A 67,737-nucleotide genomic window follows, 5' to 3' on the forward strand; every position below is an offset into this window, starting at 1 on the left:
ATTGGACAGCTCTCCCCGTTTGGCGCCACATATCTCGATGTTGTTGGTATTCGCCAACTGCAACGAGGATATAAAGTACCTCACGACTTCCGCCGAACTCTTGCCCTGCACGACGTTGCGGAACAGTTTACTTTCATTGATCTCCATTCCGTCTATTATTCGAGAACCGTACTCGTGTATATCAAAGTCGTGTTCTTTCAGATTTTTGAGGATGGGATTGATTGTGTTACGCCATTCCTCGACTCTTGCCTGAGCCTCTTCCCACTCTTTTTCCATGATATCTATTTCGGTAGGTACGGAAGGTAACGACTGCTGCTCTGAAACACTATTTAGACTTTGATTTTCTTGCAACAAAGTGGACAACCTCTCGAATTCTTCTTCCAATGAAAGTTCTTCTTCAACGTTAGGCTGATTATCTGTTTCTTCATTACTTTGCGTAGGTAAACTTATGGGCTCAATAAACCCAGAATCGTTACGCGAACCATCAGGCAAAGGCTGACAATATGAATGATCCGAAATGATGGATCTAGTATCATCGAGGTCATCGCAATCATTTTTATCGCCGTTATGGACGGTGTCTATATTTTCTGCGTCAGAATCGTATTCGACGCTTGGGACTTTGCCTGAAAATAAATGACAAAGAATGAATTGAGATGTTTTTATTTGGCACTTAAATTATACCGGGTTTCTGGAAACTATTAAGAAAATGGTAAAAGTTTCTACGATATTTTGCCGTAATTTTGTTCCAGTCCATCGGTTTTTTTCAAATTTAACATACTTATTGGTAATAAATTGTACCTATAAAAAAATTCGTCAAAATTCTATTGGACCAAATTTCTTACTGTCAAAAAAATATATCAAAATTTTTTTTATTTACAATTCTATATTAAAGATCACTAAAAATTTTTAAAAATCCCTTTGACTTGAACTGATAATAGAAACATTTAGTATTTTAAAACATAAAGGGTTAGTTATTGACTCTGAAGGGCCCTCTTACCCTTTTTATAGGATTTTGTAATGATTGAATTTAATACTAAAATAAATAAATAAAACGTCATGATCGTATTTTTTTTTCAATAAGAAACATAGTCTTACAATTAGGATCTTAATTTTGATTTTGTTTGTAAGTTTGTTGACAATAAGTGTACAAATTTGAACAAAATTGTTTACTGAAAAATAAAGTTGTAGCAAAAACAAAAGAATAACTTTTAAGTAACTTTGTTAATATAGAATTTTCAAAAATTTATAAGACACTGTTTTCATAAGTAGAATCACCCTATATATGTATTTGTCAACACTCACCCTCTCCCTCTTCAGATTGATAATTTTCTGAGAAAAATTTTTCAAACTTCAGTAATTTCGTAGGTTTAATTTTACTTCGCAGTAACACCTCTATCTGTTTTTGGGACAGTTTTCTTCTTTTAGGTGGGGATTCGTCATTTTCAGGTTCTTTCTATTTATAAAGAAAAATGTTACAATAAATGTGAATTCAACCTCAAATAAGGAATTATTACATTTTACAATTTCAAAGATTATGTATCATAAGATTCAAGAAATATTTTTCTCATATCTCTTTAAAGTATTAATGGTCGCATCTATATTTCTTATTTGTTGTACAGAGTGATTCACTATATTTTGACCCCCCCCCCATTAACTTTTTTGTTTTTAGAGTTATAAAAAATGTGAAATACAAAAGTTGCACGCTTTTTATGAATTTTTCGAAAATGATAGAAAAACAAATGAAGTCCAAACAAAATAGCCGCGGATGTTAGCTTTGTTAATTTAAATGGAACACCATGTATATTTTTACATATTTGGACAAAACGTTCTCTGTCGAGCGTAGTCATATGATCTCTTTAACGATAAGCGAGATACTATTAAAAAAAAGAAAAGAAGGTTTTTTTATTAAGAAAATAAGATATTTTGTAATTGTTAGACCTCTTTCAGGCATTTCTGTCTTTTTTCCAATTACGTAAGGATTTACAGATTTAGTTGTAATATATTTTGACATATCGGACATTGATATGGTCCAAAATGCATATTGTAACTAAATCCTCCTGGGCGGAGGTGAAATTGTCAACCGTTAATGCTTGCTAAAGGAAGCTATGGCCTCAGTGTGTTCAGGAAAGTGCAGTAGAACCAGATTTACAGAGATAAATTGAAAAAATTATAGTAGACAAGTAGACAAGTGGAAAGGGAAGGTTTCGAAAATATAGAGGCCGAAGATGTGGAAGAATTGACCCAAAATGAAGACAACAGCTTCACTTATACAGAACTTGAAGAACCAACCCAAGAAGACTTCGTTTTAAGTTAAGAGAAAATGAAGAAGAGTCCAGTGTTATGAATCCATTAACAACAAAAAGTGTACAAGGAGTGTTAGACAAGATGTCGCAGTTAAAACGTTAGATCATTGAGATAGATCCAGATATGCAGAGGAGTATGGTTATTAGCAGAGGATTTGATAACCTCTTTTCACCATACAAAGAACTTTTAAAAGAATTGAAAAACCATCAAATTCAGAAAACAATGACAGACTTTTTCCAGAAGAGGTCTATCCCAGAATCTGTACCACCAAGTACACAGAATTAAGTTTGTAAGTGTTTAAGTGTTTCTGTTTCCGAAAACTCATTTGCCTTGTGTTTTAAAATCGATTCAATGTATGCTAACCTTAAACAATTATGAAATTCAAAATTCATATGCATGCGGAAACACATAAATGTACTATCTTTGATTTTGTTCCATACAATAAATATACATAAATATACAGGCTGTCTACTATAAGAGAGCCTCTCCTATGTATCTCGCTTAATATATGCTTTATGCTCGTAAAAACAAATTTGAGATCCATGGCCAACTTTGTTAGAAATTATAAAAAAACCGAAAAAGTGCAGAAAGTTTAGGATCGTCTTAACTTTTTTATTTTAAGAGATAGAGAAAACTTATTTTAAAAAAATTTCATGGCAAAATTGATATCTTTCATCTGGTATAAACAGATTTTGGAACTATCGTCTGTAAATTGCAGCGTCCTCTATGCGGGCAAAAAAAAATTGTCATCGAAGTAGGCTATGTCCACAAAATAATTGCTTGTTCTTTCCTCTTTCATGCGATATACTAGATGTCGATATAAAAAAATATTAAAATGTTCGTGTTGCTTATGTTAATGTAAAAATTTGTGTTAAACATAATAACTACAAAAGAATTAATAAATATAATGTACTTCTTTTAAGCAAAATACAGATTTTACTTTATTATAATATTGGTTTTTGCATTAGAAAGAATTAAGCCTTCAACATTGTTCTTTTACAGAGAAAGTAGCTTACGCTAAATCTCGCAAGCTGTGAAAACAAATGTATTACCCCTTTGACCCTAGTAATATCATCATTTGGCAAACTGTTTATTGTTATAGTTTATACGTAACTGTTGGCTTGAAAACTGTTACAGTTCATTGTATTTGAAAAACTATCATTTTGAAGGTGTTATAAAATAAAAATAGTGTGTCATTTGAGGAAGAGGAAAGCTCTAATTCTGTAAGTAGTTTATTTATTATTTTTTTATATTTGACATATATTTGACATGTTTAAAACAATTTCTACATTAACATAAGCAACACAAAAATTTTTATATTTTTTATATCAAAATTATAAAAAATGTAATAAATATAAAAGATAAAGGCGACATGTAGTTTAATGCATCAAAGTGGAACAAAACAAGCAATTATTTTGTGGCCAGAGCCTACTTCGATGATAATTTTTTTTGCCCGTGTAGGGGGCGCAGCAATTTACAAACGATAGTTCCAAAATCTGTTTATACCAGGTGAAAGATATAAATTTTGCCATGAAATTTTATTAAAATAAGTTTACTCTATCTCTTAAAATAAAAAAGTTAGACGACCCTAAACTTTCGGCACTTTTCCGGTTTTTTTTATAATTTCTAACAAAGTTGGCCATGGATCTCAAATTTGTTTTTACGAGCATAAAGGCCTCAAAAAATGCATCAAAAAAACATAAAGATTTTTGACATGTGTCATATATTAAGCGAGATACATAGGAGTGGCCTTCTTATAGTAGACAGCCTATATAAATAACTGAAGTAGACAGCCTATATAAATAACTGAAATATGTTTCTGATATTTAATTATGTTTTAAACACTAACATAATGACTTGCGCATCGCGGATTTGCGCTGGAATCTTCTCGAACCTATCCCCAGTGAACGGCAAGGTTTTCCTTTATCTTCAATTCTGTTTTTTTGGATTTGCAGAGTTTTGAATCAAGGCAACTGCAATGCAACAAAAAATATACTTACATTAATTTGATGTTTCTTCCTGGATTCTCCACTTTTAACAGCTTTAGGAACTTTTGTGAACTCTGAAGGCTTCTTAATAACTCCCTCAACTGTCTTGTCAATATCTCCCTTTTCTGTAACGTGGTCAGTGCTAAGACCAATTAAAGCATCTGCGATTGGCGGTGTAAGACAATAATCGTGATCACTGACAATACTTCTAGTGTCGAAATTATCGTCATCAGCTGTACCGGCGGTCGCAGCGGGATTAACACCATCAGCGCCATTACTATCAACAGTGACAGTAACGTTGTTAGCGGGATTAATATTGTTAGTGCAGTTACTATTACCATCGGCAGTAATGTTGTTAATGGGAATAACATTGTCTGTGCAATTAGTATTATCATCTTCAGTAACACTGTTAGCACTTATATTGTCTTTGTTCACATCGGCATCGGCAGCGGTACCATCTGTATTAATATCTGTGTTGGCATTATCACTAGAATGATTCTCACTTCCTGCTGCATTTTCCTCGTTAACGGTCTCTACATTGTCGCTTTCGCTTCCAGAACTGCAATCGTAATATCCAGAGTCTTGACGCAACTTTGTGTTGATTATGTCACCGGATAATTTTTCCAACCGTACGAACAGGTCCGATTTCGTGAATTCCTTGTCGCAACTGAATGTAAGTTCGAACAAACTATCTTCATCCGAATTGTCCAGAATTTCTATTTTATCGTTAGTTTTATGTGAGCTGCTGTCTTTAACGGAAGATCTGTCTATCTTGTTTTTGCCGTACATGTGAGTAAGTAACTCTAGTTGTTTACGGAAGTCTTCGAAAGTGTTCAGAGGCATGTTCTGCCATTTTTTAGCCTCTTCTTTGAAAAACTGGTTGCGGTATTCGATGTAATCATTTTTGTATTGTTCGAAAGGTGTATCGAATGGTAATTTACGATTGCTCAAAAACTTCATTTTGCCGTTCACTGTTAACTTTAACTTCGCTATTAAATTGTTGTTATCCGGTAACAATCCCTCATCATTATATTCGATCAAATGGAAGATGTGATGCCAGCCAGGTACTCGGCTGTATTTAGTATTAAATTCTCCATCTTCGAGATCCAATATATCGAAATCTGCAAATCGGAGAATAGGATAGTTTTTTAATCTATATGTTCTTATCATTTGCTTATAAACGGCATAAGGAATTTTTAACTGTTCTTTTACTTCCAATTCTATATCCCTCCATATCTGTACCGACTTATTTTCCTCCTCCATTTGATTTGATACAATTCTGTCTTCAGTTTCAAATAGTCTCCCATCTCCATTTATTAAATAATCAGTAGTAATTTCGTTGATTTCACTTCTGGTAAGATTTACAACACATGCCTCCTCATTTTCCTCTTGTAATAACTTGAAATTCTTCTTTCTCAAATATTTGTTTCTTCGCTCCTCAAGCTTTTCAACTACTTCCTTATTTATTGGAATGCCCCTACAAATAAATATTTGATCAGTAATTGGACAAATAACATATTACAACATTTTATACTTCTCTTTTTGATGTTCGCAGTCATATCTGATGAGCCTTGTGTGAAATTCAAGAAGTTCCTTAAATAACAAATCAATTTTCTTCCCATACAGCTCTGCACAACTTTGTAGAAATAATGCCGATTCAGCAAAGTTTATTTTGAAAATACCATTTGCCAAGTATTTCTCTTGTTCAGATAACTTTTCATGAAACAAATCTATGGCCTAAAAGATTTACTTAGTCACGTTAAGTATGTAAATGTGTCGTGTCAAATTCTTACCTCGTTTAGCTGATTATCAAAAGGAGGTTTCTTACATAGATAGTTTATGTGCTTTATTACTTTTCCTACAGGAGTTCGGTAATCACATTCGTCCTCATCCATTTTTTTAAATATGATATAAAACCTTTCTATTTAACCTCACCTAAAAATATAGTTCACGATCATTTTTTATTATTTAAATACAAATAGTATTATTACAGTTATATATTTATAATTATAAAACTGATTAATGATGCTGGATTTTTAGTAAAAACAATGAATTTTCTCCTAAAATATCTACACTTTGCCATTTTATTTATATTACTGTATTTTTTTGATTTATTAGTCTTATCTGTTTTATATCTATCTTTTTCTATTTTCCATGTTACAAAGAGACAGACATAGCGAAAGAATACATCAAAATACGCGTCCTATCTATGCTCATGCGCAGACACAGGTCTCCTTAAAAGCTTTCAGAGAGAATTTTGGAGCTTTTTAAAGAGTGGTTTACACATTTTTACATATATATTAATAAATATCCACTAAATAAACTAAATATTAAATTTTAAATTAATGGAGTTTTCAATAAGCTTGAAATCAAAATATACAAAAGCCCTTTTACAGTATAAAATACTTGTTGTTTTGAATTTTGGCGTTCAACAGAGAGCTTCTAATTTCGTCACTTCGCTTCGACGTTTCGACCTTGGAAATGAAAAGAGAAACAAGAGAATGCGAACTGCGAAGCTATTAAGCGAAAGCTTCCGCAGCTGATGTTTCACAAATAAAAACAGCATAGTTATTAGTTCAAGTATGACAGAAGAGATCAACTAACTGATCAACAGAAACACAAAATAGAACCAAACAGATCAGCCCGGTGGAAATCTCGGTCTCGTCATAGACGTAGTGTTGAATTCGCGTAGTTAATTTTTGGTGATTGCTAATGTAATCCGTAGTGACACAGTGACTAAATAAGAAATAATTGTGCATAACTGTAAAAATGGGTGCTGGTTATAAGTGCATGAAATATTTATTTATTGTCCTCAACATAATATTTCTGGTAAGGACATTAAAACAGAAGCCATTTTGTCTTTAATATTGTATTAAATCAATAATTTCCAATTGCGTGCTATTTTTATATACTTTTGTGTGGGCAGAAATAGTGAAAAAATACTTGTGCCAAATCTGGATTTTTAAATAATGAAATTACCAAATAAATTGCTTATAATTTCATCCAACCCCACTCCATTGTTAAATTATACGCCAACTTAGGTATTTTTGTTTATGTAATTTTATGGCGTCATGAATTAATCCGGAGTCCCGGAGTTTGTTTATAAAGCAGCTGGACACCCCTGAATATTTAGTGTGATAAATATTGATATGATAAATTAATTAAAAAAAAAATGAATAATTATGTAGATTCTAAATATAGAGTTTTATTATTAGAATCAAAATAAGTCGCATATTTTGACAAAACTGATATGTATATTTATAGGTTATGATCATCGCATTCAAAGAAAAATATGAAAATATACGAAATAATAAATAGTTAACTTACGTAGAAAATTATTTTCACTGAATTTGCAAATTTTACTCACTTTTCTTCAAAATAATAGCATAATAATAGACACATTATAATGCTAGTTGTTTAATATGGTTTTTGTACTACATCATAATTCTTAATATACAGAGAGTGATCAATAAATAATAAAAATAAAATAATTTGTAAATTTGGAAAGAAAATTTCAAGTAACAATTTGTAGTAAAAATGGATTAAGTAGATTTTAAAAAACTCATTTAAGTAATAATATTAAACTCTAATAGGCATTCTGCATATAAGAATTGGTGCACATATAGTAAAATGTTAAGATTAAATCGTAGGTATACTAAGTTTATCATAGACAAAATAGCTATTTCGGCTGTGGGTACATATGTACATGTTCCACAGATTTGAATACAACAGTGAAAATTTTTTTATAAACGATTTTTATTTGCTTAAAAAAACATTCTGTTATCTTTCAGCTGTTTGCTATAGCTGGAATAGGTGTTTCCATATGGATGTTTGTGGACCCAACGATTCCTTTACATTTTATGCAGAAATCTAATGATTATCTAATATCAACCATTATCATTCTCATAGCCTCCATCATTCTTTTAATTGTGGCTCTTCTGGGAATTTATAGTGTTGCCAAAGAAGCACGCAAGGCTCTTATTGCGGTAAGTACATTTACTGATTTTGATATTCTATTTGGATTTAAGTATGTAATTTGAAAAGCAGGAAAAAGATGTATCCCATATTACTTAATTCTGTTTATTATATGGGTAGGCAAAAGTGACTAATAGTACTAATAGGTTAAAAATAGACATTAATTTGTTTGCCAATAACGATAAATAAGTAGAATTTGAATCTTAATAATTCGTTATAAACCTACTTTAATAGAAAGGAAAAATGTTTATACAGGAGAACAGAGAATAACAAGAATGAAAAAAATATATCTATGACTGGAGTAAATTTGGAAGTGAAATATTATTTTTATTTATTTATTGTTAATAGGAAATTAGCAATAGGAACAGCATATTAATATGCAATAAGTATAGGTATGATTAATTTCAAACGAATTATTCATGTCTGATGTCATATCCCATATGGTGCAATTAGTTTAACCACGATTATTATTGCTTAAAATTGCAAATTGCAAATTGTGTAAAATGTCTAAAAATTTCATTTTTTATGTTATTCATTAGGAGATTTAAACAATATTTTAGGCTTTCGTAGGTTGATTTTTATAGAAAACATACCAATCTGGAAAACCTGAAATTATCAGGGAATTTTATAGATCTGGATATGTTGGGCAAATATTAGTGAATTTATAACAAAATTTTTCAAATTCCAATAGCAATCAATTTTTATACATATACAAATAGTTGCCACTGAATGTCACTTTTTTTTCATCTCATTACTTTAATCCTTAATCAACCACATTTAATTGACACTCTGCAACGGGAATCGAGGAAATTGTTAGATATAGATACATAAATGGTCAAAATTTGTTTCAAGTCGTGACAAATTGAGAACACAATTGTTTGTTGCAAATTGAGAACAATTGTTTGTTGAAAGAAAATGTTATCAATATTTTCATACCGAAAAACACATTGTTGAAACAATTGTTTGTTCTTAATTGGTCGAGATGATTTAAATGCAAAATTTACTGATATTTTAAAATTTTACACAAAATTATAATACCAATTAGTAGTTTTATGCAGCTAATTTTTTTCCAATCTTTATTTTTTTTATATTTTTCACAGACAATGTCATAAGCTGAAACTAGTAGGAAAGGAAAATAAACATTAACTAATTAAAATTAATTTATTTTTTAAAATATATTGGTTAAAGAATAAAATAAACTATCCCAATTAATAGAACATAAATATTTATGTATGAGATATACTAAAAATTTATGGATAATGATTGAAAAATTGTGACTGATATAGAACTTATATCCTTGCACTTGAATTTTTTTAGTCAAAATCTGGCACTTTTAATATCAGATATATGAATTACTCAACAATTGTAATATTCTAGCCACCTGAGTTTTTAAAAATTTCTGTTTTTCTTTTAGTCCTTTTGTCTGCTTTTAATAATCGTCGTGGCAGAAGTGGCAGCTGGCGTTTGGGGTTACATAAATCGAGACAAACTCGATGTGCATATCCGTACATATGTGCAGAAAATTGTTAGAGAAGATTACGATGTGGACGAAAATGTCAGGAGCCTGTTTGATACGATCCAGTCCAAGGTGAGTTGCTTAAAATAAATTTGATAGGTCCATCGAATTTGTTTACATAAATATTTAGTACACCCGGTCTTTGTTAATATCAATGCAAATTTAAAAGTGATGTCATTCTGGTTATAATTTTAACTTTATATTCGAATGCTGTAGCATGAATAATCGTGCAATTTAATCATTTGCAGAGGTTTATATAGCAAATCACAAAAGTATATTACTTAATAGGTTCCTCTAAAACAAAACCAGATCTTCGTAATCTAATTTTTTTTTGTAAAACCTTTGATGCAAACTTTATCCTAGATGTACTGCTGTGGCGCTCTTTCACCCATGGATTGGACTAAGGGACAGGTACTATACATGGGAATAAAAAATTCTCCTTCGATTTACAACATCCCGCAAAGTTGTTGCCGACCAGGAGTTTCGCCAAAAGAATGTGCTACTGCCACACACCTGGAAGTAGGCAGTAACCCTGACTCAAATATTATTTACGACAGAGGCTGCTACACGCTAATCATGACAAAGTTGGCCGATAACATCTGCACAATCATGATTGTCGGAGGGATCATTTTGGCTGTCCAGGTTCTAGGTTTGTTGCTTGGCTTGATCCTCTCTTGCTCTATGAATAGATCGCATCGGTATAAGGCTTAAGCTGCTCTCTATATCTTGGTTTATCGGTAGTTAAGGAACAAGATAATTATTTTCTGATTAATGATATTATACCAAAAATTATTATATATTCTACGAGAAGTCTACTATTTTCAGAGGTGTACAAAATAAGCTGTTTACAAATATCTGATGTTTGTGCCATATCTATGTCTTCGTGTTTGTGAAATTTCCTGATACGGAATATAAAAGTAATTCTAACGGCGGAATTTGCAGGTGTGGCATGGTACAAATCTTGTAAAGTACAATAATTCTGCTATAATAGTATTTTGAATACAATTTTGGTGCAATACATACAATTTTTGTATTAAAAAAATTATGCCGAGAAATGTTTTTCTTTATTCATGATTTCATTGTTTTCTAGTATCAAATGTTTCGTATTTTCGTATTTGTACCTTGCCATTTTTTCTATATTTATTATACGTTTAAGGTTTAATATTTATTATGCATTTACATGCTATTTCAAATATATGCCATCATTCAAGGGGAGATCCTTGTCCAAAACTTGGGCAAAATGTCATGAATCCGTTCTTACTTGTTATTTCTGTTGACATTTTTTGTATCTTGTTTTTTTCTCAAATCAGTAATTTGATTTTTAATGAAATTTTGATGATGGTAACCTTTTTACATTTCCTGTGATTAAGTGTTTAATAATTTAATAACAAATAATTTTCAAAGATATTAAGTACGTTACCTAATAAAATTATGTTTATCTTAATGTCATACGTTTAGCATTCATGAACAATCATTGTAAAAAAATGTCCTGCACTCTCGATGCATTATATTGCTGAATATTAAGGATTTCTGAAGATAAGGACTAACGATACTTCATAAGTAAACAGGATATAAAGTGTAACGATAATACTTAAGTGCTTATGAGACAGAATTTTTGCTTCAAAATTATCAGACTTTTAAGATTACAAATATTCCAACAGGTTAAAATATTTTATAGAAATAATATTAAGTACTACACGTGGGCGATTACAATTACGGTGAAGACAGTTGTATAAATAGACGTGAACAAATTGGTGAAGAGATTCGAAAAGTTTCCTTCTTTAAGTGTGTCGATATAAATTCTACGTCTTCGATGCTAACTTTGACTACCTCGGATAATGAAAAGTATGAAGAGGATTATATAAACATTTCTAGTGATGATACCCCAAGAAAGAAAAAACTAAAGTATGAACTTGGACAACTTTCCTTCATTTCCAAAAACAAAAATATATCCCGCTTTTAGCAAAATAAATGTCGTTTAAAAAAGAAAATTGACAATTTGAGAAGTATCCTTGACAAACTCTATGAGGAAAAATTGCTGAATGATGAAATTACATTTTAAACGTATTTGGAAAACAATTAGCCTATGTCAGATTTATTTTTAAGAAATGTGTCTACAAACACGGGTCAACTCCAAGAGGTTATTTCCCTGTACTTCGAACTTTTGCCCTGATGCTGAGTTATTATTCACCAAAAGCTTACAAACGTGTAAGAGACACATTTGCCATGCACTTACCTCATCCCGGGACAATAAGGAAATGGTATCAAACGGTAAATGGAAATCCTGGTTTCACAAAAGAATATTTTCAAATACTTAAAACCAAATCTACCCCACGTTGGGCGCCAATTGTACTTCCTTAAACCTATGGGTTTAGGTTTACAGTAAGAAAGTCGGTGGAGGTACAGAAAGAACTGATACGTCTTGATCATAACAATATTTATTACTCGATACCAATGACAGTTGACAATAATTAATAGCCTAACAGCTTACAAACGATTTCTAAATTTAAGAACTATGTGATGGCGCTCAGTGTCTCCAAACGGGAATGTGGAAATTCGCGGATAGAGATACGGTAGCAGATATCTGACCTTAGATCCTTCAATTTACTTTTGCAGGCAGTTATCTAGGGTACAGGCGGGCTGGTGACAAGGGGAATACGGTTAACTCTGTTGTGCTTCCCTGGATGATCTGGAATGCAGTGGCGGCTCATGAAGGAGGACTCTGGGGACTCCGCCCCCCCCTCCAGATATTTTCAAACTGTAAACTTAAAATAATTTATTTATTTAAATCAATAAAAAATCTAAATAGCGTGCATTCAATATGTCTTGGATTTAGGTTGGTTGCATAAAGTGCATGTACACCATGAACGTGGCTTAGCTTAATGCCATCTGCCATCTATGATTGTACCAAAGAGTTATCTTTGACCGCGCTATCCCCATTTCATCGCGGATGCTGAAATCTGAGTCCATCGTGCAAGCATATTTCTACATATGATGTGACAAATTGGCACGTGGAGGGGATAGGTGACGATAGGCTCGCACGCTTTGTTTTGGACTTCATGTGACGGTAACCCGTTTCACTGAAGTGTGTTTATACGTGTTTTGTTTTTGCTTTGGCGCTTTTTAAGAAATTATATTTTATAAGTTTAAATTTAAAATGAGGGTTTGTGAAATAAAAAAACTTGTTATTAGTAATTTAATTTTAGAAGAAAAAGTCGAATTGAAAAATAACGGACATCCAACGCCAGTGTTGAATTTAGTTCAGGTGCAGAAAGAGTGCAAAAGTAGGCCGGCTTTTATTTGAAAATTTGATAAAAACATTTATGATAAGACCCTGTGGTTATGTGGTTGCGACGAAACAAATAGATTTTTTTGTTTTGTATATTTATTGTTTGGAGGAGGCGAAGGAAACTGGACGAAAACTGGAGTTTCCGACTTGAAACATTTACCGGACAAAATTAAGAAACATGAAAATTCTTCCTAAACACAAAAATAACTTGGTGAGTTTTCTACTTTTAGGAAGAGTAAATATTGCTTCTTGTTTAAGTAGTGCTTATGCCGAACAAATAAATAGTCATAACGAAACAGTTAAGAAAAATCGATTGCATCTTTAAAAAATTATAGATATCTTAAAACTATATGGTACATGTAACCTTCCTCTTGGTGGACATAGTGAAAAAAGTGACTCGGTAAACAAAGGGGCATTTTTAGAACTGATAGACTATAGTGCAAAAATTGATCCTGTTTTAGATAAACATTTTAGTGATGCCCATGTTTTTAAAGGAACTTCCAAAAACTATACAGAATGAACTATTACAGTGCATGTTTGAAGTATGTAGAGAATATATTTTGCAAGAAATTGTAGGCAGCTCTTTTCTTGCAATTATGTGTGATGACACAACCAATATTTCAACACAAATTCAAATGGTTTTAATGTTTCACTATGAATTGTATGACAGAAGGACAAGATGCAGATTGGTTATCGGAATGTATTTTATGGCAACTGGAACCAGTATTACAAAACTGTCCAAATAAATTAATTGCCAAAACTTATAACGGAGCAGCTGTCATGCGAGGCCATTTAGGAGGTGTCAATGTGAAAATCAGGGAAAAATACCCATTTTCCGTACTGCTATGCTCATCAACTTAATAAATTATTAGAACAGGCAGTTTCAAGTAGTAGTAGTATATAAATTCTCCTGATCGTACAGCAGCCTTAAAAGATGTTTGTGACAAAAGAATACCCAGATCGTCACAGACGCGTTGGAACACAAAATCTCAAACAGTCCAAACCATTTTTACCTACAAAGATAATATTTTCACGTGCTTTACGAATATTCAAATAGGACAACCAAAAAAATATAATTCGACAACAATTACACAAGCTGATTGCTAAATAGCTCGAAGATGAATGTTTTTTGTTTTGGTTACATTTTTTTGCTCAAGTTATGCCGCATGTGGATATTTTGTACAACCAGTTACAAAAAATTGAAACAGATCCAGCAAAAATACAAATAGCAATCGAATATTTTGAAAAATCAATTGGAAACATTCGAAATAGTTTGCCTCCTGTTGAAGATGCTCCACGTGATGAAACAGCAATCAATATAAGAAAAAGAAGAAGAAATAATGAAGATTTAAATTTATCTGCGAGAGAAGTCTGTGATATCATCACTATTCAAATTAAAGAGCGCACATTTAAAGATCACCTTTCAGGGGCAAAACTGTTTTTAAAGGAAAACTGTGCAGAATATCAAAAAGCACTCCCACTAAATGATATAGAACAGTTTTGCAGAGCCTATTCAATGATCGATAAAGAACTTTTAAAAACAGAATTAAATATATTTTATTCTAGACCAGAAATAATCGATAATCCAAGAACTTCTGGTTGGTTAACAACATTAAATGTCATCCTATCGTTAGGTGTAGAAGCAGTTTTTAAGGAAATTACTCAAGCTTTACAAATATTAGTGATGATACCAATGACAACAGCAGAACCAGAAAGGTGGTTTTCAAAACTAAATCTGATTAAAACTTTTTTGAGAAATACTATGTGTGAAGATCGTCTAAGTGCGTTAGGAATGTTGTCTATTGAGAACTCTGTGGTTAAAAATATTCCAGACTTTAACGAAAAGGTGACAGAAGACAGAAGTTCATTGCGGACAAAAGCAGGAGAATGGATGGAACTTTAAAAAATAGAAGAGTGCAGTAAACAAAATAAATTGATGTTATTAAAATAGTAAATAATAAATAATTGCTTACCATGCGCCCCAGTGGCGACTCGTCAGGAGAGGCAGTGCCTCCTCTGTAAAAATTCCCAAAATTTTTTGTATACATATCTTCCATCTTTAAATCTACATATGTCCCAACTGGGTTGGTTGATCGATTATCCACTTCAGCCCCACACGTTGGAATTTTACTTCTCGCGTTGTACCTAAGTACTGTACCTACACACTGACAGTATTTATTTTGGGGTACTTGCAACAGTGACCTTGAAATCCCTCAAAATCCCCCCCCCCACCTCTTATCATATACGTCCTTTTTTCAAAATGCACCCCCCCTTGTAGTCAAACCCACGGGCCGACACTGCTGGAACGACCTCGTACTCTCGCACTATTCCCTTATACTCGCGCACTACACACCCACCTAATATCTACAACTAGTCTATTTTACAACTACTTACAACTATGAATGAGGTATTGTGACGGGCGTATTACAAATTGTTCTAGAATTATTTTGAAAAATCAGAAAAATAGAAAACGTATAAGCTGTCTCAAAAACGAAAGAATTATACCTTCTACATATGTCTTATTTTCAATAAGGAACCTCCCCACAGATGATGGTCTATATTAGCAGAAAAACTCAAAACTAAAAAAATCTGGACCGCTAATTGTTAAGATAACATCGTCCATATCCATGTCTTCTCGTTAAATGTTACACCTTAAATGTTGGATCACAATCATTTCTGCATAATTCTTCGTATAATCTAAATGTATGCTAGTGGTAGGATATCTCATAGCTTATATTTGCACAACAATAATACGTACTCAAATACCTTGCCCTTGTTAAAGAAAAACTGACTAAAATTACTCATGTGATGTTTAAAACGAGCACAAGTAATACTCAGCTTTATTTCTGTAACTGTGAAAGTAACAGTTTTGTACTGATTTAATGCAGCCTCTCACTAGTTTAGAATATGTTCGTTTTGACTTACTAACCATGACATAATTTTTGACTGATTATTAATCTCATCATTGTGTATGTTCTGTCCGCCATCATTTTTAATCGTTTAGTAAAACATTCCATTGAGAGTGTGTTTAGTTTTTATCGTAACGTTTCTACGACAATTACGAACATATGTAAATGGTACACTGAACGAAGAGAAAGCACAATTTTACTAAATTTATCCTGATCAACATGAAAGGTTACGATAAAAACATTCGCAATGCATTGCACAGATAATTTATATTTAGATATATTCTGATCTTGTCAAATAATTGTGCATAGAATTAAACATAAAATCTTTTCATTTGTCTGCTCGGAAATATTCTTCCAATTCAAAGGAAATCTGTCATTGATTTTGTTATACAAACGTTTATTTCAAATTGATTTTGAGATCAGAGTATAGCCTATAATATTTTTGTTATAAAAGTGAATATATTCATGTTAATAATTTATTAAAATATAATATTACTAGAGTTCGGGAAACGTGGCCTATAACAGAAAGTTATGGTAGAAAAGGAAAACGATCTGTTTTGTGATGTCTGTGAAACAAACCATAAATTCTTCTACAAAATAAAGTAACAAGCATTTGAATATTTATTGAAGGTTATAGGCTTTTTCGCTAGTGAAGTCGTATGTTGTAGTATGTGTAGTATGAGTGAAGGAATAGATTTAAGCTATAGTATGACAACTAAGATCAAAAAGAGAGACATAGTAACTATGAGTCCAGGGCCGGCGCTAGGGTATTTGGCACTTGAAATATTTGCTTGCCTCCCTAGAAAAAATATATACAAGTTACTACTGTTGGAACAAATAACAAATTTATTAATAAATCGTTATAAAAAATAAAAAACATTTCAATAGACAAAAATAAATAAGAAAATATTTTAGCAAAAAGACAAACAGAAATTATAAGAAACATCCTATAAAAAATAAAACAGATATCCCAATAAAACCAAAAATAAAAAATATTCATTAAAAACAAAAAAGAAACTAAATAATGTCAAAACGGGATCTTTATACATATCAACTTTTCTACATTTTTCATTAACAAAATCTTCAATAATATCATCGTAAACCAAATTATTTGTTATATCTTTCTCGATAGCAAGAATGGCTAAGTATGTTAACCGTTCCTGCGCCATGGTTGATCGTAAATGATTTTTTATTTTAAAAAAGAATGTTCTCCACAGGCCACAGACACAGGAACGTTAACTAACATTTAGCATCAGTTTCTCCCGCGAGTCAAAAAATCAGTAGAAGCAGCAAAATAACTCTGTCGTCCATACAAGTCAACGTTAAGTACGCAACACGTATTTATATTTAAATTAATTTACTTAATTCCTTAATTGTATACCTAACCCCTAACTTCTCAGACAGATAATTGACTTATTTACTTACTTGCATTTTTACTGATGTAACAAACATCTCAGATAAATAATACTTTCAGTAGTTCTACTTAAAATTCATAAACGAGAGATAACTTTAACTACCGATTGTCGCATTTCATCTTTTAAGTCGCCACGTTGTGCGCTGTAGCAGGCATGCCGTGTTTTGCTCAAAATTTAATCGTTCTTTGTTCTTGAGACAAAAGCAGCCGACACGGTGTTAACATGTTTAGTGCGAGTAAACCGAGTAAACGAGTCAGTACGAAGTATGGATTAGAATATGTAACGTTTCACAATAAAGCACGCATTCGGGGTCAATAAATGTTTTCTTCAGATTTTTGTGAAATTTTCAATATCTGAAATTTATAAAAAGTTAATAAAATCTTAAATTGCCGCCCTTAAAAAAAAATGCCGCCTGAAACATCTGCTTAGATATTTCACCCCTTCCACCGGTCCTGTACGAATCAGATATTCACCAATATTCAGTCACGTTATGTATTTTGCTATGAACTTACAGTTTACAAGTAACATTGTGTAAGTAAACTAGAGCTCCACATGTTATATACGTTTTTGCTAAAAGAAAAATATGGACAGATATGTGGATCAGGTTTAGAACAAAATGATACAATTGTCACACCTACAATAAAGTACAAAGAAATAATCATTGTTGAAGAAACAATGTCAACTTTTCAGGAGACTAAAAAACTGCTTCGTAATTGTGATTAATGGAAACCTGATCTAGTTTTAGGTTCTCGACATCAGAATAACCAACAAATTATTACTTCAATTGCAAACTCTTCAAAAATATGGGTTTTTATTTTTTTTGCTACTTAGGCCGTATTAGTTGGTTAAAAATGAATGCAACCGTGTTATAGGCGGTTTTTATGTTTATTTGAATTAGGAACAAATAAGGGGTAGGTGCAATTAACAAAGTACTTACACTTCGAAAATAAACACTAAACTAATTGTAATAACATAAATCAAACCCTTAATTCTTCATTGTATAGGTAAGTTCAAAAAGAACAAAATAAATAATTGGCAACTTTTTCGCGTAGGTACTTATAGGTAGGTACTCGAAAAAAAATATAACAAATAACATCTTACATCTACTAAATTCATTAATAACTGCACGCTATTTGAGTGTTTTGTGGGAAACCTTAATTTTGATAAAAATCTCACTTAGGCGGTATTGTTTCTTCAGCGACATAATACTACTGTTTAGAGAATAGCGTCTGGTTCTGCTGTAAAGTAGATGTAGAAATCCTGAACAGCAGTCATTTACATATTAAGGAGGAGATATTTTATCTTAAAAATGTACAAAAACGACACACTTCAGGTGTGTAGTTGACACACTCTGGGTAGCTGAGAAAATAAGGGATGGTTTCCCTTCTGAAAGGAACTTATTTTCAATGTTAAAAAGATTTTTAGCAAAGCACCTACGAGGAGAGACATTTATAAGGATGTTTTATCATAGTGCAATAAAGAAATTGATGTCACATACACTGTGGCTGCAATGAAAAAAAATATGTACAGACATATCCGTATTGCGAAAAAATAAAAAATGCAAACCTTGTTACAAAACAACTGTAAGTTCATTTATACATAATGTTAATTATTTATTGTGAAACTTAGAAAAGAACGTAGTGATCTGTTTTAAATATAGCCTATATCACACTAAAATCTTTTCTGAATTTTAAACTTTATCAAATAAAGCATTCTACTTTTACATATTGACTTATCGTTAATATTTAGCGTTACTATTGATATTAATATCATGGATTGTATTTATATTTACATCATTAAACTGAGCCTGTTTCTGTTATAAGTCACGTGTCCCCAAATCACTATCATTAAGGCAGTGTTTTCGCTAAGTAATTGAAAAACACAAAATATTTCTAGATATTTTTATATCCTCGAATAATAAAAAAACCATGTAGTATAATTCTGTTTAAAAAATAAAGAGTATATTTTGTGAAATCTTACTTGGAGTGGAAACAGGTCTTAGTCACAAATAATTTAAGAATCAGCAGAAGCTACAAGCTTTATATGATGGTGTAGATCCCCTGATGTTTGTTACATTAATGTTTTGGAGACTGTAATGGATGTGCCAATATATAAGTACTACAAGCTTGGTATTGATTATACTAAGGTATGTTACTGTAATGTTTTAAATGTTTTTGTGTCTATATAGTCTGTAAAATATGTATGAAGTAATTTTGAACCTACTTAAAAGATTTATTAGAGGGATTATTTTCCCCATCCCATAAAGTGAAAACATATTCAATTGTATAAAATACAAAAGCTATAAAGTGTGGAATCAATTATCCTCGTTAAAGAAAATCTATTTTACATTACCTTGGAGGAATGGGTAGTTAATTCTAAGATATAAGGTTGTGAAAAAAGAATCAAAACACCAGAAGAATAGGAATTGTCTTGCTTTATAACACATATTTTCAAATAAAATTTATATTTTAAAAACTTCATCTGAAATTCAATATTAAAAGAATTTAGCTTACTGGATAGCTTACTCCGTAACAATTATTTCTCTTCACGTGCTCTTAACGTGTTACTTAGTTTTATAACTTTTAGAGTTTTTATTGCTGTAATGTTTTTTTTTGTGTTTGATTTTGACTTACACTCAATAAAATCTTCATGAATGTATTATGTATTATTTATATATTTCGCTCTAAGTGGACCAAAATACCTTCTTATTAAGATAATGAGTTGGAGCATGGTTTGAAAGCATATTTCCCACCGATATTTAAAAAAAATTATATTTGCAATTCAGAAACGAATAAACATGTTGCCTACTTCAGGCACATATGCTCATAAAACAATTATATATAACAGACAACTTTTTCAACATATCACAAAAAATAAGCACTCAGGACATTATCAAAATTTAAGTATTCAGGTTTTCATTAAATTTTAATTCATAAAATTAGAGCAAAACTAATTTGTTTCAAAATAAAGATATTAATACTATTATTGATATTTTTTTAAAAGTTACATAAATAAAAACACTAATCATAGATTTGAAAATTTTGAAATATTTTTTAAAATCCAGTTTCAATTCAATTGCCCAAATTTTTAATAAAAAATATTGTTACTATTTTGCTAAAGCACTTTGTTTAGTTTATGCATCTTCGCGTCGCTGACCTGAAATTTGTCCTAGTTCCTAGTTAGGCACGTACTTCTGTAAAACGTTCTGCTTCTTAAATTACTTGTTCTATTTGTGAAAATTGGGAAATCAAAAATAAAGAGGCACTGACAAGTAAGCCTTACAATTGTCAAAAAAACGTTTTATTGTTTTTTTATTTCCAACAAAACCTACACCAAACATCAAATATAAAAACTGGTACTTTTTAGAAAGAGTGTAAGTATAGAGGGGCGAGTTGATCACATACTTCTATCCTCTATATCTATAGAAGTATGTGGAGTTGATTTAGTGGTTGAGCTCATAACCTTTCCGAATATTAAAAACTAAAAGCGATATCTCACTAAAGAGGTTAGAAAAGAAACAGTTTTCAAGACGGAATTTGAAAAAACTGACGTGTTTTTAAAGATCAAAATTAATACGATCCCAACAAAAGTTACACCCTGTATATTCTTCTACAAGTGATCTTCCATGGAAGTGCTCAATCGCTTTACTGTTCTATGATGTGCGCTGTGTTGTTGGTTGCATTTGATTGTTGTTACAAGTTTATAATTTTTATTATGTATTTGAAGACCTTTTATAAGACAAACTGAAAACTTAAGGAATAATTTTGATGTTATTTTATGCTTCACTTTCAATTAAGCGAATTATTGTAATACAAAAAATTTACTCATTATGACTATATGCAGGTTATGTTTAGGTCAAGAGAAGGAACTTATTACAGTTACAGATCGTAATGATTTGTTACTAAGGATAAAAAACTGTGTTTCTATTGAGGTAACTACTTGCTGGTATCAAACAAAGCTTCGTTATAAGTTAAAAACTATTTTGTAGATAACTAAGATTGATACGCTTCCTAAAACTGTATGTGCGGAATGTGTCCGAAAAGTAAATGAATGGTACGACTTCAAACAAATGTGTATCGGCTCAAACAAGAAGTTAAAAATAGAGGTCGACCATAAAATCTTGAATGAGACTACAGAAACTGAATTCGAGGATGAAAAAGTAGATAGTTGGGGCTTTTCAGATTATGAAGACAGCGATTCCGAAGCTGAAGAATTTTTAAAGGAAGAGGATTGCAATGTATGTTAATAATTTGTTATTTAATTGAGAACTGCATATATCTTTTTGATAATAATTCTAGAATTCAAAAAGTATAGAACCCACACAAAATGAATATATATGTAATATTTGTGATAAGAAATTTGATGCTATTTTGGAATATTTAGAACATCAGGATGAACACAGTGGTCAACTTGTATTTAATTGTGATAAGTGTAGCGAGGTTTGTACCATTTTTAAGTTGTTATTCATCGAACGGTTACACTTATTTAAATTTGTTAATTTTTAGGTATTCGCTAGTAGACCAGACTTAGTTGCGCATGAAAGACAGCACAAAAATCCATGTCCGAAATGTGGCAAGATGATTCTTAGGTCCAGTATGAAAATTCACCTAATTCAACACACCGACCGATACGTGTAAGTAATTTCATAATTACTGTAGAAAATTATAGTTCTAGGGTTTTTGTATCATTTTCTAGGTGTACTGAATGCTCCCACAGGTTCAACTCTGGTGCAACGTTGAGGCAACATATCATAACGGTTCATACCAACATAAAAGACCACGTTTGTGAAACTTGCGGAAAAAGTTTTTCTTCAAAAACAGCCATGAATGTTCATCTAAAAACACACAGAGACGAGAGGCCATATACTTGCAAGCTATGTTCTTATGCAGGTACCGTTTTTTATTTATACAGGGTGTTCCACAGTAAAGTGCCTTACGTTTAATATGTGAAGTATAGTTCAAAAGAAAAAGATTTTATGCAACACGGGTAGTAAAAAATAAAGAAAAAACAGATTATATGGAATTCCGTAAGGTTAAAAATATAGTAATTGTTAAAACGGCTTGCGGTTGATTATAAAAATTATTTACTTTCCAAATATTACTTTGTATATCAACTCTTTAATTAATTTTTTTGTTTTTTCTGTTTGGCAGTCTGTGGTCTCTACAAATTGTCAGTTGTCAGATGATTAGAGAATTATTAGTTATCGGGTCATTTTCTAAAAAAACACATTTCTATAGATGGTTTTTAGAAGCAAATTTAAAACAAAGTATTAGAACAGATTGGAAGAATTGAACCACATCTTTGGCCTACTCGGTTACCAGATATGAATCCTTTAGGCTTTTGTTTGTAGGGTTGTATTACGTTTTAGTGAAGCGAACTATAAGGAAAACAAGTTCATAAGATAATGTTTTGGCACTGTTCTGGAAATAAGAATTATTTGTAGAGTAAGCACTTGTTTAAAATGAGTGGTGGACATTTTGAACGTTTTGTGTCTCGATATTTTTAGCTTCACATGTCACATAAGGGATTTATGTTTATTTTGTGATATTCTGCTATATACTGAACAAACGGCATTTATACTGCAGACACCCTTTTTATTTCAACACTAATAATGGTACGGTGAATGTTCTACACAGGGAGGACCTCATCGTCCATCTACATCCACATGGCGACTCATGCGAAAGAAATACACGGTTGCGAAATATGCCCTAAAACGTTTAAGAGTTGGCGCAACCTAGCCGATCACCTGCGAAGGGTACATAGCAAGGAAAAGAAACACGAGTGTTCGTACTGCAATAAAAAGTTCGTCGATAAATACATGCTAAAAGTTCATATTAGGACGCATACGGGACTAAGACCTTACCAGTGTAAATTGTGCGATAAGGCCTTCATTCGATCGGATAGTTTGAAGGAACATATGGCGACACATGGGTCTCGGAAATTGTATGACTGTAATCAGTGCATGAAGAAATTTACTAGTAAGAGAGGTTACGCAAGGCACAGCTGTAGTGTGTCTACAGTGTAACTGGTGTTTTCGTTTATGCCTTATGTTCGTAATAGTTATATTTTTATTTTATATGTGATTAATAGAGATTTTGAAACATGTTAATTCGTTTAATTTGATATGCCAGTAGGTGCAACTGAACTGAATTTTTGGTGCCGGTTGAATTATTACATCACCGTAACAGCAAAGTACTTTAATTCAAAAATACATAAACAGAAGTTATACAGTAGAACCCCGATTACCCGTGCACAGCTGATCTGTGCGGCGGATTCTTTGTGCGCTGCAATGTTTATGATTATCCGCTATCCGTACACGGATTATCCGTGGCAGGGCGAAAAAAGAGCTCAGAAACAAAAAAAATATGAGTCTCTGCTTGTTTATCACATACATATTATTTACCTACATATGTACAAATGTATGTAATAGGTATGTGTAATTAAGTTAATATTTTTTGCAAAATTGGCGAGTTTGGACGTTATTTTGATTAGCCATGCTTTCAATTATCCAGGCTGCCAGAACTGAACCGTTGCTGGAGGTTCTACTGTATACATGAAAAAAATTACACCATATTTGAATTCGGTTATTAAATTAAGGGATGAAACTCTGGATATACATATAAATTTTATTTATCAATAACAATTTAAATAGCATTAAAAAAAATAATAATAATGAAAAACCTAAAGTTCTACTTATACTGTTTATACAAAATGTTTCAAGAATTGCCATAAATCCTAGGAACAATAGAACGTCAAAAATTAAGAAAATTTTTCCTATTAAGGGTAACCACTGTAAAATGCTAAAATAAAGCGTCTTGCAATTTTTTTTTAATGGAAGGAAAAGTAAGAGGATAATAATATTCAAGGATGTTATTAACCATGTCTTCGTGTTCAAAAAAAAAATAAATTTATTCATAAATAGTTCGAAATGGCAACACTGGATCCTCTAGAGCAGCGGTCTTCAAACACCTAACAAATTTTCGAACACATTTTTTACTGATTATATAATAAATAAATACTACGATTAACAAAATAAATATTCCCCTAAGTAAAAATTAAACTTTAAAGATTTTAAATTTTAAAGTAAATTTTTATTGGATAATTAAAAAAAGAGTAAATATAATCAATGACTGGAATGTGCTTGAATATTTTTACATAATATGTTGAAATCAGGTGCTATTGTCGTAAGTTGCAATCACATTTCAAATGCTGCATTAAGCGCATTGCGATACATACTTTGTTTTTATCGTTATTTATATCTTGTTAAGCTCTTATAGTAACTTATACGCGTGTACTTATAAAAATAAAAAGTTTTATGAGTATAAATTTGTGGGTACACATCTGCAAGTTACCCATTTTAAGCATTGCGTTAATAGCGCCAGCCTGACACTGTCCAGACGGGTCTGATGGTTGCAGCGATAAAGTGGGACGCACCAGATTCCAGGAAGGGTCCATGGCGGATTGGCGCCGGTGACCAGATGCTTACTCAAATACCTGCGAACGACTCCACACCAAGAACAACAATACGTCTTCTTCAACTTGTTTTCAATAAAAATATTTTTATTTTACAGTTGAGAGAGAGTTTGTTTGCTACACACCGAAAGCAATCCTCAAATTTTTTTTAAATTTTGTAGTATTGATATTGTTAATTTCAAAATTTTGAATTTTTGAGTCGCGAAACCCCCAGAGAGGTTGTGTGAAACCCCAGGGTTCCACGGAACACAGTTTGATTACCGCTGCTCTAGAGGCATGTCGAACTTGACGTGCTCTACGGCACACAGTGTAACTGACGCAAATTTGAATGTGGTTAGAGGAATATGTAGGGGTTTTTGAAAACATTAATTTTTGTGTGATTAGTGAGTATTTGAAGTAAAAATTTCAATTTTTGACAAAAAAAGGAGAAGTCATTTGTCAATAAATAATGTTAAAATAAACTTATCGAAAATCCACTACATACTTCTCATCGAAATAAAAGTATGGTCAAAATTTGAAGTTAATATAATGGAAATTGTGGAAATTATGCTACGTGCCATTTAGAAAAATCTTGTTTTGAGAAAAACACTTAAACTTTTGAGAATAGGTATACGTTATACTGACGTACTTTCATTTGAAAATTATTCTAATTGAATACAAAGTTTTTCTAATAACATTTGTTAATATTAATGACATCTGTTAGTAGTATTAGATTAGTTAGAAATCGAAAGGTAAGTCATTAGGCTGTATCTTTCAACCCTTCCTTCAACATTATGTGCCACAGGTAGTCGCTTCGGAGCAGTCTGACGCACTTGGGAAAGAACTCGGAACTTCAAAGAAAAAAATTTGTACAGGTTTAAAACTTCTTTCCCCTTATTCTGAAATCAATAAAAAATAGATTTTCTGAAAATTACAGTGGTGTTACCCCTTAACTGAAGGTTCATTGACATTTGCTTTCAAAATATGGTGTGATAATTTTTTTTAAATGAACTTTGCCAAATTTGGTAGTCATGTTTTGATAGATCCTAAGTAGGTTGGTTTGACCAGTTTTTTTTTATAAGTTCTATATGGCATTTACATATTTATATATTTACGGTTACAACTATTTTGAGATTAGAATTTTGGGGTCCTTTGTATGATTTTCTTATACTGGGTGGGGCATTTACCTTGAGATAAAATAATATCACGGAGACACGAGAATATTGAAAAAAAAAAAAATTTCAGACAAAAATTGTGGGGCACCGAGGGGGCCATTTAATGGTTCTTATTACGACTTCCGGTCTAGACCAGAAGTGGTGTTTTTAGACCGGATTTTTAAACGAAAACCATTTTTTATCACAGATTTCGATTGAAAAACGAAAAAAAAAACTTTGTTCTTATTATTTTTTCGATTTAACCCATATTTTGGCCATGAAAAACAAGAATCTTGAAACAACGGAGTACCTTGTTGGGATCACTTTAAAAAAAAAATTTCATACAAAAATTATAGGGTGAAAGGGAGCTATCTTGACATGACCTTGACTTCAAGGACGTTTGAAGATCAAATTCTAAATTTTAAATTTTTTGACCTCAAAAATTACAGAAAGTTTTACAATAAAAAACTACTATATATCCACATCGTTATTCCCGGGTAGTGCTAAAAGTAGTTAATAATTATACAGTTTTTCAACCTTAAAATGACCTTGATATCTGATCTTGTTCTTGAGGTTAAGTTCATATTTTATTGTAAAACTTCCCGCTCTTGTAATTTCCAAGGTCATAAAAGAGGGTTCCATTTAAAATTTTGAATTTTTTTTTTAAAGTGATCCCAATTGTTTTTTTTTTGTTTTTTTTTTATGGCCAAAATATGGGTTAAATAAAAAAAAATCGAGTATTTTTTTTTTTCGTTTTTCAATCGAAATCTGTGGGGTTTCCATTTAAAAAAAACTTCCTGTCTAAAAACACCGCCTCCGGAAGTCGTAATATGGACCTTTCAATTGCTTCCTCGGTGCCCTACAATTTTTTTCTGAAACGTTTTTCGAAATAATCGAATTCAACCAAGATACTATTTTGTCCCACCTGGTATATGTACTACTACACAATTTGTGATCTTGACAAAATTAGCTTAGTTTTTATGAAAAAGCACAGAAATTGGAAGTAGGTGCACCAGGTTTTATTTTCTATAATTCTAACACCAAAAAACTTGTGATCTAAGATATTCCTGGTTTGCAGCATAACACCTGTATGAAAATTAATATAACCAGACTATTTAGGCCGCTCAAAACATAATATACTTAACAAATTTCTGTATACGTCAGGTAATTGCTAAGATATTAGCAAATTTATTTAAAAAAAAATAACTTTCACAAGCAAAGGACAATGAACCATCAGACTATTGGCAGACCGTGTACGATTAATGGACGATCCGATTCAGCGCAGAGCGCACAGCTTAGATGTTTTCGTTCATTCAGCTTGTGCGAGGACGTCCCGTACTCTCGTCGTCGTGCATGCTGTCTCGGTCATCACAAAACCTCCCTAATCACAGGAACACAGTCAGACGTGATACACACTCCTGATTTACTTCATGGTAGATACTTGTATGAAATTTTGTACGGCCGCTCGGAAGGGTTTCCACTAACATAATTCCGTTGACCACACACTTCACCACAATAAAATCAGTCTTAAAACTTGCTATCAGGACCATGTATTACCTCTAGGATTTATATATTATTCTGTAAAACTCTGTATATGTATAAAAACCAATTTAAGATATTCTTGAACACAAAATATACAATGTAATACACATACATTTTTTTAAAATAATTATGTATAGATGTTTCAAAATTAAATAATAAAATTTTCAATTTAAAATACACTATTTAAAACAATGTATAAAGGTAACAAACATACATATTTTTATTTATTTAATACTTAACTACGTTTTTGATAATGAGTTAATAAAATCTTCCATGTAAGGGTTTCCGCCCAACTTCTCCAGTTCTTCTTTAGCATCTTTTTCCAGATTTTTTAAGGTCTGCCTTGTGTATTCAAAACTGCCGAATTTTTCTAATAAATCTACACAGTACTTTTTTACTTCAATCTCCTTTGTTCGTTGCCGAAGTATATCTAATCGCTATTAAGAATAATTATTTTCAACATTATTTCAAAGTTGCAAGTAAAATTAAATAGATAAATGTAGAAATAATAAAGCATAATCCTAAAATAGTTTAAGAAAGGATACGGATAATTTGCTTATCTTCTGCTTGACTATGAATCGCATGAATAATAGGAAAGCTGAATTTACCTTCGGTTAAATCTTCACAGTAGCTTTTATGATGCATATACTAAAAAGTTAGTAAAATAATGCAATACCGGCAAATATTTTGTAACTACTAAAAAATATAAAAAGTACAAATCGGTTTAATTTCAAGTCTGAATTTAGTTTTTTTTTAAACCATAGGAATTAATACGTACATCTTTTGACACCAGATTTATGTAATCATCGCGTATTTGAAATATAAGGCCCAAAATTCCTGTTATCTTTGTGAAGTCAGCCTTATTATCACTGAAAAGTTGCATCAACCTTATAGCTAACATAAATAATCCTCCAGTTTCTGAAATAAAATATTTAAAATGGATAATAAATATTGAATCAAAGAAATTAAATAAGAAATTCAGCTCCCAAGTAGTTGTCGTAATTGTATATTAATAACAAAAGTATCTTACTTCTTTTAACCATCTGTTTATATTCTTCTTCAGAAGGGCAAGTAAAATTGTCCCTCCAATATATTTCCATTCCTTGGCCTCTATATAATTCTAAAATTTGTTCTAAGGCGATTGAAATTGCCTACAAGAAATATAATAAAAGTTATCTTCATGTGCGTATATAGTTAATTTTAGTTTCAAATGTTTTTCAAGATGTGTTTTAATGTGTTATCAATAAACCAAGTACTCCTTATCTAAACGGGATTGCTATTTAATGTATAAAATGTTGACTCGTAAGAAATTCTTTTTATTGTATTCAAAGTTGCAACGAAAACTATTGAATAAGTTCTGATTAAAAATATATTAGCCAATGAATAATAATCTTGTATATAAAAACATACTTCAGGATGATTTAGATCCATCACTCTCTCTAAGGCAATAAAAGATGTATAATTAGCTGTATTTATTGTACTAGCTACTCCATAAATTGAATGTGCAACAGGAATACCTCTTCTGAGAATAGAATTATCTTGTATATCATCTATTCTAAAATGTATTATTTTAAACAATTATGAAAAGTTATGAAATAATATAATAATATAAATACCTACAGAAGACTAGAATTGTGCAATATTTTAACAATATCTGATATTTGAGACAGTTTTTCATCAGGGACGTTCAACCAGTAGTTAAACGCTTTTGCCAATTTTGACCTTATGTCCTTTCCAGGTACTTGCAATATGTAAATAAATGGTTCCATTAATTTCTAAAAGGAGAACAAGTATGAAATACCTAAATATATATATAATAGGTTTATATGTAGATAAGTAGATATGAAAAAATAGCGCAAATAAACGATATTTTTAAATTAAACTTGACTTACCTCATCTTGATGTTTATCGTTTTTCTTGCTATAAGGAATTGTCGAGTTACTAGGTGACTCGGTCATTTTAAAATTGTAATTTAATAACGTAAAACTTCTATAAAAAAAATAATTTATGAAATTTATAAAAAGTTAGGTTAATGTTGATTATTGATAAGAATGAAGTTAAGTACAAAACGTGACGAATCATAAAATTCATAAATGACAAATGTTTCATAGCGTTTTCCATTGGAATGATTTTGTAACTCTGTAGCATAGACAAGTTATATTAGAAGTCTCTGATCTCCATGCTCCATAACTTGGCTTGGGACATGTCATGGCTTGGATTGGAATCATTGGGTTTTTTAAATTTGTATTATGGCTATTGGCTATGCTGCTAGTTAAATTTTGAATTATAAAGAAAATCTGCAATATTTTATTATCTTAATCCCAGGCTTTACTAAAATTTGTCTAATAATAATAATTATGATCTATTTTAAACTTTGTCCAATTTATTGTTATTACATCCATTCAGCTTTTGAGGTTAGGGGAAGACAAAAGTGTCAAAAAATGATAAATTACCTACAGGTAGAAAACTAAATATTTACCTACAATTTAATTACAACGGATATTGACAATCTATTTTTGAGTTTGCTAAATACACCATAAAATACATATGAAAAAATGATTTCTGAAGTAAAAAGTTATAGATGTGGAAATCCTAGTTCATAGGCCTTTATTTAGATATACAGAAACCAACAGGTATTTAATTTTTATATATTAATACATAAATAATATATTTATTTGTATTTCTCGTTTCATAAAACCTCACTCAAAACTGGACTGAATACATGCAAAATCGTTATGTTTTGCATACAGTGATAATACAGTACAGCAGTTCATATTAAATTTAGAATTTTTGTTTTAGGATACATGATACAGGATTTTATGAAGATTATAAATCATAATGGGAGTAGCAAGTAGCTTTCTGGTAATTATATGTAAAAGATGTTATGTTACCATCTCACCACTTTAATTGTATAAAAACTCAAATATTTCTTTAAAATTCTAGGAACGGCACTGCCACATAATAGAATTAATGCATACCATCCATAAAAATGATATCAAGACCTTGAAGAGAAAAATTAAGTATGCAGAAACTACAGATGCAATGTTGTTATTTTTGGAAGCAATCCGTAGAGAAAGGTAAATTTATAAAATCCCGTGTTTATATTTTTAAGAGGTATTTTTTTAGAAAACAGTTTTTTGATTTCCTATTAGAGAAACTTAATATTTTATCAGAAGATCTATGTGATCATATTGAATCAGGTTACTATGAACAATGTTTTTCTGCAAGTGTCAACTGCTCAGATCCATATTACGCAACGAAGCTTCTGGAAGTGTATGATTTTATACCGATTCATAAAAGATCTGCTTTGTTACACATAGCTGTCCATGTTGAAAACGAATTTATCGCCCATCAGCTTATTTTAAAAGGAACTGATATAAATGCTTTTGACATAATAGGACAGACACCGCTGGATGATGCTATAAAGTGTAATAATATGGACTTGGTGTGTATGTTACTTTATTATGGAGCATATACCAATCACTTACCTGATAACTTGACTTCTTTTATGTATTCTATAATTTGCCAGTGCACAGAGGACATCCAGAGGGTTTTGATAGACTATGAGGCTGACTTTAACTTAACGTGTAACGGAACTAGTACTCTATTTTTTGCTATCAAGTATAAGAGTCCTGTTACTTTAGACATTATAGAACATGGTGCCGATGTTAGTTATTACGATGGAATACATAATTCTGTGTCTCTAGCAATGCTTTATGACTGTGATTCTAGCGTTTTCAAAGTGATATGGGATAAGTTCGATTATAAGGTTTGGACAATTTCTTATAGTAAGTCAGTGTTGATTAAGTTTCTTCAAACTGATACCATCATAACGGAATGGGTGGAATATTTGAAAATATTCATAGAGAATGAAACCAAGTTACGACTGGATTTAGAACATCACAATAACTCGTATTTTTACAAGTCGGATCCCATAATTTCCATATTCTATTTGCGGTGCCTTGAGAAAGATGTGGATAAAGGCATCATAGAATCTTTTGTATTCCACTTACTTTCACATGGAGCACATATCTTTGAAAAAGACATTGACGTGATTTATAGAAAGTTAGGAGTTATAACTCCATTTTTGGAGTCGTTATTATATATGGATTTACAAAGTAGTAGTCACGACTCTTACAGCATCATGTACTTTAGATATACCCCTGTGCCTAACGTAAATATATTTCTTATGAATACGATTTTTCCATCTGATGCCCTTCTGAGCTGCTTAAAGTATTTGAGAAGGTTCTATGCTTTTGACAGCGACTTGAAAATGCAAATATTAGATATTTTAGGATCTGAAGAAATTAATTATGAAGCTTGTAAAAAGGTTCTTGACGAATCTGTTACGTTTCCTTCATTGTTACAATTATCTAGAGATTCTGCAAGGCGATCGATTTGTTTGAAATATGTTGTAAATAATAGTTGTAAATTGTACACAATAATCAAACATTTGTACTTGCCGAAATACATAGAAAATATTTTGTTTTTTGATATATGTTTATACTATTTTCCTACTTAATTTGTATTGCCGTTTTGTATTGTTTACATCTTTTAAAATTCATCTGAATGTGATCATTACTTTTAATTAAATTATTGTAAAAAATGTTAAGCACTGTTTATTTAATAAAGCATCATTAATTGTGATTTTGTTTTACATAAAATATCTTACACGGGGTGTAATTAAAATACTTTTTAACAAAAACCTCCCTATAAGCACGTCTTCAGAAATGCTTAATTTTCAAGGTTTATGGTATTCTGAATTAATGTGGTTAACGTGGTTTCCATTTCAAGTTGCTGCACAATTAAGAAGCCATATAACTAACAATTTATTTCAGTCACATGATTACTTGAATAGTAGTTATTTTTATTAGTCAATTTGTTCCGGTCTTATTTGTCTAATCTTTTTCAATATGTTACCTGTAACGGGTTTAATTCCATTCCTTATTTAGTATCATCAGGCATTCCGCAAGGGTCGAATTTAGCTCCGTTACTTTGCTCTCTGTTTGTTAATGATCTTAATAGTGTAATTGATTGTAAAAAATTGTTCTTTGCAGATAACTTAAAATTGTTCAATGCTGTTAAATCAGCTGATGATTATGTAAAGCTTCAGCTGCAGCTAAGTAATGTGGTCCGATGGTGTAATTTGAACAAACTTTTTCTTAATAATAATAAATGCAAAACGATATCAGTTACTCGTAAACATAATAAAATTTTGTTCAATTATGGAATCGATTCGCATGTGTTGGCTCTCCGTGATGCAATTAGGGACCTGGGCGTCCATTTTGATTTAGAATAAAGCTTTACATCCCACATAAAGCACACCGTATCTGCTTTTACGAAAGTACTTGGATTTATAATTAGACAAGATTTTCATGATATTAAGGTTCTAAAAACCTTGTTTTTTGCGTATGTGAGATCCAAGCTTGAATATTGCTCGCTCGTTTGGAGCCCTTTTAATAATCATGTTAGATTGATCGAGACAGTACAGAAAGAATTTCTAAAATATCTTGTATATCGCATTGATGGTATATATCCGGAGCGTGGTTGTGACCAAAACATATTAGTCGGTCCGTCTTAATTCGTTAGATTTTAGGAGACGCTACTATTCACTTAAGTTCTTGCATTCTCTTTTACATAATGGCGTCGACTATCCAGAAATTCTTAGCCAACCTTATTTTCTAGTTCCTAGAAGGTCAAATCGTTCTTGGACTACCTTTCACACTCCTATAGCTAGATCTAATATTTTATTGAAGTCACCACTTGTCAGGATATTTTATAATTATAATTCTATTTGTAATAGATGTGACATTTTCAACTGTTCTCTTTCAGAGCTTCTTCATGCAACTAAGAACAGGTTTATTTAATTGTCACTACCTATATCTAATGATAGCTATTAGAATATTTGCATGAATTAGTTTTTGTTCTTTTGTTTTTTTTTTGAGTAATGCTGTGTTCTAGGTGCACCCATCAGTTTTATTGTATTATGTATTGTTTTTTTCTTTCTTCAATTTAATAATTGTACTTCTATTTATCTATTTAATACTTGTACTGGATTGTCCTGTAAATGGTTATACTGTTGGACAAATAAAGTGGTATTATTATTATTTAAAAAATAATTCAATGTTTTGACAAACGAATGTTGTGTGCTTTAACAAGGTGTGGCGAGAACAGTGTGGGTCTATTAAGAACCACTTTTTTGTTGCTTACAATTCTAATGATTTTTTTTTATATAAATAGTGTCCTTTTAAATGTACCCGCTGAATCAAAACTATAACTACTTTGGTAATCACTAATTAGTGGTCTGCTGTAATTTTAGAGAAAATTACTTCAGAAATTTTTTTTTACAAAAAATTTAGCATGTATCAGCATTAGTTAAAATTCCTGTCTCAAATTTTATCGATTTATAATGTAGAATATGTTTTTTTATAGACATGATAAATTACAACGGTAATGCATGAAAATGAAAAACAAGCCAATTACCGATACTGCAGGTTATGATTGGTAAATAAATGAGTTTACTTATACGTTATTTTCACAATTTTAGACAGGCTCTAAAATTTTCAGATGTATCGTATTGTATCTGCGAATTTGGTCTGTCAAAGTGCAGATATGCTTGTTTTCATATCCCCTCTTATTGCAATTTACCTTTAGTGAATTTTAGATTAAAGGTCAGGTTTTTTCCTTTCACTGGATCCTTCTTCTTTTTTTTTCTATTTATAATTTTTAAAAATATTTCAATCCAATATTTTTAAAATAGATACCCAAAAAAAACGAATATATATATATATTTTTTCACGTCTTGTGAAAATATGTTTATCATGTTTTAAGAGCCCCCTCAAAAAATCAGCTCAAAAAAAATTTTTTTAGAGGTCGCTCAAGATTTTAAAAATTTCCAAAATCGTCAAAAATTGAATTTTGTTTTAAATTTTTTTCTTGTTATTTTATCATTTTCTAGGTTAAAAAAATCTCCATTCTGAAAATTTCAAATCGATATTTTAATTTCTAAAGGTCAAAGGTCACTCATAATTATTTTAACTTTCAGTGTCGTAGTGTATCTATGTTTTCAAGCGACCTCAAAAAATAGATATCAATGAACTAAAAAAATTTTTTTATTGAATTTGATGAAATAGAATATAGAAATAAATCACGAGACACTTAAATTTTAAAAAATTAAAAAATTGTAAATATTTGATACTCAGTGCGGTAGTAAATTTTGCCTCGAGAAATTTTTTAAGTCGTAATTTATTTTTATTCTTTTGTTTATCAAATTCAATAAAAAAAAATATTAGTTCCTTGATATTTATTTTTAGAGGTCGCCCAAAAACATTTTAGGTAAGTACACTACTTTTAAAGTAAAAATAAACCTTTAGAAATTAAAATATCGATTTGAAATTTTGAGAATCGAGATTTTTTTTAACCCAGAAAATGAGAAAATAACATGAAAAAAAAAATTTTTTTTTAATTCAATTTTTGACAATTTTGGAAATTTTTAAAAATCTTGAGCAACCTCTAAATAAATTTTTTTGAGCTGAGGTGGCTCTTAAAACATGATAAACAAACATATTTTCACAAGACACGAAAAAAAAATATTCGTTTTTTTTGTGTACCTACATATTTTAAAAATATTGGATTGAAATATTTTTTAAAATTATAAAAAAAAGAAAAAAAAAAGGATCTAGTGAAAGGAAAAAACATGACCTTTAATTTAAAATTCACTGAAAGTAAATTACAATAAAGCCAATTATGACTTTTTTTATTTTAAATTATGCATTTTATACATTTTTTGTGTTAAGTGTAACGATAAAAATGTGTGTGATTTGATCTACTGTCTCTCGGACTCTACAGGCCTCGCTCCACTTGGGCGCAAAATCGTCTTCGACTGGTAAATAATACTTACCCCCTTTATGGTGTAAATAACTATTGTTTTAATTTTCTTAATAAGGAAGCATTTAACTTGATCATTTTTCAATATCTGAATAATCTTGTTTATGAATTGTATATTAAAACACATTTTTTTATTTAAATATTTTATTATGATATTGTAATACATTGTAAATTTATTACCACTCAATCGTAATGATATTTTTAAAAGTAAAGCAGATTCAATGCATTCCAATATTGTTTTATATCAATGTAAAAAAATAACACAAATTCACAATAGTAGTCCAGTAATTTATTTTAGAAGTTTTCCACGTGATCCATCTTGTACAGAACTCTTTCAAAAGACAATATTTTTTTGTATGTGGGAGATATATCCAAGTAATTTATCAATGTATAAAACTGGCAAGAGCTTGAAACTTTATACTTTTCAATTAAAACATCTCTAGTCGTATTACGGGATAATTCCAGCAGCGACGGGATTTTAGGCAGGTTTAATATTTTTGTAGTCACGTAATCTCCTCTGTTCAAATCCAGATAAGCACTCAATAATTTTGGGTAAATGTAATAATCCAACAGTTGATAAATAGCATTGTGCAAGTATTCCGTTTTTATAATGTCGATTAACTGTTTCAGTAATTCCTTTGGCTTGGTATTGACGTCATAAATAAATCTCGAAGTGTCAGGGGGCCTCCTACCTGTAATTTTTATATCTGTATGAAGCAATATTTTAAATAACTCGCAATAGCCGTAGTGGGAAAAAATTTTAGTCATATCGAAACTTGTTATAATGTAACCATAAGCAAGCAATTGACATACTAACTTTGTCAATTGATCCAGGGTTAATATTTGAGAGAAATGACTAAATCTAACGATAACCAGGTACAAATCGTCAGCTGTGGTTATGGAATCGACAACTTGAGCTATATTGTCGCTTTCTATAATAACATCTAAATATTGTATAATATACTCTTTCCTCAAGGTACCACAAATCCTCCATAAAATACTTCCAAGTGCCATGTCAGCTCCGTCATACTTAAGTTTGCTCCATATCAATTGAAAGTTTCGAGGGTTGGGAACTTGTAAACACAACGAAAATGCATCTATAAGATCGTATCCGTAAGCATAGTTGACATCAGCACCTCCATCAATAATTTCTTCGACAAAGGGACACTTGTGGGTTAAAGCTAAAGCCAATATACTTATGTGATCAAAAGTTTCAACATTAAAATCGTCCACGTAGTTCAGTAAAACTGCTTGAATTTCAACGTTTTTAGAAATAATAGCTTTCATGAAGGGTGTAAGATTGTTAACCCCCCTGACATTAGCCTCTGCGTTATAATACAGGAGCATACAGACGGTTTCTAAACATTCCTCAGCGGTAGCATCGTGCAGTGGCGTATCTCCGCTGTAGTCTATGGCATCTAGAAATGCTCCATATCGTACCAAAGTATGTGCCAAATCAGGATGGGTTACTGAAAGGTGCAGAGGTGTGACATCTTCGTGGTTCGGTATGTTTACATTTGCTCCTGCCTCAATAAGTCTCCTTGCAGCTTCAACTTTTTCATCTTTTACAGCTAATAATAACGGCGTTTCCCCACAAAAGTTTTGGGTATTCAAATCGGTGCCATCTCGGGAAAGTAAATAGTCTAAAATTTCCATACTGAAAAAGATTCTGTTTATTAAGAAAATATATTTATCAAATAAACTAGGTGAGTAAAATACACACAGCAGTTGATAGATTTTAGCAAATTTCATACGTTGACTGTTAGTTAGGTATTAATATAGATATTGCCATATGTCTGTTCATATTGGTAGTTAGAATTTTCAGAAAATTTTAGATTGTTTGCGAAATAAATCAATTACAATATAAGAGTTAATAAGAGATTAAACATTTGGAAATTCCTGTCAAAATTAACACAAATATGTTTGCAATTTTTTTAAACTTGACAGTACATAAAATTTAAGTAATATAAAGAGTGTACGATAAAAATGGGCTTTTCTTCAAAAGTAGCTTTCTTGACTGAATTGGAACTGATTTGATTTAGATCAAGTTCAGGGACTTATTTCTAAATTATACGCCCTGGGCGAATATGATTATGCCACCGCAGTACCTGATGTTAGTAAATACAAAAAACATTTCTAAGCTGACAAATGATAAATTGCATTTTTTTTTTCTATTTATTGATTACTCTTATAATTAGAAAGAGGGGCAGCAAAAAAACGCCCTTCGGCTCAGGCCTGGATCTAGAGGAGAGCTATGAGGGCTATAGCTGAGAGTCATGAGATTGGGGTTTGGTCGATGATTACGTTTTTTTTAGAATCAGGTTTTTAAATTCCCCGCTCCCTACACCTTTAGGAAAATAAGTCCCTGATCAAGCTAGTACAATTTTGTTTTCATAAAATGTTACAGGCCTCCAAAGATTTGTTTTTATCAATCTCACTTTTAAGATATTTCTGTGAAACTCAGTATTTCTGGGGTATCTAGCTTTTAAAATACTTATTTTTTACCTAAAACATATATTGACCCATTGGAAGATTAAAGTATTTTGTCTTTTTTTATTCATAGAGATTTAAAAAAATGCAGGTCAATTTTGAGATGCCACTTTACTTGCTATCTGTTGCATTATGATAAAATACGTAGTTTCTGAGCAAAATACAATTAAATTTTTGCTATTCTAAGTGAACTTCAATTTTCTCTAACTAAAGATTAACCAAACTAAATATTTTTTTTATGAGCTAGCCAGCAGTCTTCAACCTTTTACGACTTGTGGAACCACGCCAACACTGAATTTTTTGAGAAACCCCTGCACCTAAAAAAATTTTCGAACACATTTTTACTGCTTATTTAATATATTATTTATAAATACTACGATTAACAAAATAAATATTCCACTAAGGAAAAATTTAAGATTTTAATGTTTAAAGTAAATATTCCTTGAGTAATTAAAAAAAGAGTAAATATAATCAAAGACTGGGATGTGCTTGAATATTTTTACATAATATGTTAAAATCAGGTGCTATTGTTGTAAGTTGCAATCGCATTTCAAATTTTGCATTAAGCATATTGCGATACTTTGTTTTTGTCGCTACGTACGTGGAAAATGATTTTTCGCACAGGTACGTAGTTGCAAAAGGCATTAATACATTTACCTACGACCACTACTGTAAATACTTATAAACACACCGTCTGTGATCAATGTAAGATTCCTATTACGTACGGTAAAAAAATCGCACAGTTTTCCTAGCAACCGCCTAGCAACGGTCAATACAATACTGTTTGTATTGAACGTTGCTAGGCGATTGCTAGGAAAACTGTACGATTTTTTTAACCAAGCTGTGCGATTTTTTTACCATACGTAAAATAGGAATCTTACATTGATCGCAGACGGTGTGTTTTTAACTATTTACAGTAGTGGTCGTAGGTAAAGTATAGTACGTAATACTTAGTGTAATGCAATTACGCACTCATAGAATTACGCACTTGCCGCTACGGGGCGTCGTGCGTAACTTTTCCATTGGTGCGTAAAATGATTTTTACAACACTTATTACTTAATATACTATTATTGCCTGGTCAACAATTTCAAGATATTCCTTATAAATCTCTAGCCAAAAATCAAGGGAAAGGCGATCTAACCAACGCGAAGAACGCTGTGTCAGGTTATAATTTATAAGCCGACTTACTTGCACTTGCATAAATAGATAAAGTTATTATAGTAACTTATACGCGTGTACTTATAAAAATAAAAAGTTTAAAGGTATAATTTTTTTTAATTTTGTAATTATCGATAATAAGATTTTAAATTTTTGACTGAGTCGCGGAATCCTGAGCTAGACCGACTTACCTCTATTAAAAAGTCAATGTCTAGACTAGATATGGCCTCTAAATATTGTATCACAAAGCTGTATTTACAGACCCATATTGCAGTAGGTGTTAAATTTTAGTTTATTTTATTTTTTCCCAATGAAACTACTTTTGCAGTATAGCCTATTCTTTGTTAGACACCCATTACTTATGAATCAGTTTAAAACAAACCTACGATATTACATATAAGTATAGCATATCTCATTTTCATGACAAAATGCCTTTATATATTTTATTACCTTTCCATTACATTTTATATTTGGTTGTTTACTTTTTTTCAGCCCGTATATTATGGAAAGTAATTAGATGTTTTATTATCACATTTATTGTTATTGTTATATTTTAAATATATTTTTACGTCCATCATTTGAGTAGATCGGTAGGTTTTGCCATGAAACATACTGTTTATTTATGGTAACCAGAATTTCGAGCAAGTGTAATAATAAAATGCCCTTAACAGTAATTAATTAATGATTTCAAATAGCCTCAGTCTACTGAAGAATTTGGTAGACCAAGTATTAATCATGTCACTATTAACATAATACATACAAACGTTTTCTGCTTCAAATAGGACTTTTATGTTTTATAGAATAGTTGCTTTGGAGCGGTGCGAGTATTTTCCAATTTAAAATAGAAGATATTATGCAACTAAAAAAAGGATTAATTTTTTTCATAGTAACAGAATCTCACATAAAAAAATAAAATAAATATTTACATGCAAAGGATATCATTAAATAGGACGTGAATTTTGAAAAAACTAAAAAATATTTCGTGTTTACGGATAGCTTATATTTCAGAACAAAGAAAGTTTTTTTTACTGAAAACATGTACGTCATAAAAGCATAAACTATCTGAAAAAGTAGGCATTAAACATCTTATTTGTGACTTTGCGTTCAAGTTCAACCATTAAAAAAACACGTTGTCAAGTTGCCATAATTTGTATTATTTTGAAATCCGTTTTTGATAAGATGTTTTTGTACTCTTTTATTATAATATCACATGAAATTGGCCTACCCTGAATAAACAAAGTGTGGTGAAATCAAATGATGTCACTAAATTTGGTGTTGCTACAAAAATATAAAAGAATGGACTTGTTAAGCCTATCATATGAGTGCCATTTTTACTAAACAACATTTATAATTACTTGTTTTTGATTACTGCCACATGAAGTGGAGTATTTCCGTTACTATCGTTAATGTTGACACTGTTCCCCATCTGCACCAACTGCTTAACTTTGCCCAGATCTCCTTCCACTACAGCTTTTAGAACTCCATAAACTAACAGCGAATCCTCATTGACAAAATCGTCACCTCCTAGATACTGTATGTCCTAAAATAATTTTATAAAGTAAAAAAATGTTAAATACAACAACAGTACATACAATTTCAAGAAATACTTCTTCTCCCATAACAAAGTGTTTAGGATCCATAACTTCACTACACAGATAATTTTATGTTTGTTTACTACGTCTATTTATACACATACTTATTTAAAAATAGTCGTACTTTAGATCTACAGAATATTTTACCTACAAACACTATTTTTTTCTCACTCTTTTCAATTTTTTTAACTGGTCTTTATATAGACTGAGAGGCTCTCCCAACTTTTAAAAAATAAAAGTTATATAGTTAATTGTAAAAATATTAGAAGTCATGGCACGTTTTCTTTTATAAATTAGCACATATGGTAATTCAATATGTTCATTTTTTTTTGTTAATAAACAGTAATTGCACTTCATTTAATGCTGAAGGCACAAAAACATGAAATTCAGCAGCAAGTTAATCCCTAACATTAGTTACAAAATATTTCACTACCTCGTAGGCAATTACAATCCAAAAATTGAATGAATGAAAGACTGAATGAAGAATGAAAAAAAAATAATGACTTTTACAGAGCTTTGGAATTTAATATAAAGAAATACCTAAAATAGTACCGTGTTATTACGTACTATTTATTGCTTTTGATAGTTTTCGGATTTACAGTACATATAGACGAAATAATTTATAGGAGACAAATGTTGAAATATATAACATTCTGGGTTCTGGGATTCAGCTCGGCTTATTCGTGAAACAAAAATACTATGATTTCATTCTGTAACATCCAGTAAGCCTGGGAAATTTAGAAATTTCATTTTTAAACTAGTAATATGTCCTTTGCCAAATTTCAGTTGTCTAGCACACACAATAAATAGCTATTTAATTTATACAATATTATTTTTTCTAAAATTTGACGAAAAACTTTTACTATCAAAAAGCTCAGAAATTGAGCAAAATACCAAAGTCTGCTCAGGACATTGAATTGAAGACAAAGTATATTTTTCGTCTGTATTGATGTCATATTATAATATTTAGCTCAACGCCTACAGATATTTCAAATCATACAAACAGAATTCTATCTGCTATCTTCTAAATTTATAGATATGTAAATAGAATCACTTAAAAATGTATACAGGGTGTTTGCATAAATACGAACACAGAGCAGGGGCATCTAGGGGAACCCAAAATATGGTGATTAACGCAACTTCCCATTATACTAAGTTGCACCCATGAGAAGTTATAGGCCCTGAAAGGGAGGTTTCAAATTTCGAAAAAAATCAATATCTCAGTTATACTTGAACTTAGAGAAACCAAATTTGGTACATGGTGTGATTGTACCAAGAGCATTAATCGACAGTAAGTAGAGTTCACTTGAAGCATTTTAAAGGGTTGATAAGGGATGATGCACCATTAAAAAATTATTACTTTATTTTATGGGGAATTTAAAAAAAAAAACTTTTCTTACTCTTGATAGTTTTCAAAAAAGTTTGTCGTTTTCAAAAGAACACGAATAACTAATAATACGTATTGTAGTTGTGTTATTTAAGATCATTGAAAATTCAAAAGTTGGTTATGAATTTAAATGTTAAACTTGAAGATAAGGATTTAATTTTTGTAATTGTTTACTGAGTGTTTCTATTAAATTATTCTTATTCCAACTTTTTTCTGACCTGATCGTCGACGTTTAAATTCATATCCATAAACTTTATACATAAAAAATGTAATTTCCTGAATTTTTTTACATAAAAATATTGTTTTTTAAGAAAAGTGTTTATTGGTACCATTGTGTAAAATTATTTCTCGAAAAAATGTGAATTTTTGTTTACAAAATTAATAGTTTATAACAAATTAATAATTAATTATTGCAAAATCGACCGTGCAGTTGTTATTATATTAACGCGCTACCCCAAATTAAAAAAAAAACGTTAAAGTTGGTCCACAATTACCGGAGATATCGCAAAATTTTTGGGCAGTTAAGATTTAAAGTCTCGGAATGTTTTTGTCTTATTCCCCCACCACATTCCAGGTGTAAAAATGTATTCGAGGACGTTTTTTAAAGGATTAAAAATTACTGCACGCATGAATGCATTTTTTTCGAAATATTTAACACTTATTATGAAGTTTAAGGGTTGATTGATTTATTCCCAAAATTTCAAGTCTTAATGTTTATAAAGTTATGTTAAAATTAATCCTATTTGTTCGTTAGGTTTCATGTCACTTTTTTTTATCTTCCCCACGCACAGACTATGCCTATAGTGGGTGTACTACGTTTATTCTTATTATCTGTAATATTCTTATTGTTATTGGTATTACTGATCTTGTTATTACTCTTTTGTAACTTTATTGAAATGAAATGAATAAACATTATTATTATTATTATTATTATTATTATTATTATTATTATAAATACACAAGTTATGAATTTAAAAAAAAACGCTATATCGGCAAAAAATGGTCCTATAACAATTTTTTTTTAATTCGTGAAAAATTACCAGGATTATGAATATCAAAGCGGCTTTAAAAAATATTCATTCTTCGCAAAGTTATTAACGGAAAACCTTATAAACAATTTACACCATTTGTTTATACGCCGTTTTGAGGAGGTTAGCCTATGAAATTACAATTTCCAATTGCATATCTTGAAAATATAAGTCAAGACGAAACAAATGAGCCCTCATAATGCCCTTTATTATAACACTACCAACTGCGTTTTTGCAATTGAAAAAATGCTATTTCTAATAAACAAATGCAAAAATTTATAAACAAATATTCTTTTACCAAATTTTCAGGGTTTCTTAAGCGTAACAAAATACAACTTTTACTGCAGTTTAGAGACGATTTATGCTTTTTTCTTCTATTTATAGCAAATTCAAATTTCGCTGGTTTTTTGCAATTATTTAAATAAATTGTTAATGGATTTTGATTTATCAGGTCTCAAATGAAGCGTTTTTTGAAAACCTATAAGTATAAACAATAACAAAAACTTCTGTTAGAGAGCGCTTTTTAATACAGCTAAAAAACTCTATTATAATCATTGTTTAAACAATGATCTTGTTGTTTGAAACCGATACTTTTTGGGAAATATTATTTCTTTTTGCCTAAACTAATGATTAAACCAAGTTTCAATCTGAAACGAATTTAAAAAATTATTTTTTTTCATTTGCTGGGCTATAAAGGTGTTGCGTTAAATCACCATATTTTAGGTTCCCCTACATGCTCCTGCCCTGTGTTGGTTCTTATGCGAAACACCCTGTATTGTGTATGAAACTTTCATATTCTTCATGGTTTTGACAAAAAAAAATAAAGTGTAGCAATATAAAAGTGTATTTAAACTCTGTATGCACAAATTTAACACATAAATATAAAAGATCTAATAAATATTATTGACAACATAAATAAGAAAACGGAAAATATATAATTTTTCATTAGAAGTGCACTTTAATATTAATTAACAATAACAACGTTTGAATCTATACAACTTTTTTTCAAACAGTAGTATTTTTTTATAAACTGATGATACGTTCAAGTGCTTGATTATCGTGTATAACTGGCAGGTACTTACAATATCGAACGACTTAAGGATATGAGTTTGTGTTGCATTTCGAGCTAATTCCATTAATGAAGGTACTTTTGGCATACTCTCTAGTAATTTTTTCATCTGTTCCTCCTCCCTATATTTGAATATTAAGGCGCTGATAAAAGGAGGACAAATAAAATACTCCAATAACTGTAGGACATCTTTTTTGTGAATTTCATAAATTTCATTAACTTTGTTCATTAACTGGCAATCTAGGTCAAACATCAGTCTAGGAACAATCATACAAGGCAACCAACCCTTTCTATAATCGTTATCCATAAATAACAGAATTTTTAATAGTTCGCAATAACCGTAGTGAAAAAAAATTGCATAAATATCATAACTAGTTGTGCGGTATCCGTACTGGAGCAGGCAACAAGTAAATACTGTTAGTTGTTCGAGTTTCAACTTGTTCTCGGCAAATTTATTAATAAATAAAAAGTAGTTATCATTTTTTGTGAGAGATTCAACAGCCGGCTTTAAATTGCCAGTTTTGATTATCACTTGGATGTAGTTCTCGACATCCTCTCTATCTAAATGTTCAAAGAATAAGCATAAATTAATGGTATTTCGTATTTCATTGTAATGCAATTTTTCCCAAATTAGTTTAAAATTTTCAGAATTAGGAACTCTTAAGCACAGTAGAAAAGGACATGCTACATCTTCGTTTTCGTATGAATCGGCATAATTTACGTCTGCCCCTCGTTTTATTATTTCCTCAACGAATACGGTTTCATGTGTTAATGCTATTGCCAAAGTGGTCATGTGATCCTCAGTAGCTACATTAAAGTCATCTACATATTCAAATAAAGCTTCTTGGACTTCGATGTCTTCAGATATGAGAGCTTTCATAAAAGGAGTGAGACTGTTGCCACCAAGAGAGTTTGCATCAGCATTATAATATAAAAGCATACACACTGTATTCAATGCTCTTTCTGCTGTAGCATCGTGCAATGGTGTATCACTACTATAATCAACAGCATCAATTTTTGCGCCATAGAGTATGAGAAGGTGAGCTACTTCTGGGTAAGACACTGAGACATGCAAAGGGGTAACGTCTTCATAATTTGGAAGATTTACATTAGCTCCAGCTTGAATTAATTTGGTAGCTGACTGTAATCGACCCATTCTAACTGCATAATACAGAGGAGTTTCACCTTTAAAATTTCTTACGTTCACTACTAAATCATCACGACTTAACAAGTATTCTAGGATTTCTAGGCTGAAAAGTGTACTTTATATGAAAATATAAAAAAATTAAATATAAGGGCACTTACTTGTTTTTTATTACTGCAATGTGAAGAGGAGTATTTCCATTGTTGTCGTTTATATTTACAGACTTTCCCGATTCTATCAATTGCTTAACTTTTTCCAAATTCTCCTCAACAACTGCCCTTAACACTCCCAAATATAACAAGGGGTCATCATAAAGAAATACGTTTCTAGCTGTATTTAAATATAATTCATCGGTCTAAAATTATAAATAAAGTAGGTAACTACATTCCACAGGAATAAAAACATCATGCACTTAAAAACATAAGTATTTGTTATATTTACCACAATTGGAAATAATTCTTCATCAGAGTCACTACTCGTATCCATTTTTCAAAAAGTTCGGCATACGACAAATGTTTTTGTATATTGGATCTACGGGTTATTAAATTAACGTCAAAGTTTTTTTCACTACATTACATCTACTGTGCTGTAATACTTAAGGATTTTTTGCAACTATTAATCTGTAACCCTTAATAAATTATAGATTTTAATTGTTTAAGTTGTAAAATATCTTCAAATATAAAAACTCCTTTGGATAATTTGAGTTTTTTATTTTTTTCAGGAGTTTTCGTACTTTCGATGTTCATGAAATGACATTTGACAATCTTGACATTCAAATTTCAAAACAAGTCACAGGACTTGTTAAAGTTAACCTCATTTTAAGGAAATACGAGAATTTGGAAATGAGTACAGAAAATATGTGAAAATGTCGACAAATACAGAAATAATTTTGGAAATTGAGGATACGCCAGTAATTTGTAATAAAGAAGACTTAATTTCCAACAGTGATTACTTTAAGGCTATGTTGGAGGGAGATTTCATTGAAAAAAGTCAAAGCAAAATAAAACTAGAGGTAAAATTCTCTACAATTTTTGTATATAATACTATTTTATTTTACGACGCACATAATTTGCAATGATTTTAGGATGTCGATTTAAAAGCAATGAATATAATTTTAACTTTACTTTGGGATGAATCGTACTTGATTCCAAACGAAGATATATTATTGGTACTCCATACTGCAAGCATGTTACAATTTACGAAAATAAGAAATACGTGCCTAGAGAAAATCACTGAGATGTTGTGTCCAAAAAATTGTATTAAAATTTGGCGTATAACGGAACAGTTGGATATAAAACCTTTATTTTTGAAAGCTAAAGCTATGGCTTTGGATGAATTTTTAGAAATCAAAGACACTGACTGTATTCTTGAATTTAGTCTAGAAGAAATTTGTTGTTATTTAGGCCATATTAATTTAAAAACAGACACAGAAATAAATGTTTTCCAAACTGCTATGAGATGGTGGTATGAAAATAATGAGCAGTATTTTGAAAATTCTACAAACATTTTAATTAAATTGCTCAGCTGTATTGATTTTCAAAATATAACTGACAATTATTTGAAAGAAATTATGGTATATCCAGATATAGCTAATAATGTAGATATAACACAGATTCTGTCATGTTTATTGTTATTAAAAAATGAAAAATCAATAGATCATTTCTCTGAAATTTATCAAAAAAACGCTAATCTACTATATACATGTAGGAATAGAATATCATCTAGGTTTCCTTGCATATTAGTAAATTATATTCAATCGGATGGGAAAAATAAGAAAGTTAAAACACTTCAAGAACAGCATCATCAAATTATTTATTATGGTAAATGTCTTAACTATTTTTGTGGTTATCCTGTACTGTACTGTATGTGTTTGCATAACTTTTGTACTACTAAATTTTTTAAGTAGTAGACTGTTCTATATACACTTGGATTGGGGTTGTGGGGTTTTCATCTCTAGATGACTTTTAACATTATAGATATATTAGTCTTATACGATTATAGTTTGACATATTTTTTTTGTTTAGATAAATTCAAACGTAAAAGGTTGTATGAGATTTTGGATAACGCATATAAAAATGATAAGTTAACTGTGATTTATTATGGTAAGTGGATTTAAATGTCTACCTGAAAAAATGGATTCTTGAATTTTTATTTGTGTACCTACTAAGTACATGAATTATGCGACTTGTTAATTTTTGCTATCAATTGTCAATAAAAATTAATTCGTTTTTGGTTTACTAAGAGAGACTTACTGTAATGTACCAGGATTGTGAATTAATTTTGAGGGACTTACAATAGATAGCACAACTTGTGCTATATAACATCGGACACTTCTGTAACTATATTCATGTTGTCATTTTGTGAAGTGTAAACAACAAGTCATCGAGTGCTGTTGGGAACTTAAGGTGAACATACTCCATCGATAAAAAGTGTGAGTATTGGTTTCGACGTTTTAGAACTGGTGATTTCGATACAATTGACAAAGAATACCCTGGTCAACTGAAAAAATTTAAAGATGAGGAATTGGAAACATTACACTACCAAGATTCATGCCAAATGCAAGATGATGTTGCTGAATCGTTGAATGTTGATTGCATAACAGTTTCAGAACGTTTAAATGTACTTGATATAATTCAAAAGCAAGGAAATTGGGGCTACATGAATTGAAGCCGAGAGATGTTGACAGTAATAATTTCTTCAACGGCAAAAAAGAAAGTTTTTTTTGCATCGTATCATCACTGGCGATAAAAAATGGATACATTTTGATAATTTTAAGCATAAAAAATCCTAGTCTAATTTTGCATCTAATATTCTTGGTTCGAAATTCACGCTCTGTATTTGGTGGGACCAGCTTGGTGTATTGTGAGCTGCTTCAACTAAATGAAACCATCATTGATGAACGCTGCCAAACACAATTTATGCATTTGAGTGGGATGTTTTACTCCACCCGCCATATTCACCAGATATTGTTCCATCCGGTTACTACTTGTTTCTTGTTTCCCATCTATGGGACACAGCCTGGCTAAGCAGCGCTTCTAATCTTTTCGAAGATATGAAAAATTGGATCGACTGGTAGATAGCATCAAAAGATGAGTTGCACTTTTTATGTGGATTCCGTATGCTGTCAGAAAGGTAGGAAAAAGTAATGGCTTATGATGGACAATACGTAGAAAAAAAATATGTACACAATTTGTCACAATAAAGTTTTGAATTTATAAAAATTAATTCATAGTCCTGGTATAAATTTAGCAACATTTTGTTCTTCTATTTCTTCTATCTTCTATAGGGTGTTTGTAAATAAGTGCGAAATATTTTAGGGGGTGGTTGCCGAAGTTATTTTGTGAAAAAAACTCAGATAATCGTAGGTCGAAATTAAAATTTATTAAATTTTGAATTTATTAAATTTTTAAAGCAAAATTTTTAAAGTTAAATTTTAATTTTTTATTTATTTTTATTAATTATTTCAGTTTTAAAGATCGACTCGAAATTTGAAAAACGCTTTGGAAGGATAAATGTGCATTTTTTTGGGTGATACGAATATTTCTACTTGCACCAGTGGCGTTTGTGCGAGAATGCCACAACCCTTTTTAATAAAAATATTGGTACGCCACCGACTTTTCCCGTTTTGATATTTTTTTAGAAATCCGCCATCAATTCTGAATGAAATAGGTCTCTTCAATTTTTTTCGTAGGATGCACCGTTTTTTGAGGAAAAAATAAAATATCTTGTAGGTTGCTGTCAATATTTCTAAATAAAATACAACCGTCAAATTTCGAGTCAATATCTTTAAAACTCTGAAATAATTAATAAAAATAAAAAGTAAAATTTAAACACTCTGTATCTCGGAAACGAAGCATATTTCGACCTACGTTTATATGAACTTTTTTTCACAAAATAACTTCGGCAACCACCCCCTAAAATATTTCGCACTTATTTACAAACACCCAGTATATAAGTTCTTTATTTTAGATTACATTGCTCGTCAGTTCAAAAACTTTTTCGATATAGACGGGAAAAAATGTTCCAGTTTAGATGGGTTTAAGTTGGTTGGATACAAAGAATTTATATTCATGTATGGAGGAGAGTTTCTGATTGGCAAAGGAAACTGGAATTATAATTTTTGGGTATATGATACAATACGAGAAAGGTGGGAGAGAAAGTGTGTGCTACCTTTTCCTAGAAGACATTTTGAAACCTGCTTGGTTGGCGATATTTTATATATAGTGGGGGGTACAGGAGTCTTTCGAGTTATTCAAGAAAATATGTTTTGGTACAGTTACAAAGACGATAAATGGAGTGCTCAAATGGCTTTGCCCTGTTCCGGTAGACAACTTAAATGCTGTAGTTTCCTGAATCAATTGTTTATACTTAATGTCAACAATAAATGTGGGTATTTCTTTGATGATAAAACTTTTCATTGGCTGAAAATGGATGTAACGATTGATGATACACTCGTAAGCAATGAAGCTGAGTTTGCAGTTTTTTCATATAAGGATAAGTTGTATATAAAAGGTAAGTACATAAATTCTTTGAATGGCAAAATATTATAAATTAACTAATTGCTTTTAGGTAAAAATTTGGTAGAATTTAAGGTAGCCGATAAAGAAATATCTGTAGTTTCTGTTAAAGAGGTATCCGACATAATCTGTGATAAATTGGAACTGGTGTTGTGTGATAATATTGCTTATACGTTTTATAAATATAGATGTGATGATAATGATTTGTACTGTTTGGAAACCTACAACTTAGACACTGGTGATGCAGGTTTCATATTTAAAGATGTGTCAAGCGATGAAACTGTGATAACTGCAGATGGTGACAAATATGGTGTTAGTTCTTTGAAGATACTGTCTTTTCAACACTGTAGTTTAGTGGAAAAGAATAATCTAGTTAACGATTCCTTTTGTTAAGATTTTTTTAATAAAATTATTTTGTTAATGCCTGTCTATTTTTTTAATGACCTCTTTGGTTCTTATGAAAATTATCACACTCGAGTTACATTTCGATACTATAAAATACGATTTTCTAAACTCAATATGCAAAAGTAGAGTATTTTGTGTTTCGTTTTGCTAATTAAATAATTTATTTTTGTCTGGAGTATTATAATAATATACAGGGTGTTTAAGAATAGAATAAATGGTGGGTGAGAAACTTCAGAAGCGTCAAAGTAAAATTTTCACAATATTTTAAAAAGTTATGCATTGATCAAGTTGTTCTAAATTTACTGGTTTTATTAAAAATGCGACATAGTTTATTTACAAATTGCAGAGGTCAAACTTGAACAATAGAATAATGCAAACATTTAAATCGTCAATTTTGCAAATGGGTATAAGCAAAAACAAAATTGACCAGACTCTTTTTAAATTAAGTCCTTAGGGTAATGAAAGGATATACAGGGTGGGCCATTGTGTGAGAAAGTAAAATAACTCGCTTGTTCATAATACAGAAAACAAGTTTATATAAAAGTCGTACAGAATGAAAAAACCTAAAGGACAGAATTAATTTCAAACAGGGCGATGAGTAAAAACGGGACACGCCAAATATTACATTTTTTAAATGGAACATCCTGTATATTTTTAAATATATGGATTTCTGAGAAAATTCTATATATGTCAATATAAACACTAACATTTTAGTAGAAAATTCTTTGAATTTTGGAAAAAACGGCCTCGAAGAAGTTGTATTAACTTTCAACTTGGAGCAAAAATATTTGACAGAGTTATAGGCAAATATTAGGCAAAGACTCTTATATTAGCTAATATGTATATTTTATACAGGACATTTTTTATAATACGATCATTTTAAGAAAGTTCAAACTTGATTTTCTAAAATTTTTCAAATGGAACGTCTTGTATTTTATTGTTCTATTTTATTCACATATCAGTCCACTTCAACATTTATTAAGTATAATTCTTGTTCTTGTTAGTTTTTAAGATATAGCAACATTTCTAGAAAAACCTAATTTTTATTATTTTCAGTCGTACGAAATGGTTTTGAAAAAAAACTGTCAATTAGTCAGTTCATAATTTATCATTCCATTTTGAGTTAATTTTATTAGTTAATATTTATTTGTGGTATTCTATAAAATAATAAAAATTAAGTTCTTTCAGAAATGTTGGTATATCTTAAAAACTAACAATTTTAGATACAGAACATGCTTAATAAAAGTTGAAGAGGACCGATATGTGAATAAAATAGAACAATAAAACACAGGGTGTTCCATTTGAAGAATTTTAAAAAACAAGTTTCTAAAAATGATTGTATTATAAAAAATGCCCTGTACAAAATATCGATATTAGCTAATATAAGAGTTTTTGCCTAACATTTGCCTAGAACTCTGTTAAATATTTTTGCTCCAAGTGTTAGTAGTTGAAAGTTAGGTAATACAATTTCTTCAAGGTCATGTTTCGTTCAGTGCGAACAGCCGAGCTGAGCGGACGTGCTTGTTTGTGAGGTGAAGTGATTGCAACGAGCAAAATCTACCTGCCTTTATTAAGGCTACCTGGAAAGAATCCCTTTCTTTCCTTTTAATTACCGACCTAATCCCCGGCTAAGCATAGAGGCCGTCGGCATCTTTGTTCAGGTACCTGTNGTTTATTTACAAATTGCAGAGGTCAAACTTGAACAATAGAATAATGCAAACATTTAAATCGTCAATTTTGCAAATGGGTATAAGCAAAAACAAAATTGACCAGACTCTTTTTAAATTAAGTCCTTAGGGTAATGAAAGGATATACGGGGTGGGCCATTAGTGTGAGAAAGTAAAATAACTCGCTTGTTATTCATAATACAGAAAACAAGTTTATATAAAAGTCGTAAGGAATGAAAAAACCTAAAGGACAGAATTAATTTCAAACAGGGCGATGAGTAAAAACGCGACACGCCAAATATTACATTTTTTAAATGGAACACCCTGTATATTTTTAAATATATGAATTTCTTTTAACTTTCAGCTACTAACATTTGGAGCAAAAATATTTGACAGAGTTATAGGCAAATTCTCTTATATTAACTAATATGAATATTTTATACAGGGCATTTTTTATAATACGATCATTTAAGAAAGTTTAAACATGATTTTCTAAAATTTTTCAAATGGAATGCCTTGTATTTTATTCTATTTTATTCACATATCAGTCCACTTCAACTTTTATTAAGTATGTTCTACACCTAAAGTTGTTCGTTTTTAAGATATAGCAACATCATTCCATTTTGAGTTAATTTTATTAGTTAATATATTTATTTGTGGTATTCTATAAAATAATAAAAATTAAGTTATTTCAGAAATGTTGATGGTATATCTTAAAAACTAACAATTTTAGATACAGAACATGCTTAATAAAAGTTGAAGTTGACCCATATGTGAATAAAATAGAACAATAAAATACAGGGTGTTCCATTTGAAAAATTAAAAAAAAACAAGTTTAAACTTTCTAAAGATGATTGTATTATAAAAAATGCCCTGTATAAAATATCGATATTAGCTAATATAAGAGTTTTTGCCTAACATTTGCCTAGAACTCTGTCAAATATTTTTGCTCCAAGTGTTGGTAGTTGAAAGTTAGGTAATACAATTTCTTCAAGGTCATGTTTTTTTCCAAAATTCGAAGAATTTTCTACATAACTTGGCAACCCTACACTAAAATGATAAACTGTTTGTAATGCCTAATATAGAATTTTCTCGGAAATCCATGTTTAAAAATATACAGGGTGTTTAAGAATAGAATAAATGGTGGGTGAGAAACTTCAGAAGCGTCAAAGTAAAATTTTCACAATATTTTAAAAAGTTATGCATTGATNTTCCTGTATTATGAGTAACAAGGGAGTTATTTTATTTTCTCATAGTACATACATAAAACGTACCAATGCTGATTGGGTCACACTAATGGCCCACACTGTATATTCACCTATACATAATTAGCACTACAGTATCCAGCATACAAATCATAAAAAAGTCGCTTGTAATGACTGTATATTGCTTTCCTGAGAAATTACTCAAATTACGCCCCTTTGTGTGATCAACGACGAAATGTTGTTCTTTTTCAGTTTACAGTGTACCGAAGTTTAAATCTTTTTTTTTTTAATTTATTGACATTTCAAGGACCATTTCACCAACATTGTTGGAAATTTCGACAGTTACTTATTTTCAGGGCGTGAATTTCAATAATAGTATTCCATGATATAAGGCATTAATTACACCTTGTTGGTGGATCAAATGTGCCCTAAACCTATTTCTGCCTCATGCGCTGACAATTCAGACTAAAAATAAGGAAAACCCGATTAATTTTGAGTAAAACTGGTATGCTAGTTGTGATAGAAAACTCAATTATTTTCACATCATCGCATATAATGGATAGATACACTAACTTTAAATTGCAATTTGTTTCTAATAATTGTAATGTAATTTTTGGCTATTCTAATGTAATCTGTACACTATTAATATACTCTAGAAAAATTTTGTAGGTCACGGTCATATACAGTGTGATCCACTTGTTTTTAAGCCACCCTCTAAATTCTTTATTTATTGTACGATTTTGTAACTGGATTACCGGATTTAACCGGATTTTTTTTAAGATGTAGAGCTTGATGCTACAAAATCCAAGGTGTGCTATGTCTGTTTTTAGGAGAAAAGTTCGGTTTCTTCATATTAGGGATTTTTTGAGAAAACATATGTTTGCCACTAGATTCCGACCCCCCAAAACGGATCAATACCAAATTTTTTCAAAAAATTTTAAATAACTATTTTGTAGCCAAACCAAAAATTCACAAGTCTTTACTTTGTTTTCATTAATTTATTGTTGATATCAGGTTCTCCATGAAGCAAAACAGAAACAGAAAAGAAATTAATTAAACTCTAGTAATGTGGTATTACAATAATTATTAATAATCTTAGTTTTGACTAATTTAAAAATAAAATAAACTGAAACCAAATAAAGTTAAATAATAATTATATTCTTGTCATTTTTAACAATCCACCTATGTTCGTAATTACTTTTTGTATTGTATTTTTTGTTTGGGGTAATTTCTGTACAGGCTTGCATTATCCTAGCACATAGTTCGTGGCCTTGATTTATAAACTTTTTGTTTCCATAAACTTCAAAGAACAAAATCTAATGGCGTCAAGTCGGAAGATCTCGGCGGCCATTTAATTAAAGGACTATTTCGTCCTAACCAACAATTCTCAAAATGATCTTTTGACCATTCTCTCACCACAGCAGCGTTAGGAAATAGGGCTACCATCTAATTGAAACTTTAAATTAAGATGATTTCTTAAAGGCAAATCAAATAATGCGTTCCAAAAAAATTTAAAAATCTATTCGCAAATATGCCGTCAAAAAAGAATAATCATCTTTAAAACTTTATATTTTGTATTTGATGATAAAATTTCGATTTCCTCTAATTCTTAAATTAATGTCCATCTTACTTCAAACCTTATATAAACAAATTATCAAAGACTCCATTGAAAAAACTACCTTTCCTCATAATTTAGCAAATTTTTATTATTCATAACCTAACTTACCCACATATGAAACCAAAAGAGTTAAAATTATATTTGCTCCACCAAAAAGGTGTACCTACCGCCCTCTACCGGTGCGCCCTATTTTTTGAAATTCTGGCGATATCCCACTCTTAATGGAACACCCTGTATACCGTACGCTGAAGCTTGTCCAACTACTACGGCTTACATGGAGAAGTGTTTTTCAGTGTACAGATTCCCATCATACGTTTCTAGACAGCGGAATGTCGTTTATAAAACCACACTTCCGGTTCCGCCACGGGCTTCCATTAGTGTAAGTGAAAGGTGAGCAAGATGAGCATTATTATTGTTACGTTTTCATCTCTCGCTGACAAAGCGGCGATCCTCTTCGCAACCCGGTCGCGTTATTGCACATTATACAGCCAGGAAATAGTGAAAAGTGAAGGGCGGCCAAACGGTGTTCTTTTGTAAGGATATTGAGTAATGGGTACTTACCCGCGGTAATATCGCTAAAAAGATGTAATTTTTTTCGAAACAGATGATTCGCTGTTCCTTTTTTATAAGGAATTATGTAATAATTTTACGTAATTATCAGATGTGGGTATACCTACACACCTACACAAAATTATTGATTACAACGTGTTGTAATTCTAACCCTATCTAAATTTGGGGTTACACCGTTATATTGGGTTAATAAAACCCCCATTTTTAAATTTTATTTAAAAAAAAATTAAAAATCACGTAAAATCATTGTAAATATAAATTCCTATATCGAAATTCCACAAGGGACTGATTAAGGAGCTTAACTATAGTTAATAAAAAAAGTAACTGGAAAAAAGAAGAAAATCATTCTTCCCTGTGGCATATTAATGAGAATTAATAGTTCTAAACCGATCTGTATCTGGTGATTTTGCTAACGTATGATCTTGGCAGTTTACTAGATATTTGCAATTCAATGCTGATTGGGAATGTAGCCTGTAGAATCGTTTTCCACAACTACCTTAGTCAAAAAGTTGTATATCAGCTAACGTGATAAGTACTGAACAACTTAACATGTGCCAGATTGCATTGAGCAAAATTGACAATTAAGATACGACATATATTATTGGTTATATTTCACACACACTCAAAAGACATGACCTTAGATAATCATCCAAATGCCTTACTGATGAGAACAATATGTTCGGAACCGTCGATGTTTGGTTATTCTGCTGGCGAGTAATTTTTGTTATTTACTAGATATTGTGAGTGCACTTCAATGCTAGAGGGAGCAGTAGCCTACGGACTAGTTGTGTTCCGCAATATTATCCGCTAAAAAGTTATTTAATGTTGTATTCATATTATTTTATATAATATTCTTCTTGCTATCCTAATTTGTACTTATATGAAATGAGACTTAATTAAAAAAGTCTTATAATATGGTAAACAATATAAATAAAACCATCACGGCAGCGTAGTCCGTCGAGAGTGCGATGGCAAACATTTCTCCGTCAGACTTCCTATTCTGGTCCGGGTTCGATCCCTGGCGTCGGCACTAGCAATGTCGATGTAAATGGGTGTTTGTCCGCGTTTTCTCAAGTGTAACCCCCTTCCGCACAGCCTTTGGCTTTGGATTTGGGGGTTGTGTATGTAATTTCTGTGGTGTTTTTTTTTAAATACATTTTGTTTTGAAAAAAAAGCGAAACACGGGAAGAGAGAAAATTATTACTCCTCACAGTTAACAACATCAGTCTAAAAAAATGTATCAGTTTTTAGATTCACTATTCAATATCAAGCAGATTGGCTGTGCACTCGTTTTTGTTATTGTTTGACAAAATTAATAATAACTGTCACTTTAGTAATAATGTGTTGTAATAAAATTGGAAGGTACAAAAATAACTAAGTGCATAAATTTCTACTATTTTTCAAATTACTGAAACCGAATTACGCCGTGCAATAAATCGATTTTAATTTTTTTACGAAAACGGTGCGTCATAAGAAAAACAGACAAGATACCTTTTCTCTTCCAAATTGAACCAGGAATTCAAAAATAATTTTTATTTTAAGAAAAATCAGGGACGTAGCATTTTTTTCTTCAAAAATACCCAGACGTGCCTGTGCGCGCGCCATTGGTGAAACTGAAAACAATATTTTTATCGTGAAACATGTATTGTTGTTAACTGTCAAAGCTTGCAAAATTTCATTAAAATATTCTGTGCGGTTTCCGCAATATTTATAAATTTGCATTTTTTAATTAAAACTTTAACATCCTGTAGATCGGAATCTAAGCGTTTTCGGAATATAATATTAAGGAAATTTATCACAAATCACTTGTACTGTAACCTCCTGCAAGGAATGCATCGACTTACCAAACACCCTGTATATTGTAATTCGTATTAGAGTTTAATTCAAAATGAGCTAGGAAGGTGAAAACAAACATTTACCAGTGGAAGTATTATTGGAAGCGGCACAAAGTGCTGTTTCACGATTAATCTCCAAAAAATCGTCGAGATTGTCTACAACAAATTCAAAGGGTGGTGTAGTTCGAAGAAAATTCAAAAAGTGTCCGAAGCGTATTACTGGCATATTTCGACCTTCGACATTATGGTCAGTATATTCCATGTTAAAAAGTACACTGAATGTTAAAAAAAAATGTAAATATCAGAAAATTTCCGAAACTATAATACCATATTTGAAAAGCAAATCAGTTGAATGCCGTCTGAAAAAAGTCCAAAATTCTAAGAAAAGGTAATTCAAATTAATATAAATCGATCGATGTAATTAATTTTAGATAACTTTCGAGGTCATTTTAATAATTGGTGTTTGTGGAGCTTTGAGAAGAGATGAGGTACTAAAGATAACGTTCGATGATGCAGAAGACAAAAATTCAATTATTATTATAAGAATTCCTGATTCCAAGACTCATACTCCGAGATGTTTTGTGATTTCAAGTCCAGATCAAATGAAGATATACCGAAAATACTGTGCTTTACGTTTGACAGTTACAACAAGTCGAAGATTTTTTGTGAAGTAGATATGTCAGGGAAAAATGTGATAACCAATAGGTTGGCGTTAACAAAATAAGGAATGTGCCAAAAGAAATAGAAACTTCTCTCAATTTGCCTCAGCCGGAAACTTATACTGGGCATTGCTTTAGACGTTTTTCCGACACTGTTCCCGACGCAGGGGCCGATATTACTACCATTAAAGCCATGGGGGCTGGCGTTCTAGTACGGTAGCGGAGACATATAGAAGATTCTATATAAAATAAAATATCAATCGCAATTAAATTGTTATCATCTTCAGCAGAGCCTACGGGACTTGCCAATAGTGCCAATAATACAACGCGCGCACTAACCTTAAACAATTACAGCAGCAGTCCCATTGAACATACAGAACTAAAAGCTATAACTGACAGCACTGGATCTGGCATAAATTTAACTCCCTGGCACTTTCAATTTATATGTATTGCAAAATAAATTGTAATCACCCTGTTTATAATAGTTACTGTTTTGTATTGAAATGATGAAATGTTATATTACTTAAAATGTATATTGCTTAATTAATAAAATCATAAATAAGTTTCGAAAGAATGACAAATTATTTTGACATTTATTTTATGTTCTAGAAGAAAAAAGACTTTGGCGTTCTAGAACATAAAAGTATTTTGCAGCTATGTGACAAAAAAGACTCACTTTGTCAACTAAAAATTTAACGAAAATGTCAACTTTTTATGACAGATTTCGAAAAAATACATTTTGAATACGTTGCTACGTGCTCGTCAGGAAACGTCAGTTCACAAACAGATGTGGCACGAATTGAATTCAATTTTTGGAGTTCATGATTCAGTCTCAACCATCGATATCTAAAATGTTATTTGAGGATATTCTCTAAGCAGGAAGTAGTCGCACTTTTACCATAACTTTCTTCACTCTACAAAATGTAAACGACTGTTCCTAATTATTTATATTAATACGATTATTAACTATTTATGTGTTCGCTTTGACAAGAAGTGTTTGCCCAACAATGAAAAGTAACACGATACGCGGGTTGTTTGACCAAGGAATTAACACCTCTGCGTGAAATAGTGGGCCGGCAGGAGGGCAAATGCAGTTTTATTGCTACACGACGACTTTCCCTGTCGGATGCATCTGCTGGTGAATGTTGGACGCGTTTCTCGGTCAATGTCTCAACGACCAGCGCGCCCTTTGATCAGGGCCGCTCTTTCTCTGCCAGCCGCCTTTCTTATTCCCTAAGATGTCGCTCGTTGTCCTCGTCCTTGTTCTACAGAGTGGTCCTCTAGTCGATCCGTTACTAAAATTTTTGAGAAAAGTTTTCCTATGAACTATGGTCAGCATTAAAACAGGAAAGATAGGATGACAAACTGCATATAAAGGCATGTTTTATTGATTAATTTTCTAGTGGGAATATATACAATATATCCCTTAAAACGCAAACAAAATTTAACTGCTCTTGCGGAACACAGTTTGTCTACATTACATACTTTTGATTTTGATTCTACAAGAATCATTGATAAACAGACAATTTTGAAAAAGAGATTATTAAGTGAAATGATTAATATAAAACGAGAAAACTCTGTCAACAAACGCAGCGATATAGATAATTTACAAACATCCTATTTTAATCTTATAGACAGAAGTAAGAGACACAGACATTTAACAACAATATAGCTCTGGTTTTATACACATTTCAATTTCTTTGAATGTTTTTTGTCTTACACTTAAATCTCTAATATGTCTCATTCATAGATATTTTAATCAACATCGAGTATTGTACTATTTTGATACAGCAACATACTACCTATTTTACTCCCCATTATTTAGATTATTTGTTACACGGAAAACCTTTTTTGGATGTAAGTACCCGATAAATTTATTATTATATTTTCGTAAACGTTTCCTTGTGATTGGTTCTTGATCCTTCATCATTGTAATATTATTGAATTTTAATCTGTTTTAATCCTAATAGTCAATATGTATAATGATGTGTATGTTTATTTATTGTAATTATTTTAGTGTCCTGAAGAAGGCTTAAATATAGCCGAAACGTCGACTAACCAATAAACTGTTTTTTTTTTAAACTGACCCCATTCCCAAACAAATTACCTTCAATTTAATCACTGGGTCATGAAAATACTCTAAAATATATACAGGGTCGCTAATATGTACGGAAAATCTAAAAATCATAAGACAAACGTTTTAAGGTTCTATAAATCTATTACAATAAAGAAAAATTAAGTATATAGAGTTAGTCAAAAAGTTATTTCTTTAATAAGTAATTTCTTCTCGAAATTCTAACTCAAATTTTAAAAGAAAAAGGGCTCCAAATTATGGATATTTATTTTGAAAATATGGATATGAATATGATTTAATTTTATTATTAGTTTTTTACAGAAAAAAAAAAGCTCAATAGTTCAGGACTGATAAAAATGCATGGAGCGAAAAAATGTATTTTTTAATGAATGTCTAGGATATTTTAAATCTCATGAAAACAATAGTTATGCCAGAATAAAATAAGAGAGAAAACAACAAATATTTCCTTTGAAATTGTATATTATAAGGTGCTCAAAGTGACAGTAATGAATTCGCTGAAAAAAATTTTGAATCTAAAGGGGCGTTGGAAGGAATAGTGAAAATTTCATGCCTTATTCTTTCCTAGAACTCATCGATATTTTGCGGCTTATTTCTGTAGAGTACATTTTTATGTGACCCCACACGAAAAGGTCAAGCGGGGTCAAATCGGGAGACCCAGCTGGCCATTCAATTGCCCCTTTGCGTCCAATCCATTTATTAGGAAAAGTTTCATCTAGATAGGCACCTACCACACACACCTAAAATGTGGAGGAGCCCATCATGTTGAAACCATATTTGTTCTGTTGGTGAATATGTTCTTGCAAAAGTAATAAATATCGTTTAGAGGTCAAATTTCTGTTAATAAAATAGGGTCCTGTGGCGTGTCAACCAACAATGCCACACCAAACATCTACTTTCTGTGGTCGTGAGGTGTGAACTTCCTCCATCCAATGTGGTTTTTGGTGTGATCAATACCTACAGTTATGTCGGTTTATGTGCCTGTTTAAATAAAATGCAGATTCGCCAGAAAACAATATGTGGGTGACAAAGTTGACATTTTCATTTAATTTATGAATGAATTTATATGGATGTAGTTTTTCCCGTTTGCAAATTTTTGAATGGAATATCGACTCATGCTATGATTTTAAAGCCCTCTTTTTAAATATTCGCTCAATTTACAAAAAGTTTGACGTCGTGAATCTGAATGAAAGCTTGAATTTGTTTAGGATTCTCCTGTTTTAGTCCAAAATTTTGGAAACATGAATTTCCCTCGTATTGCTATCTGACAGAAAATTTCCAATAACAGTTTTTTTTAAGTCAAATGTTGAACATTACCTCAACTTCCAGCTATTTCGCGGTGTCATTGGCAACTACTTGTTATGTACTGGTAATTATTGAAAACTGCTGTTTCCGCACTCTCACTTGGAGACTCCTCGACCCTCCGGACAAGCAGGTTGTACGTACTTTCATTTGGCGGGTCAGTAGACTGTGTGTACGCGGTGCTTTACCTACGCCATTGCGCGACTTTTAACCTTTCGTCCTGAGTTATTAAGCCGCCTTCACTTCCCACTATTATCTCGAGAAATAGCGATGCTTGAATTCGAATTGGATACAGATATAACTAACCGATAAGCATGTAACGTATGGTAATGTATGTACGCTGTGATATTTTCACCTTTCGAAATTGATACATATATAGAAGAAAATATACAGGGTGGTCACGCGAAAATTGCGCATCTATATTTTCTATTGACCCTATATAGAGTTTTTACAAACTTGGAAAGGATATTTCAAGTGCAAATAAGTCAAGATGCGAAAATCCGATTGGCAGAAATATTTTTTCAAATGGAATTGATACGATGAAAACTTTTTTGGAACTGCTGACTTCACTGATAGCTTCGCAGTTTTCATCAGCGTTTACATATGTTATTACCACGTCCAGACAATATTCACACTGTGATGTCATAAAAAGAAAACACAGTTGAAATAAGAAACAAGAATCTAAGAAAAATAGGCGACTTAAATAATTCTTCACTAACAATTTTCACAATAAAAGGCACATGTTTCTGTTGTGCAAGCAAAAGTAGAAGTGACGGTTACTTAAATTAATAATTTTTCTTGTTTACTACAGAAAACGGGACAAGGAATTGGACGACACTTCGTTTACGACCACAAGTTAGCCTCTTTTTATGTAGTAGTGATGTCCCTCGGGGACGATGCCAGAGGTTCTCAACAAGTTTTAACTAGTCGATTATTATTCATTTTAAACGCCGTTTTGCAGTTTCAACCACTTTCATTACTGATAATGAATTACTATAATTAAAAAATCTTCTCCATCTTATACATCAAACTTTTAATATAACAATACAGGTAAAAATTACTTGCGTACAATTTGGCAGCATGGGAAGACATGATATTAATCCGTTGCGGCTTATCCACCTGTTGGAAGTTCATTATTTAGATAACCCTTCATTTCAGGTCTAAAGAGAGGTGAAACATGACTCTCATACATTTCAGGACAGATCCTCAAGTAGTTGTTCTGCAAAAGAATGTAGGTAGCAGATGCCAGTCTTTCAGTCAAAGAGAATGTATGTATTAGTACCTCAAGAATTGAAAACAGTTCATTATTACTAGATAGCAAAGCTCTCTATTTCCTTATAGAATGTATTCAGTTTTCCAGCAGATGTTACAGCTCCTGATCATTGTTTACTTTGGCTACCTACTCTATATTAGAAGTTTGTCTAATATCTATTTGGATTCCATATCGTACAGCGGATATAATTGATTGACATGCTTTGGTATGACATGACTGGCACTAGTTCTTGGATTTTCTTCGGTATCTAAACCATTCTCTTCGACTTGCAGCATTCTAGGTCTAAGTCTTACAATATGTTTACCGCGATAACCTCATAGGTATCCTGTTTCTCGAGCTCTGTGAACAGCATAAACAAACTAAAAAGCTGCGAAATGATATCGCCAAAGCAAACTCTCGGCATATAATTGCGATGCTAAGGCATCATTTTGGTTACACTCCCCGTACATACAATATAATTCATCGCTGCTGTAAATATGGGCTATTTTAAATACCGAAGGTAGGTACTGTTTTTATTTATGACCCAATTTATCACTACTTTGATGAAACATCGTGTCGTACGTGAGTTACTCGTATAAGATAAAAATGGAACATTATTAATGTACTACGATAATTATAATTTGCGTACTTTGTTGATTTCTATGTTGGATTAAAAGGAAGACCTCATCTTATAAGAAGCTTTATATGTAAGACATACTTAAATGTTGTTTATACGAGTATAAAACTAGCACTACGTATTATTAAATCTGGTATTATTAATTCAATGTCATTAATCTACAGCTAGTGTAATTAAGCTTCGTGCTACTTTTGATAGAATTATTAAGCGCTTCACTAAATTTTACATGGAGCGATACAAAGTACTTTCTATACGCCGAAAAAAATTAAGGATTGCGTAAGATAGGTGTAACACCTTATACTTTTTTAATTAACACATGGTACATTGTCGTCGACATACTTAATTAGAAAGACATTTTGTGCGGAGATAGGCAGGTACATTATTAAATATGTAAGATTACACATATGTTTATGTTCCGCAGTTGGCCATGTTTATTGCTAACGATTCCTTGTTGAATAATAATGCTTATCTAAAATAATTTATTGTTAGTAGATACATTTGTCTGCCAGATTTTACATTAGAAACAAATATCTATATCAAAATATACCTTTTTAGTAGTGACGTCACATACGCCAAATAATAAGAAACCCCATAGTAAACATTGTCTTGAAGAATTTCTCAGTATTTTTATTAAATCGATTTTCGACCTTATGTACTTTGAACACGTGCCAAAAAATGTCTTCTTTGTCATGACATGAAATATCACGATATTCTGGCAATATTAGAAATATTTAAGAAGTTTTAAACCCCAAATGATAAACTAAAGGAATTATAGAATTTATATTTCTAAATTTATAGAACAATATGTATTGACTTTTATAGGTTAAACGAAGTAGCTTCGTAACAGGATACCATTCAAGAAAAGTTTGGTTAAAAGTACGTCTATAATAAACTACTTCGAGAAAAAAACACCCGATAAACAGACTGAAAATACTTGGTAGAACTAGAAACTGCCAAGAGTAAACAAAAGAAGAGACGATACGCTAATGATGACAGCGATGATATTTCACCAAGATCTTACCTGCCTATGAGGCTATTCTCCCCGAGGATGCACATTAGGAATAACACGGCTAATGTTAAATTTTTACTTTATTTAAATTTAAGAATATTCTTTTATATCGTTTTTTGGAAGTTTTAAGAACATTGGTGTATCTATTTTACGAAACACGTGTTGGCTGTTCTTAATACTTCTAAATCCTTGTAAAAATAAGTTAATTTGAAATTGTTCATTTCTATAGTATCTTTGTAAAGAGTAAACAAGGGTCAGATTCGATCTGTACAATTTCAACTATGACAAATTGTTGCGGGTTGCTTAAATATGTGACGTCACACTAAAAGAGTCTATTAGAAAAAAAATTAACTCTTATGATTAATTAATTGCTTTAATGTAGTTTTTATTATTTTTTTTTTCAGTTAACAAAATCTTAAAATGATAAGTAAAAAATTTAAAAACATGAAGAAAATCCCCATCATTACCAGAGTCCTTTGTATCTTTAGCAGTCCATAAAACAGCATTAAATACCCAATCATCTTCAGAACCAGCATGTATTATTATTACTCTTTTTTGTCTGTTTGATGGCGTGTTTAGATTTGTTGCTAGTCCAACCTTTCGATGGAGCATAAAAGGTATCTAACCATGTTTTGTTTTTTATAATAGGTCTGTTTGCATTTCTATATTGTCCGATTTTTATCAAATGTCAAACTGCCATTTTGCCACGTTGGCAAATAAATTTTGGTAAAATTGAAAATTCTTAAAACAGTAAGATCAAAATTACATTAAAACGCAACATTTTGTTTTGCCGGCTTGTGATCGGTGTAATTTTAACGAGATTTTATTCAACCAACCTCATTATCCCGAGTGTAGATGTAACGGTTTGTCATTGTTCATTGTAAACGAATCACAAATATTTTAGACGCTAAGATCTTGCAAACATTTGTGAAGGCTCTGTTTTCATTTTGCACTTCTAATTAACTCCTAATTCCGTGGATGCCATATATCGAAATTACCGATTTTGCAAAATCATATCAACTGTTTTCCCATCAGAAACATTTTACTTGTAAATTTATTTCCAGCTCATTCTCTTAAATTTATGAACGTAGTTTACATACATATTTTTATAATTTAATTATTTTTAACAATTTCAGTTTGGATAAACTTTTATATGTATAAAAGTATTAACAATTACATTTGTGTATGTAAGAACTTATAATTATGGATTGCCTTTGCAAATTTATTAAGAAAGTGTTCGTCGAATTCCTCATAAACATGGGCAGTCGAAGAAAACATTACTGTTCGACATGATTCCGCACACGCAGGATGGACGGTGCCTGTGGTATCTTTTTGTTACAATAAAAGAATACTTACAACCAGTCACGATCACTTTCTTGTGCTGTCCTTAAAATTTCATGTCTTAAGCAAGGGAAAAAGTTCAATAAATAGATACAGGGTGGTATTCTAGAGCGATAAAGAACAATAGCTCTGTTATTTGAGACAAAAATTCAAATAAACGTTGGAGGATATCAAAAAACCAATGTTATAAAATTTATTTTCAAATATACAGGGTGACATGCTATATAAAAGCATGTCGGACAAAAAGTATATTTTATTTAATAGAACGCACAATACATTTATACGCATATTAGTTTCTGTTTGTATGAAAAAATAGTAAGTATAGGTACAAGTTAAAATGTAATGTTTTTTTATGTGAAAAAAAACTGAAGTACGGACAACAGTTGTTTACGGATTTGTCGCTTTTATAACTATTTATTATTCTTTGAGTGAATTATACATTGCATATTGACATAATACTTGCAACATACGCTGTGGCGTAGTAATTTTATGGTGATAAAATTAGGTGGTTACAACATTAAAATATACTTAATAACTTCATTATTTATACAGCTTACTCAATTGTATGTAAAATAGAAAATTAGGTTGAAAAAAGCAAAATTTATCCTTTAAAACAGACAATTTAAAGAAAAGATACAATTTTTACATGTTGATAATTTTTATTTGAATCAATGAAATACTCTGCATGGTTGGCTGTTAGTGGTTTAACGGTTCTAACTATTAATTATTTTTATTGCAATGACACATTTTTTATTATAGTTTTTTATGTTATTATTATTGTTCTTTCATAGAATCATCGATTATCATGAGGTGCGTACTATAGTTCGTAAGTATTCCTTGGTAGTTTCTAATTCTTTCTATTTGCCAAATCAGTAGGCAGCTCGCATGCTACAGCGAAAAATGAGGCAATTTGTATATCTAAACCGTGTTCCTTGCACTTTGCTAAAGGTTATTGTTAGCCAATAAAAAACGTCGCATAATGGAGAATATCATTTCACATAGATATCACGTGCTGAAATTGTCACGTGATAGTCTAGCTGCTAGAAATTGTTTAAATTGTACAAAATATTGTATTTAGATGTTCGTTATACTTAAATTGCTGCGCTTTTAGATTCTATGTGGGACAAAACAGTGTTAGTGTTCAGTGCGTCTAAATTGCTAATTAATAATAAGGACTGTCGATATTTGATGGCAATTTAGATTTAAGCAAACGTTTATTGTCTTAATTACCGTAATTTCCTTCAGATAAGAATTCAGTGTTGACGTTTTTTGACATTTTATAAAATGTAAATACTATAGAAGACCAAATGATTTCCAGAATTAAATTCAATACCGAATTTTTGTTTGAAAGTAGTTTTAAAGCAACTTTGCATCATACGAAAAAAACACAAGCATTTTGAACTTTGTATGTAAAATCAGGAAAACAATTATTGTTTTCAAATTTGAGGAAAAGCGAATAACTGCCTAAATTTTTTTTCCCACATAAAACTTTAGTCTCTTATGAGGGTTAGTGGCGTGCCATAAACATTACGGGTTAGGTACCTTTCTTAAAAAAAACATCCTTTTTAATTGATTTAAAAATATTATTACTTTATATAATGACTAATAAAATAGTCGTTGGATTTTATTGAGTTTATAACCAAAGGCAATTTTTTAACATATAAGAAGTAATTAATTTTAATAATGGCTATTAGAGAACCTGAGAATTACATTCTTCTTGTAAGAAAGAAAGTAAGTAACGGTTTATATTAGCGGATAGTTTATTTTTAATTATAAATTATGGATCTTTGTTTGCCTTTCGGAAATTCAAAAAACATGCATTATGCTCATTAATATTTAAACGACGTTAATCTGTATTCGTTTACACTGATAAAAATTTTATGTAAAATTACACACTATAGTCTGTTTAGAAATGAAAGAGAGTAATAAAAGCTCATTATGTATGCAAATCGTAAATAAATGTAGTACTGGTGCTTATATTCAATATTTTTATATTATGCATTTTCGGTATAGATGAGGTGTACTTTTAAAAAAACTTTGTGCGATCGGACTGTACTAAATTGTAGCAGGTAGCTAAAATTTAATCCCCGACAATCCGTCTTTGTCTATGCCGCTTCAATTTCTCGGTCCATTTCTCTTATAAGTAAACAATATAAAAACAGCATTTCAAAACATGAGGCTACTTTAAGCATCATAACCGGGTTAAGAGGGTTAAAGTAGCCTCATGTTTCGAAATGCTGTTTTTATATTGTTTACTTATAAGAGAAATGGACCGAGAAATTGAAGCGGCATGGACAAAGACGGATTGTCGGGGATTAAATTTTAGCT

At 31.0% G+C, this 67,737-nt stretch overlaps 9 protein-coding genes across 10 annotated transcripts in view; 5 read left to right on the top strand and 4 right to left on the bottom strand.

The window, feature by feature from the left end:
- Nucleotides 1-7,659, bottom strand: part of LOC108911323 — an 11,871-nt gene extending 4,212 nt beyond the window's left edge. Inside the window, exons 1-6 of one of the 2 annotated variants that reach the window (XM_018716233.2) lie at nucleotides 7,620-7,659; nucleotides 6,086-6,227; nucleotides 5,827-6,029; nucleotides 4,305-5,769; nucleotides 1,303-1,453; nucleotides 1-623 (exon numbers count right to left, since the gene is read on the bottom strand). The exon at nucleotides 1-623 is cut by the window's left edge and continues 126 nt beyond it. In XM_018716233.2, coding sequence (XP_018571749.1) covers nucleotides 1-623; nucleotides 1,303-1,453; nucleotides 4,305-5,769; nucleotides 5,827-6,029; nucleotides 6,086-6,187 — 2,544 coding nt within the window. In that variant the 5' untranslated portion in view covers nucleotides 6,188-6,227; nucleotides 7,620-7,659. Of the gene's footprint in view, nucleotides 624-1,302; nucleotides 1,454-4,304; nucleotides 5,770-5,826; nucleotides 6,030-6,085; nucleotides 6,228-6,283; nucleotides 6,371-7,619 lie in introns of those variants that run through there. The other variant, XM_018716232.2, reaches the window with a different exon arrangement.
- LOC108911324 (CD81 antigen) lies at nucleotides 6,802-12,950 on the top strand. Its single transcript, XM_018716234.2, has 4 exons — nucleotides 6,802-7,121; nucleotides 8,084-8,278; nucleotides 9,682-9,855; nucleotides 10,147-12,950. Exons 1-4 carry the CDS (start codon nucleotides 7,062-7,064, stop codon nucleotides 10,492-10,494), a joined length of 777 nt encoding a protein of 258 aa, XP_018571750.1. The 5' UTR covers nucleotides 6,802-7,061; the 3' UTR covers nucleotides 10,495-12,950.
- LOC108911305 lies at nucleotides 12,149-14,975 on the top strand. Its single transcript, XM_018716209.1, has 2 exons — nucleotides 12,149-12,165; nucleotides 14,345-14,975. The coding sequence occupies exons 1-2, from the start codon at nucleotides 12,149-12,151 to the stop codon at nucleotides 14,973-14,975; spliced, it is 648 nt and encodes a 215-aa protein (XP_018571725.1).
- A 6,108-nt stretch (nucleotides 14,976-21,083) lies between these two features.
- Nucleotides 21,084-23,501, top strand: LOC108911315 (gastrula zinc finger protein XlCGF52.1-like). The gene is made up of 6 exons (XM_018716220.1): nucleotides 21,084-21,327; nucleotides 21,385-21,633; nucleotides 21,695-21,835; nucleotides 21,902-22,029; nucleotides 22,092-22,285; nucleotides 23,033-23,501. Exons 1-6 carry the CDS (start codon nucleotides 21,226-21,228, stop codon nucleotides 23,419-23,421), a joined length of 1,203 nt encoding a protein of 400 aa, XP_018571736.1. The 5' UTR covers nucleotides 21,084-21,225; the 3' UTR covers nucleotides 23,422-23,501.
- A 4,224-nt stretch (nucleotides 23,502-27,725) lies between these two features.
- On the bottom strand, nucleotides 27,726-29,583 carry LOC108911309 (geranylgeranyl pyrophosphate synthase). The gene is made up of 7 exons (XM_018716213.1): nucleotides 29,437-29,583; nucleotides 29,165-29,319; nucleotides 28,955-29,099; nucleotides 28,575-28,695; nucleotides 28,323-28,462; nucleotides 28,090-28,192; nucleotides 27,726-27,974 (listed from the first exon to the last, which is right to left on the bottom strand). Exons 1-7 carry the CDS (start codon nucleotides 29,500-29,502, stop codon nucleotides 27,784-27,786), a joined length of 921 nt encoding a protein of 306 aa, XP_018571729.1. The 5' UTR covers nucleotides 29,503-29,583; the 3' UTR covers nucleotides 27,726-27,783.
- Nucleotides 29,584-29,805: 222 nt separating this feature from the next.
- Nucleotides 29,806-32,191, top strand: LOC108911311. The gene is made up of 4 exons (XM_018716215.1): nucleotides 29,806-30,177; nucleotides 30,344-30,406; nucleotides 30,488-30,621; nucleotides 30,671-32,191. The coding sequence occupies exons 2-4, from the start codon at nucleotides 30,383-30,385 to the stop codon at nucleotides 32,064-32,066; spliced, it is 1,554 nt and encodes a 517-aa protein (XP_018571731.1). The 5' UTR covers nucleotides 29,806-30,177; nucleotides 30,344-30,382; the 3' UTR covers nucleotides 32,067-32,191.
- A 3,459-nt stretch (nucleotides 32,192-35,650) lies between these two features.
- On the bottom strand, nucleotides 35,651-40,763 carry LOC108911327. Its single transcript, XM_018716237.2, has 3 exons — nucleotides 40,673-40,763; nucleotides 40,436-40,620; nucleotides 35,651-37,088 (listed from the first exon to the last, which is right to left on the bottom strand). The coding sequence occupies exons 1-3, from the start codon at nucleotides 40,718-40,720 to the stop codon at nucleotides 35,726-35,728; spliced, it is 1,596 nt and encodes a 531-aa protein (XP_018571753.1). The 5' UTR covers nucleotides 40,721-40,763; the 3' UTR covers nucleotides 35,651-35,725.
- A 3,234-nt stretch (nucleotides 40,764-43,997) lies between these two features.
- LOC108911328 (ankyrin repeat and SOCS box protein 14-like) lies at nucleotides 43,998-46,024 on the bottom strand. Its single transcript, XM_018716238.2, has 3 exons — nucleotides 45,742-46,024; nucleotides 45,462-45,655; nucleotides 43,998-45,406 (listed from the first exon to the last, which is right to left on the bottom strand). Exons 1-3 carry the CDS (start codon nucleotides 45,784-45,786, stop codon nucleotides 44,056-44,058), a joined length of 1,590 nt encoding a protein of 529 aa, XP_018571754.1. The 5' UTR covers nucleotides 45,787-46,024; the 3' UTR covers nucleotides 43,998-44,055.
- A 77-nt stretch (nucleotides 46,025-46,101) lies between these two features.
- Nucleotides 46,102-50,223, top strand: LOC108911326 (kelch-like protein 38). The gene is made up of 5 exons (XM_018716236.2): nucleotides 46,102-46,312; nucleotides 46,385-47,120; nucleotides 47,325-47,402; nucleotides 49,270-49,812; nucleotides 49,870-50,223. Exons 1-5 carry the CDS (start codon nucleotides 46,166-46,168, stop codon nucleotides 50,208-50,210), a joined length of 1,845 nt encoding a protein of 614 aa, XP_018571752.1. The 5' UTR covers nucleotides 46,102-46,165; the 3' UTR covers nucleotides 50,211-50,223.
- Nucleotides 50,224-67,737: the final 17,514 nt, after the last annotated feature.

The sequence above is a fragment of the Anoplophora glabripennis genome, unplaced genomic scaffold (assembly GCF_000390285.2).
Source record: "Anoplophora glabripennis isolate ALB-LARVAE unplaced genomic scaffold, Agla_2.0 scaffold519, whole genome shotgun sequence".
Lineage (NCBI taxonomy): Eukaryota > Metazoa > Arthropoda > Insecta > Coleoptera > Cerambycidae > Anoplophora > Anoplophora glabripennis.

Excerpts from the sequence above, each read along its gene's own strand:
- LOC108911324 (XM_018716234.2), top strand. The coding sequence starts at position 7,062 with ATGGGTGCTGGTTATAAGTGCATGAAATATTTATTTATTGTCCTCAAC. Across the intron at positions 7,122-8,083 it reads TCCTCAACATAATATTTCTG|CTGTTTGCTATAGCTGGAAT; the intron begins GTAAGGACATTA and ends GTTATCTTTCAG. Across the intron at positions 9,856-10,146 it reads TTGATACGATCCAGTCCAAG|ATGTACTGCTGTGGCGCTCT; the intron begins GTGAGTTGCTTA and ends ACTTTATCCTAG.
- LOC108911315 (XM_018716220.1), top strand. The coding sequence starts at position 21,226 with ATGACTATATGCAGGTTATGTTTAGGTCAAGAGAAGGAACTTATTACA. Across the intron at positions 21,328-21,384 it reads AAAACTGTGTTTCTATTGAG|ATAACTAAGATTGATACGCT; the intron begins GTAACTACTTGC and ends ACTATTTTGTAG. Across the intron at positions 21,836-21,901 it reads ATTGTGATAAGTGTAGCGAG|GTATTCGCTAGTAGACCAGA; the intron begins GTTTGTACCATT and ends GTTAATTTTTAG.
- LOC108911309 (XM_018716213.1), bottom strand. The coding sequence starts at position 29,502 with ATGACCGAGTCACCTAGTAACTCGACAATTCCTTATAGCAAGAAAAAC. Across the intron at positions 29,100-29,164 it reads TTGCACAATTCTAGTCTTCT|AATAGATGATATACAAGATA; the intron begins GTAGGTATTTAT and ends AATACATTTTAG. Across the intron at positions 28,193-28,322 it reads TAAATCTGGTGTCAAAAGAT|TATATGCATCATAAAAGCTA; the intron begins GTACGTATTAAT and ends CTAACTTTTTAG.
- LOC108911311 (XM_018716215.1), top strand. The coding sequence starts at position 30,383 with ATGGGAGTAGCAAGTAGCTTTCTG. Across the intron at positions 30,407-30,487 it reads GAGTAGCAAGTAGCTTTCTG|GAACGGCACTGCCACATAAT; the intron begins GTAATTATATGT and ends TTAAAATTCTAG. Across the intron at positions 30,622-30,670 it reads GAAGCAATCCGTAGAGAAAG|AAAACAGTTTTTTGATTTCC; the intron begins GTAAATTTATAA and ends GTATTTTTTTAG.
- LOC108911327 (XM_018716237.2), bottom strand. The coding sequence starts at position 40,720 with ATGGATCCTAAACACTTTGTTATGGGAGAAGAAGTATTTCTTGAAATT. Across the intron at positions 40,621-40,672 it reads AAGAAGTATTTCTTGAAATT|GACATACAGTATCTAGGAGG; the intron begins GTATGTACTGTT and ends AAATTATTTTAG. Across the intron at positions 37,089-40,435 it reads GTGGCAGTAATCAAAAACAA|TATGGAAATTTTAGACTATT; the intron begins GTAATTATAAAT and ends AATCTTTTTCAG.
- LOC108911328 (XM_018716238.2), bottom strand. The coding sequence starts at position 45,786 with ATGGATACGAGTAGTGACTCTGATGAAGAATTATTTCCAATTGTG. Across the intron at positions 45,656-45,741 it reads AAGAATTATTTCCAATTGTG|ACCGATGAATTATATTTAAA; the intron begins GTAAATATAACA and ends TTATAATTTTAG. Across the intron at positions 45,407-45,461 it reads ATTGCAGTAATAAAAAACAA|CCTAGAAATCCTAGAATACT; the intron begins GTAAGTGCCCTT and ends TACACTTTTCAG.
- LOC108911326 (XM_018716236.2), top strand. The coding sequence starts at position 46,166 with ATGTCGACAAATACAGAAATAATTTTGGAAATTGAGGATACGCCAGTA. Across the intron at positions 46,313-46,384 it reads AAAGCAAAATAAAACTAGAG|GATGTCGATTTAAAAGCAAT; the intron begins GTAAAATTCTCT and ends CAATGATTTTAG. Across the intron at positions 47,403-49,269 it reads GTTAACTGTGATTTATTATG|ATTACATTGCTCGTCAGTTC; the intron begins GTAAGTGGATTT and ends TCTTTATTTTAG.